The sequence below is a fragment of the Mauremys mutica genome, chromosome 3 (assembly GCF_020497125.1).
Source record: "Mauremys mutica isolate MM-2020 ecotype Southern chromosome 3, ASM2049712v1, whole genome shotgun sequence".
Lineage (NCBI taxonomy): Eukaryota > Metazoa > Chordata > Testudines > Geoemydidae > Mauremys > Mauremys mutica.
Window position 1 is genome coordinate 67692863 of NC_059074.1, and position 72089 is coordinate 67764951.

Genomic DNA, 72089 nt, shown 5'->3' on the forward strand with positions numbered 1-72089 from the left:
AATTATTTGCTCAACTCTAATGGCAATTCCTATGCTGATTCCTGCAACTTTCTCCTGTCTAGTATTTTTGCCTCTCACATCTCCCTCCTTGAGTTTGTCCACAACACAGTGATTAAAGTTTTCTTTCTCTCCCATCATTCTGATCACATCATCCCTTTGAGACCATCACCAAAAGATACGCAGTAGAGACTCTGGGGAAACAGCAGGGTCAAGCATCAAGACCTGATCACAGATCCTATGGACCAACCACCTGACTTCACCAGGCCACATAAGATATGGATCACAGCAAGCCACATCAGAACCTCACACGGGCATTGTGATTAAATACTACACAGATGGAAAACAAAGGACAGCCTGACATGTTCTCAGTGGTACCTGATGACAGAACAAGGAGTAATGGTCTCAAGTTGCAGTGGGGGAGGTTTAGGTTGGATATTAGGAAAAACTTTTTCACTCAGAGAGTGGTGAAGCACTGGAATGGGTTACCTAGGGAGGTGGTGGAATCTCCTTCCTTAGAGGTTTTTAAGGTCAGGCTTGACAAAGCCCTGGCTGGGATGATTTAGTTGGGAATTGGTCCTGCTTTGAGCAGGGGGTTGGACTAGATGACCTCCTGAGGTCTCTTCTAACCCTAATTGTCTATGATTCTATGTAAATGTAGAAAAGACATTCAAACCAAGGAACTTCCAGTCAATCACTGGTCTCAACAATCCTTCTCTAGAGGGACAGGCTTGATTCATTCCATGTCACCAGAGCCTTAAAGTGGATGACAAACTTGGATGTCAGCTTTTAATGTTGCTTTTCAAGTTACCATATGAAAGAAGATTCCCTCCTTGGGTATTTTGTCTATGTCTCTACGTATCAAAATCACCCTCTGCATTGCCCCATGTAATCTTGCCTCCCCTCTCCCCAATTATCTGCTCACATTTCCCCAGGCCTTTCCAACTCCCTAAAATATTTCCAATCCTCTCAATTAACTGCTCCTTTTTTCTCTTTGGATTTGATTTATTATGCTGCCCCTATGATTGGAGCACTCTCCCTGTTCTCATCTGTCTAACCCCTTCTCTCTCCTTCAGTAATCCCTACATCCTCCCTTATCCTAGGTGTTGTCCTGTTTTATGATTACCATATTTAGATTGCAATCTTTGTGTAAAATGCAATGTAAATTTACAGCACTATATACACATTATTTTAAATATTCTTTAAATAGCAAACATGTTTTCTGTAAAGGCTCAAATGCTCTCTCTGAACTGGTCGGGTCCCAACACTTCAACCCGATTCTGACAGATTTCTTAGTAGAATTTCTTTAAAACATTATTGAAGCCAGAGATGGTATGATGTCGGCTACTGAAATTTTGCTCAAAGATTTCAATAATTGGACCTCAAGGGACCATACTTCTAGACAGTTTGATTTTCCTATAGCCTTTGCCCGTTCTCTTGCTATTTTAGAAAATTATAGTAATTGTAAAACTGACGTGGCGTTCTTTTCTAGCAGGAGGCTTTGCAGCCAGCTCCTTTGCAACTCGGTCTCTGCAGCTTTCTGTGAAATATTAGGGTTTCAAAGACCCACCATGCTAAACTAAAGTATTGTTAAGCCCTTCTTAACACTTTTGCTCTTTGTTGTCTCAGTCCTGCTCTCCTCTGAGGTGCTGAGGGGACTTCAGTGGGAGTGCTTAGAACCTTGCACAGTCAAGTCCTTAGTGCAGTTGGGGAACACGAGGTAAAATTAATTACTTCACTCTCTAGCAGCCCTACCACTCTAGCTATAACAATAACATGCGGGAGGGGGGGGTGGAATCTGCTTCTCACATTATTTTGTCAGATGTAGCCTTTCAGTGCCAGGTTCTCGATATAAACAGACGAAAGCAGACTGAAAAAAAAAGTGATGGAAGTTAACTTTACTGAAAGCTAGTGTAAAAACTACATGAAATGTTGTTTTAAGGACTTTGGAGCTGTATTATAAACAAGGGGAAAAGAAATAATGATATTACTATAACTAAAAATAATATTGTTTATCAGAATAAATGGGCAGTTACAGAGATTTGTCACCCACCAAACAGTTTTCAAACATAACACATCATTTTTAATGTGAGGGTACAAAATAAAGAAAGTTGGCAAATCTTTTTAGACAGACCCTGACTGAAATGAATGGATGGATTTAATAGTTCGGTAAATGCAAGAGTAAGCCAAATGAAAAGTATTTATGCTTGGAAAATAGGTTTAGCTCATCAAAGAAAAATATTTTACAAATATGCACCAAAAAAAAAGAGAGAACTATTTATTCCCTTAGTGTTTTGCAATGCTATGCTGATTTACTCTGACTTTCTAATAATGTGACATGGTGAGGACGATTAATAGAGATTGTTAGAACTGGCTGTGGGTAGGTCTACATGGTGGACAGTGAGGTAAAGGCCATCTTTCATGTATGTATCTGATGTAGTAGCTTCTGGAGAAAAGCAAAAGAGCTAATTTTTCAAAGAATACAGTTTACTCATGTAGTAAGATGCAATTATATAGGAAAAATAAATAGAAAGATTTTAATGAAAGGCCTTTAAAAGGACTCATCTAGTTGAAAATAGAAGCACAAACTGTAAATAACCCACAATATCAGATGTACCAAAAAAAACCAGGATAAAGTTTTAACTACACGTTAGTTAGTGACTTCTTGCCCATAAAAATACATGTACTATCCTAACTGTGCTATGTGTACAACTAAGCTTTTATTGTTGTAGTGCTTAGTGGTCCCAGTCGGAATGAGTGTCCTATTGTGCCAGACATTGTGCACTCACATAATTAAAAGAGATCCTCTCCTCGAAAGAGTTTATGATCCGTACGATAGCCCCTTTATTAAACAGACCGTACAACAGAAAATAAAATGTGTACCAGGATCACTTGTGAGAGAATAAGATCTGATTTTCTGGTTGATAATTTGATGGGATGTCTTTTCTTGTTTTATAACGACAACAATGCTGAGTTTTTCGCATGGCTGGAGTCACTAACAAGACTTTTTAGTACAAATAAACCCAGGTAATAGTGACTTAAGCAAAATCTATACAGAATGGCAGAGGTTGCAAATTAGCCACTTTATCAAACTACTTGAAAATGTAAGAGGCTGTATTTAGATGGAATATATGTGCACAGAGAGTCAAAAGTCAATATCGCACCTAACATGACCCTGTCACTGTCCAATATTAAACAGTTTTAAGCAAGGTTTGGAGTTTTGGTATGCAGAGACCTCAGCCTGCTTAGTACCATGGCTTGAACTTAAAGATACAGAAAAGAAGGGTAAAATGTTTAAAGCATTTGAAGTGTATTAAGTAAAGCTTCCATTTTAATAACACTCCATGTTCCCTCTTACTCCAGCTGGAGAAAGATTTTAAAAGCAGCCCCCATTTGACAGTCTTGTAGATGGTATCAAAGATGGTCATTTGCAGTCCTTTTTGGGAAAGGAGAGAAAAAATTAGTTGAGATGGGCTGGAGGTGTTGTTAAAGTCTGATTCTGTTTCCTAGAAGACAAAACAAGACACACACAAATGGGGAAAGAATGCTTGTTTTGTTCTTCAGAAGTTGTGAATGCTGTGGGCAGAGAAAAAGGGAGGGATCCTTTGGGGTCTCTGCCCCTCCTTTTTATAGTCCTCTCCCTCCCTTGAGAAGTATCTGCAGCCTGGGAACATGGTGAAAGCCAGACTTTGTGGATGGGAACTCCATGCTGTTTCTTTGCTAAGATGTAGATTTTTTGCCCGTGTCCCTTTTCCTGCCAATGAATAGCCACTTAGCAAGTGATAGCCCATTTGACCTTGTTTACACCTGGCTGAGGTATCAGCTTGTCCTTTGTCTCTGAGGAACTGCTTTGGCCGCTCCTCAGACTTGGAACATGTTTTAGTAACACCATACAGTGGAATGTTATAACTTTATATACAATGTTGCCACACATTTTACTAGGACAATGATCAGCACATTATGAGTTTTCAAATGATACCTCACAAGGCGCTGTAACTGCCAACGCTGCTACTTTGCCAGCGTAGATGTGCCCTAAGAGGTGGTAGGGGAAAACAGTCTTCCACTAAAACAAAACAAAAAAACAAAAAAAAACCAAACAAAAAAACCGCTAGTGGGAAAACTGGAATTTCCTGATGGAAAATTTTCAGAGGGGGATTTTTCCCCATGAAAAGTTTTGAAGACCAAATCCAAATTCACCAGCCAACTCTTGTAGTAAGGTTTGTGTATCAACTCAGGCAAATGATGTAGGTGCTTCTCAATCCTGGCTCTTGCACCTAGAGAGTCATATATAACACTCCACCAACTGCCTCCAACTGTCACACTACTCCAAGGGCTCCAGATACTACCTTTTCTTTCCTGACCCACTCCTCAGGCATTGCCCTTCCAATTGCTATGGCAACTTCCCTTCCTGGTGAGCTATAACCCAAACTGGGACTGCTCAGCAAATTCATTACAGTTGAATAATTTTTCTTTTATTTGAAGATAAGGTCAGCCATTTTTGAGTGATGTATATGAAAGATATTTATTCAATACTGACTGGTTGAAATGTTGCACACACTACTCAAATATGGCTAAAGCTAGAAACCTTCTAGTTTATCTTGTTTTACACTCCTCACGGAGGAAGCAAACACATCCCAAGTGTGAGGAAAACATGTTTAGCATTTTTGAAGTTATGAATACATAGAACAGAACTTGGGTGGGTGAAACTCAACTGCCCTGTGCAGAGGGCCAGCTGCACGTCAATGCATCAATTAAACATTTCAGACCCTGGGAGTCCCCTGAACTGCATTAGCTTTGAGGCACTCTTAACTGCTTAAAACTGCCCATGTTCACAAAATGAATGCAAGTTTTTCACACTTACTCCTGGTGTTTTCTTTCCTGCATGTTTTATTTCTCAGGCTTCATGTAGTATTGAGAGTTTTTGCATTCAGTAAGTCAATTTTTATATTTTTAACAATTATTTTGTAGTTTCCACAGCTTTTTTTTTATTTTTACAGTGTGACGGTTGGGGAATCTGTCTATGTGCAACTTATGAAATCCAATAGGGTTGTACATCGAGTTCATAGAATCAAACACTGTGTATTAACTCAGACATTTGCTGACAAAGGCCATGTCATGTATATTACACCCTGTCTAGAAGCAGCTACAGGACAATCAGAGAAGCAGTTAACATGTCTTTGCCCTGCAATACAATGAATCTGCTAAAGAGACTGGCCAAGCTGAAGGAAACTGGTTAACCCAGGTTGTCTGCAGGGAGGGGATGTGTTTAGAGTAATGGAATTCCCCAGCAGAAAAGGAGAACAAAGAGTTGGTAGAAGCTTCTGATAAATGACACACACTTTCTTAAATAAGAATCTTTTTACCACTGGACCTGAACAAGTTACGGTGAACTTGTTGCAGGGGCAGAATGAATGAACCTAAAGGCTGAGCAGGAGAAGATTTTGGAGACCCTGAAAGTACTGACCAAAAACTCAATGTGCTCTCAGAGAGGTAAGGAGACTAGACGGAAGGGGTTTTGTGCTGGTTGTGGTGTTTTTGTATGGATCTCTGACTCTCTAGGGTTGTCTCTATGAATGAGGTGTGGATACGTTTAGGAAGTTACTTTGCAAAGTCTCAGAGTTCCTTGCTGTATCTGCCACATGACCAATAGTTAAACTGCAAACTGGAGTACCCATGAGGGAAGAGCACTGGGAAAGGGAATTGGTATGTCCAGAGCATATAAACAGAATTTAAATAAAAACCCAAAATATTCTTTCTAGAAAGGTGCAAAGTAACACTAAATTTCTTAAAATCCAAAACCTTAACACACAAGAACCAAAAAAGGGAGAGACAAAGCAGGCTGCTCCCTAAGGCAGAGACATACAATTCACCTCACCTTATTCTAGGCTGGCTTTTTTCAGACTGACTGCTCAAGGCCCAAATTGCATGTTTCCCTGCAGAGCCCCGTAGCCTGCAAGCAGGACCAGGAAACCCCTTCCCTTTAAAGTAATAGCTTGCAATTGTAATAGTTTTCAATACACCAGTGTGCTTAAGCTACTGGAGAGAGTTGAGGCAGACAGGGAGGTTCCACTACTAGTCTTGGGCCTAGGGCAGCTGGATCATGAGGCCCCACTTCTGACAAAGGGTATCAGACAAGAGAGTGAGCCTGAGCAGACAGAGACACTGCCTGGACACTGCTCAGACTCAATCGGCTAAGAAGCACACAGGATCCAGTGTTGGATCCAAATATAGCAACCTTGTGAATGTCCAGCAAGGGGAGCTTGACCTGGTCGATGACAACCAGCTTTCAAGAGGGAAGGAAGATATGACAGGAACCCTAATGTGTGAGGAACATTTAATGGGAATAGTAAAGCACATTGCTATTTGTCAGAAAGACAGTTTTAAACCCATTCCTAATGTGTGTGGCTGGGGGCGGAGAAGTTTAGATAAAACTTGTATTGTGCTGGGCACTTTTAGTTAGTTTTTAAAGACATATTGGTGTCTGTTGTAATAGAGAAAGTTTTCAATACACTTTCCTGGTGCATGACAGATATTTCTGGAAAATCTTCCACTCCACAAACAGTCATCCTCACCTCTCTGACTCCTCGTCCTGGTTCTCTTTAGGGTCTGATCCTGTGCCCATTAAAATCAATGTCAAATCTCCCATTGACTTCCATTTTACAAGATCAAAGGGTTATTACCCTCTGTACTGCTACACCAAGTAGTTCAGAAGTATCTGAAATTCAATTTTTGCTATAATGTTTGCATTTAATGATTCCCTGCAGCTATTTTCCACTTAAGCCTTACAGGAATCTTTAAGAGCTACTTATTTAGAGAGAGTAATACAAAAAAGACTTACTCCTTTTCAGAATAGCTAGAAATGCACACGTCAGTGGGTTACAGAAAGCAAGTGATGTTTTACCTTCATTTCAGTATTAGCAATGGTAGGAGATATGCTATCTGGTCACCTTAAGATAACAAGTGTGAAAAACTGGGACAGAGGGTGTGGGGGGGTAATATGCACTTGCGTAAGAAAAAGCCCCAAATATCTGGACTCTCCCTATAAAATCGGGACATCTGATCACCCTATGTTATCTAGTAGCATGAAAATTCAAAAACCCCTGCCAGAATATTAAATCTAACAGAGAGAAAGACTGATCGTGGTAGGGTGACCAGACGTCCTGATTTTATAGGGATAGTCCCAATATTTGGGGCTTTTTTTTTTATACATGGGCTCTTATTACCCCCCACCCCCATTCTGATTTTTCACTCTTGCTGTCTGGTCACTCTAGATAGTGGTAGCCAAAGCTGATACAATACTTAGAGAAGATGAATTATTTGGATTTTTTCCCCCTTAGTAATATTCATCTTCAGTATAAGTTACTCAAACCTGCCATTTTCTGAAACTTACCAAGAATAAGTATAATAAATGGGTTAAATGTGGAAATTCCATTCCATGGCAAATTCTGACATTTTCAATTATGTTTTATTCCAAACCAAAAGAAAATTTCAAACATTCCCATAGAATGAAAGATTCTGAAAAATTTTGATTCATGATTCTCGAAATGTTTCATGCTGATAAGGCAAAAAACACTGTTTCAATAATATCAAAACAATATAAAATACATTTAATATAATAAAGCATGCTAGACTATATGTATACATATATTATGTTAAAATATTAATTTTAATATGTCAAAATGAAAGTAGTCAAAACAAAACATCACAGTTTATCAAAAATCAGCACATGCCCCCGAACGCTTAGATTTAGGCTAAACTATTTTCTGACAGCAAATTGTTCCATCAGAATTTTTTTTATTAGCTTTAGAAGCTACATAGAAGAACATAAGAACAGCCACATGGGGTCAGGCTAATGGTCCATCTGTCCGGTATCCTGTCTTCCAACAGTGCCAATACCAGGTGCTTCAAAGGGAATGAACAGAATAGGCAATCATCAAATGATTCACTCCTGTCCTCCACTCCCAACTTCTGGCAGCCAGAGGCTAGGGACAGCCAGAGCAGGGGGCTGCATCCCTGACTATGTTGGTTAATAGCCATTGCAGGATCTATCATCCATAAGCTTTTTGAACCTCATTATTGTTTTGGCCTTCACAACATCCCCTGGCAATGAGTTCCACAGGTTGACTGTGCATTGTGTGAATAGTACTTCCTTTTGTTTGTTTTAAACCTCCTGCCTATGAATTTCATCTGGTGACCCTTTGTTGTGTTATGGGAGGGGGTAAATAACATTTCCTTATTCACTTTCTCCACACCATTAACAATTTTATAGACCTCAGTCATATCCTCCCTAGTCATCTCTTTTCCAAGCTGAAAAGTCCCAGTCTTTTTAATCTCTCCTCATATGGAAGACGTTCCATACCCCTAATCATCTTTGTTGACCTTCTCTGTTCTTAGACAGGAAAACATGAGAAGCTGGCAGATTTACAAATATCAAGAATCACTGGGATGAACCAAACAGAGTAAAAAGAAAACTGACCCCAATCTTTGCTTCCCTTTCCCTATTCCTCAATGTCTTTTCCTCTTCCTCCAGGATGAAATGTGACAGTTCAAAGTTCAGAGAAATTCCCCTCCCCTCTATTCAAGAATTCTCAATTATTGTCACCCCCACTCTGCATCTGGCACCAAGTGCCACAGAAAGGCCCAGCAGGATGAATACACATTTCATGTCTATGGAAAAAAGGACGTCATCCACTAGAGTAGAAAGGACTGTCTCTGTACTATGCTGTGGCCTAAAACCTGATAGAGGAATCCAAGATGAGGATGGGTGACAATAGAGGCTGTTTTCTCTAGCTTCTCAGTTAGTGTCTAATCTCCTGTTACTCAACAAGCTAAAACCAAATTTAAAAAAAGACAAAGCAGTGAAAAGAGAAATAAAACAGGGGAAGGCAGCATCAGGGAAAGGAAGCAGTGAGTGGAAATATGAAAGAAAACAACTTTAAAGTTTGAATGGTGTCTTTGATCCTGCAAATCACTGTACAGTGAGCAGCACTGAGTCCAAGACTCTTTCACTCTAACTCAGGTGTAAGCAAAGGTTATGACCGGACTCAAGTAAGATGTAGACTGGGCATATGTCTGGAGACATGGGTTTAACTATAATCATCGGGCTAATAAAGGGCTATCTGTGTGCTCTTCTTTGGATTCAAGCCCCCAGTGCAGCAAGAGTAACTTGGTGTCTACGAATTCTTTAATGCAGGACTGGCATTTTCTACCATGCTTATTATTTTCTACCTTGCAGTTATACAGTTTACTCCACTCTGCAGGCTTAAGCCCTGTGCAGAAGGGAGTATTAAAAATTTATCTCCCTGATTTTTAATCATTTCTATGTTAGTGTGATGCTCATGATTATTTCCTTTTAGGCAGATTCATTTTAGGCAGATTCGGCCACCAAACAATATTTCGCAATAATAACAATGCAAAAGACTAACCGACTCCCTGCACTGACTAGCAACCCATCTGGTTAAACAGGTTCAAATGAGTGTTGTTGTCACTCTGAAATATGTGAGGGTTACAGGTTTTAAATCTTTTGCTGTGCTGCAACAAATCACAACAGCTACAGAGATGTGCTTTGGCTGGGGCACAGAACTAATGCAGCTTGCTCTCATTTTTCCACTCCTGTTGCCCCCAGATGTAACATTTTCAAAAGTGCCTCAGGGGCTTGGGATACTAAGTTCCATTTTCAAAAGTGAGTTAAGCAAGCAGGGACAACATTTTAAAAGTATTTAGGCACCAAGAGATGCAAATAGGCACTCTGGAAAGTCACACGTCAGGCAGGTCTACACTTAAAATGCTGCAGCTGCGCCGCTGTAGCACTTCAATGAAGACAGGGGAGCTTCTCCCATCAGCACGGTTAATCCGAAGCCACGAGAGGCAGTAGCTGTGTCGACAGGAGAAGCTCTCTCATTGACATAGCGCTGTTGACACCAAGGGTTAGCTCAGTATAACTGCGTCACTCAGGGGTGTAGATTTTTCACACTCCTGAGAGACGTAATTTTACCAATGTAAATGTATAGTGTAGACCTGGTCTAAGAGCCTAACTCCCTTTGGGAGCTAGGCACCCAGGCACTTTTGAAAATTCCACTGGACATCTAAATACCTTTAAAAATGTAGCCTTTAAGAGCCTAAGGCCAGGTCTACACTACAGACCTATTTCACTATAAACTATATCACTCTCCCATTGATGTAGATGCGTCTTCACTTAAGCACTGCAGCAGCACATGTAGACAAGCCCTCAGTCCCACTGACTTTAGATTTAGGCTTCTAAGTCCAACTTCCAAATGTTTCTCAGGCTTCTAGGTCACAGATGCTTTTGAAATTTTTATCCTGAGTCTTTATCTTTGCCTTCATATCCCTTCAGCTGACCGACTATTCACATCAAGGAGGCAGCCTGGGTCATAGGTTTAGGTTGCCATCCTGCTTCACAGCACTGCCCAGATCTCTTCCTTTCCAGCTTGGCAACACCTACCAACATAAGGTCTGGCAGCTGCTAATTCCTTAACTTAGTCCTATTCTCCTGATAGAGAGAGAATTTGTTTTCTCCCTCTTCATATATAATATAACATGCACCAACAAAATAAATTGAAGATAAATAATGTACACCAACTAAAGCACTTCTCACATTCAGAATTTTTAAATCACCTCAATACATCATTGACTTATAGCCTCCAAGATGTCTTGCCATTTTAGCAAACCCCTGCAAAGCACTGGTCGTTTAGTACTACTTATTAGTATTCATTTATGCATTCTAAATCCAGAACTGGACTAGGTCATAATAAACTGATAATATTAGAATAGTTAAACTAAATGTTTGTAGAAAAGTCCTTTGATTATCAGTGTATTGATGGAATTTTAAGCTCCAGTTGAAATAATTAATTTCTGGTCCACTATATACAAAACTGAATGGAGCCAGAAATTGGAAATACAGGGGGAAATATTTTGATTAAAATCTGAATATGCCTATTGACAAATTCTAATTACAGTGGCATCACTTGCATTACTACAGCTAAAAAATCTATCGGCATTTGTCATATAAATAGACTGTAGTTGATCATGGATTTATAAATTCTCAGTAACCATCTGCATTGAATTAGAACTTGACATTTTGTCTTAGTCTGTTTATGTATTTGACAGTTTAGAAAATTTTATATTGAACAAATTTATCCCCATCTTTTTAAAAAGTAAAATGTTGTAGGTTGCTACTGTAGGATCTTTTTACATTAAAAAACCCTTTTGCATTAGCCATTTACCTTGTCACGGCTGTGCTCCAGTCAATTTTATCTTGTGTGTGCATGTTTTTCTTGCATCTTTAGCCTGTTTATGTACTCTTCATTGTGAAAAATAAAAACTGGGACTAAAAGAGCAGAGATGTCTCAGGTAGCTGTCACCTCCTTGCTCTTCCACCCACACTCAAAATCTTGTCGTGTTATGAATTTGTATTTTCTACCGTTAGAGTCCACAACTGAGATTGAGGCCCTGTTATGCCAAGTATTGTAAGAAAGACAAGGTGAGAGTCTGGTAATATCTTTTATTGGAACAACTTTTGTTGGTGAGACAAGCTTTCAAATCTACACAGAGCTCTTCTTCAGCTCTGGGAAAGGTACTCAGTCACAGCTAAATACAAGGTAGAACAGGTTGTTTAGCATAAGTAGTTAACACATATTTCAAGGGGCCATTCAAGGGGAAGTGGCCTGTCAACACCCGTCCAGTCATAGAGGGAAAAAAGCTGGGAGGGGTGGTTAGTGGGTTATAGATTGTTTAATAATCCAGGTCTCTATTCAGCAATGCTCCCTTGACACGTGTTAGCTACTTAGCTCATTGAGCTAGTCCCCAATACAAACCCACATGGACCCAGTGGGTATGTACTCGGGGTGGGTAACCCATGCTGCTGCTCACCACTGTGTATGCTTAATGCTCCCTTGACACGTGTTAGCTACTTAGCTCATTGAGCTAGTCCCCAATACAAACCCACATGGACCCAGTGGGTATGTACTCGGGGTGGGTAACCCATGCTGCTGCTCACCACTGTGTATGCTACCATGGCTACACTATTACGATGAGAGCTAGCATACGTGTCAATACACTAGCTGGGAGTCACACCCCCAGCTCTGAGTGTAGACGCAGTCAAAGGGTACGTCCACACGGCATTTGGAGCAAGCGGCAACAAGCCTCCCAGCCTGGGTCAACACTCTCAGGCAAGTGGGGCCTACTCTAAAAATAACTGCTATTGTAGACAGCACTTTGAAGCTGGGCATCAGAGCCTGAGTTGCAGCCTGAGGCACACCTGCCAACCCCTCTCCCTTGGCTTCAGACCCTGTCAACCTAGGCTGGAATGCTTGCTCCCACACGCTCCAAAATGCTGTGTAGAACCTAAGATCAGTTGTAAATTTAGGGTGTCTGCACAGAATCCAAAGGGCAAAGAAAATCTGAGTTCTCTCCCGTACCGTACGAACACAGTGAATACAACCAACGCCTGATTCTACATTTTACTACACATTTGTCTACTGTAACAAACCAATTAAAATTATTTTCCATTACTAGAGTTTAGCACCACAGGTGCACAGATTAAATGCTGTCACAACAAAGGGGAAACCTGGAGAGGCACTTTAAACAGGAGAACATAGGGGATCATATAGCATAAAACCACTCGAGGCCACGTCAGAAATGTAGATGCCAAACACACACATTTACTAAGGGAAAGCAATCTGAACTAATGTTTTGGGATTTTTTTTCCTCCTGTTTGATAGAAGTCTTTACATATTTCTCCCACTCAGCTAGACTCTCCTGATGCAGGCTGTCATTTTACTGGGAGAATAAAACCAACCAGCACATTAATACTAATGAGGAGAGAGATGGCTGTTCTGCCTGTAACCATAGCTATTAAATGATCTGAGCACCAACCACACTTTGGAGACATCACATTAAGATAGACATACAATTTCCCTCCTTCTCTGACAGGGCTCTTGCTGGCAAGCACTGACTCAGTGAGGGAGCAGAGTAGAATTGTTTACATGATCTGATCATGAGTGGTAACTCAAAGAAACTCCTTTTAGTCGGTGGAAATATTGTTCAAACAGGGCAGCTAGAGCAATAGGCTACAGATTCAGCAGAAAGCCTTTTAAAACTAAAAATAGGAGTAAAGGCTTTGCCTGGGGAGTGTTCTAAACAAACACTAGATTTTAAAAAAATGATACGTATATATATGTATTTTATTTTGTTTTACCTCTGAAAAGATAATAAAAATCTCAACTTCTCTCTACTAAGGCATCTGCAAAATGTTATATAGCAGAGGTTTGCTTTATAAATTGTTTACACCCACAAATTGTAGATGCTATTGAAGTAGTTTAGACCTCTAATAACATACCCAGTACATGCACACAATCAGGACAGAGGGATGACATTAACTGTAATTATAAATAAACGTATCCACAATTGTTTGCAGGTAGATTTGGAAGTTCAGGGTTTTTTTTTTAAAACTGGCCCTGAGGGATACATTTTCAAAAACAGGCTTTTACTTTTGTCCATCTAGCCATAAAATGTGCATGTGCAAGTCCAAAACTTACACAGAAATACATTGGGAAGGTGGGCATCCCACTCCATGATTTGCCTAGCAGTGCAGGGAAATGCAATTGCACACGTAAGTGGTTTAATTATAGAATCAGAGAATCAGAATATTAGGGTTGGAAGAGACCTCAGGAGGTCAACTAGTCCAACTCCCTGCTCAAGGCAGGACCAACACCAACTAAATCATCCCAGCCAAGGCTTTGTCAAGCCGGGCCTTAAAAACCTCTAAGGATGGAGATTCCACCACCTCCATAGGTAACCCATTCCAGTGCTTCACCACCTTCCTAGTGAAATAGTGTTTCCTCATAGCCAACCTAGACCTCCCCCAGTGCAACTTGAGACCATTGCTTCTTGTTCTGTCATCTGCCACCATTGAGAACAGCTGAGCTCCATCCTCTTTGGAACCCCCCTTCAGTTAGTTGAAGGCTGCTATCAAATCCCCCCTCACTCTTCTCTTCTGCAGACTAAACAAGCCCAGTTCCCTCAGCCTCTCCTCGTAAGTCATCTGCCGCAGCCCCCTAAGCATTTTCGTTGCCCTCTGCTGGACTCTCTCCAATTTGTCCACATCCCTTCTGTAGTGGGGGGACCAAAACTAGATTAAATACTCCAGGTGTGGCCTCACCAGTGCCGAATAGAGGGGAATAATCACTTCCCTCAATCTGCTGGCAATGCTCCTACTAATGCAGCCCAATATGCCATTAGCCTACTTGGCAACGAGGGCACACTGCTGCCTCATATCCAGCTTCTCATCCACTGTGATCCCCATGTCCTTTTCTGCAGAACTGCCACTTAGCTAGTCAGTCCCCAGCCTGAAGCAGTGCATGGAATTCTTTTTTCCTAAGTGCAGGACTCTGCACTTGTCCTTGTTGAACCTCAGATTTTTATTGGCTCAATCCTCCAGTTTGTCTAGGTCACTTTGGACCCTATCCCTACTCTCCAGGGTATCTACCTCTCCCCCCATCTTAGTGTCATCTGCAAACATGCTGAGGGTGCAATTAATCCCGTTATCCAGATCATGAATGTTGAACAAAACCGGCCCCAGGACTGACCCCTGAGGCACTCTGCTTGATACCGGCTGCCAACTAGACATTGAGCCGTTGGTCACTACCTGTTGAGGCCGACAATCTAGCCAGCTTTCTATCCACCTTATAGTCCATTCATCCAATCCATACTTTAACCAAATTACTTTTTAATTACTGAAGTTTGGGCATGTTGGAAATAAAAAAAAAGTCTCTCTCACACACTGACATTTTGCTAAGTCATCAGAGTTAGGGGAAGTCATCATTAGCACTGGAGGGGAAATATGGGGTGGTCACACACTGCTCCTCCTTTTAATTCCCAACTGCAAGTCTCAAAACCAAGATCTGAACCAGCCTGCAACATTTAAACCAAGATATACACATGTGGCTCACAAGACTGGTGCTAGTTCCTCACCCTTAGGGAGCAAGAGCTGAGGCTCCAGCTAGCATGCTCAGCCCCCGGGGAAGCAGAAACCCCTCACTTTGCTCACAGAACCTTTTCATGCCACTCTAGCACCCTGCCATGACACTGCCTAGCTGGAGGAAAAGTCACTGCAGGATATATCCAGTTGTCACTGGGTTCACTCACCACTCTGGCGCCTCCTTGTGGCCAATACAGGAATTAGTTCCAGTAACCAGTGTGCCCTAGTTTGGTGGTGCTCTACCAGTCACCTCTTCTGCTCCTGGACCCACATCGCTCCAAGACTGCGGTGTCCTCTTTAATGACACAGCTCTCCAGCCATGCCACACTCTGTGCTGCCCCCTTCCAGGGGACATCTCTGCATTCCCTGTCCAGCCACTTCAGACTGCAGTCTACTGTCTAGCCACTTGCCCAATGGTGAGTGGGGGGGACCTGGGTCCATCGACTAGCCTGGGTCCCAGCCCAGGGACCCTGTAGATGGCCACTGCTTGCGTGCCCCCTCTGACTCCACAGTAGACTCCACTTTGCCACAGCCTCAGCACCCTCTTTGCTTTGTTTCTGGGCCTCAGCCTACAGATTCCTGTAGCCTGCCAAGAGCTGCCTTATCTCTCCAGGTCTCTGCCTGCAGCACTGCTCTGTCCAGGGTGCTAGCTGCCTTCAGCCTCCCTCCTCAAGCTCTAGGGCATGACTGAAGCTACTCTGCCCCGCAGCTCTTCTTATAGGAGCTTGCCAGGCCCTGATTGGCTGCTCCTCTCATCCCTTCTCTGATTGGCTGCTTTCTGCACAGCCTTCCTAGGGCTCTATTAACCCCTTAGAGTCCAGTCCTGTTGGGTTCCGGAAAGTGGGTGGGTGCCCCATCACAGCAATAAAGGGAAAAAAGGGAGGTTCCTGAAGGTTCCATTTGTAGATTATTTTTAAAAAGGGTCTACCCTGTGTTAAACTATACAATTGCACCATTCTATAATTATTCATGGCCAATTTCTGAACTCAGTTACCCCAGTTAAGTGTCCACTGATAATGGCCAGCAGAGGTATCCTCTATTCATTTATATCTGCCTGTGTGTGTAAATTAACTGGCTCTAAACCATCTAATCTTGTGCCTAGTTGGCCTATGTAAACATGTTCTTATTACTTGCACCCCCGCACTCATTGTCCCTCCCCCAATTCTTGTCAATTGTTTCCCACATCCAGTATGGAATATTGTATTAAGGTCAGGGCCGCCCAGAGGGTTCAGGGGGCCTGGGGTCTTCAGCGGTTGGGGGCCCCTGCCGCCGAATTGCTGCCAAAGACCTGGCACTTCGGCGGTGGGTCCCGGGGCAGGAGGACCTCCCGCCGCGGGTCTTCATGGTACTTCGGCGTCAGGTCCTGGAGCGGAAGGACCCCTCGCTGCCGAATTGCCACCGAAGACCCAGAGCAGAAGAAGCTCCGGGGCCCCCAGAGTGAGTGAAGGACCCTGCTCCAGGGGCCCCGAAAAACTCTCATGGGGGCCCCTGTGGGGCCCGGGGCCTCGGGCAAATTGCCCCACTTGCCCCCCCCACTCCAACCCCCCCCCCTCCCCCCGGGCAGCCCTGATTAAGGTTGAAAGTTCTTCAGAACGGAAAAACTGTCTTTCATGGTGTGCTTGCACAGTTCCCACAACAGGACCCCAATACCATGAAACTACCACTATGACATCAAAGGAACTCCCCTGGCTTCTGTCAAAGGTGGTATTGCCAAAAATTTCGTCCTAAGCTTCTGCACCTGTGAGCCGCTCTCTTAGCTGAATGTACTTTGAAAAATATATTAAAATAAATGGAAAGTCTGTAATAGAGACCATATGAAGCATTTATTTGGCCCATAGGAATCAGATTGCAATTATTCATTAAAATAAAGTCTCCTTGCCTCTTCCACTGAGCACTCAGAGAAGTCTCTAGAAGAGGCTAAAGAAATTTCTGCTGCAGTCTTCCTGTTGTTCATGGAATCAAAGAAATGTATTATAATAGATGGGGAAATAAAAGATGATAGCAGAGAAACACGAATTGATTCTTCCTGAAAGAGGCTAAAGGGACAGATACATCCTCTAGTCAATTCCTGCCAATATAAGTATTCTCCCTATGATATGTTCTTGTTTAGTTTGCTTAGTCTAAATTTAAATATTCACAGCAAAGGAGCCACTTGCCAAGGGAGATGATTCAAGTCTAATGGATCTCATTACTAGAAAACATTTCTGATTTCTAACCTAAATTTCCCTTTGCTCTCTCTCACCCATTACTGTTCGCTCACCTCAAAGAATTTTGCACTCTTTAGTGTATGAAACGGTTAGTACATCTCCTTTAATCCTCATTTATCCTAGCAATAATACCTCATTAGTCCTTTTAATCTATCCTCAACTCAATTAATTCAGACCCTTCATTTTTATTGAGGGGTTTTCTGAACCCCTCCTATTTCTCTACATCTGTCTGGTAACGAGATGCACAGAACTGAATGCAGTATTTTAGGTGCCACCAGAATCAAACAGAAAGAGGACTAATTTAATCTTGTCCGGATTACTCCTGTGTACCTGCAAAAGCAGTTTTATTGGCTGAGGTACTTACCACAAGGTGAGGACAGATGGCAATACTGGTGTTCCATTCTCTCCCCAGGGAGGGCAGCTTTATTTTAGTCAATGCTGTGTAGAAGAATGCTTCTGTCCTTGCCACAGCTGACCTGGCCTGCCCCTTCCCAGGCTGGCACTTTCTACTTCCTGGACTGTGCCTCTAGCTGCCCTAGGTTGGTGTTCCCATGAGGCCTCTTCCACTCGGTTCCCCAAGAACTCAGTTTGAGTCCAGTCTCATCACTCAGATTCCTTTATCTGGCAAACAGCAAAGCTATACTAGTTGATCAGGCTCAAGCACAGGGGGTGAGTATAGAACATACCACACATCCACAGTTACATAGCAAACCTCTTCCTTTATACACATTATATTGCATTTACTATAGATTGCATCACACATTTTGGGATTGGCTTGGTTACATTGTAGGAACTAATCCCTGTACAGCATGCTCAGTCCACGCACTGTCCATGTATGATTTACACTTTACTTCATCTTTACATTCCCAATTTACCTTCTCCATTGTTATCTTGTCCACTGTAGTTGGTTCTCTGGATGTTCCCCTTTTCTTAGCTAGTACAGACATTTGTTTCCAGACTGCTGATCCATTTGCCTCCCTAATCCTGTCTCCCAAGAAACGAAGCTTCAACCATGTCCAATTACTCATGTCAAGCCAGGCCTACATCCTGGATGACAGGGATTGCACCATTGTGCCCTTGCTCTTGACAGCATTACCACCAGTAGGACTGCCAGTGATGCAATCCAGGGAGTGAACTGGGTCCAGAAACTATAGTTTCATAGCTTCATAGTGTGATGCCTCCATTGATGCAACAAAAATTGCACTGCCTCCCAGGGGAGCCAATTAGGGAGGATATGGGGGGGGCTCCCCGCCCCCGCCCAAGTTTCGTACAGGAGGTGTGCTCCCAGGTGGAGCTTTTAACTGCACAGAATTAGGGTGTGTCTACACTGGCAGAGTTACAGCACTGGGAGTAAACAGCACCACTCAGAGACCACTGAAGGGAAACCACTGCTGTGTGTTCACACTGTCAGCTGCCTGAGCAATAGCATGTTCACACTTGCGGCACCTACCGCGGTATTCGGAGCATTGCACTCTGGGGAGCTATCCCACAGAGCATTTCTTCCTCTTCTGCCGCTAAGAGTTGTGGGAAGACTGAGGGGGGCAGTGGGGCATCTTGGGTCCTTTCCCAATGCCCCATGATGCATTGCTTCACATCCCAGCAATCCCAGTGCTGCCATCCACATTTGGCGCCATCTTTCAACTGTTCGTGTACTGCGTACCCTGCCTCTTCGGGCTGCAGGAATGAATCCCGAACTGTTGACCAGTATGCTGCTCGCTCTGACCAACATGTCATGAGTGGCAGTGGAGTTATTCCTTAAACTGCAAAGGCAAGAGGAGTGTGACATTGGATCTCACCACGCGCACTAGTTATGACACGAGATTGCTTGTGGCATTCATGGAGGTGCTGACCACAGTGGAACACCACTTTTGGGCTCAGGAAACAAGCACTCAGTGGTGGGAGCACATCATCATGCACGTCTGGGATGAGGAGCAGTGGCTGCAGAACTTTCGCATGAGGAAAGCCACATTCACGGGACTGTGTAATGAGCTCACCCCTGCCCTGCGGCGCAAGGACATGAGAATGAGAGCTGCCCTGTCACTGGAGAAGCACATGGTGATGGCATTGTGGAAGCTGGCTACTCCAGACTACTACTGATCGGCCACTAACCAGTTCTGAGTGGGAAAGTTGACCGTTGGACTCATGTTGATGGAAGTGTGCAAGGCAATTAATCGCACCCTGCCCCGAAGGACTGTGACCCTGGGCAACATTCATGACATTATGGATAGCTTTGCACAAATGAGCTTCCCTAACTGCAGAGGAGAGATAAATGGAACGCATATTCCAATTCTGGCACCAGACCACCTTGCCACCAAGTACATTAATTGCAAGGGGTATTTCTCAATGGTTCTCCAGGCACTTGTTATCCCATGTTCACCGTGATGTTAATATCTATGAGTGAAGGCACTGATGGCAACAGAAGTTTTACTTGATTAAGAACTAGAAGATTTGACCCTCCAACTTTCTTTCAAGAGAATAGCTGCCCAGAGCTCCTGGGACTGTTTATTTTCCTTTCTTGCCTGCAATGGCCCTGATATACCTCAGAAGTCTAATTTTTTTTCTCAACTTTAAAACATGGAATTTTCTTGGTGTTTGATTTAAAATAGTCTCCTCTGAAAACTGCAACTCAGTCACTGTCATGTTGTGTTTAAGACCCTTCTGGAAAGTAACTAGCCTTTAAACAGAAGTGAAAGCAGTGCTGCCAACTCTCATGATTTTGCCATGAGTCTCATGATAGTTATTGTTTTCCTTAAAGCCCCAGCTCCTGGAGTCAGGTGGATATATGATGATTTCATTATTCACTCATAAAGAAAAATGAAGTTTCTAGCCCTTGCAGTTGTGGAGAAAGCTTCAAAATGTTATTCCAGTGCATCCTAAAGGCTCAAAAAGCAGAATGTAAATAAAAAGAATACCAAATCTATAATTTTTACATAATCTCATGATTTTAAAGCTAATTTCATGATTTTTGGTGAGCCTGATTCATAATTTTTGAACATTTTGGGTTGGCAATTCTATGAAATTGACTTGAAAGTATCAGTTTCACTTCCATTTAAAGTCAGTTTCTAGTCTATTACTTGTAGTGGGGTAACACCCCTAGAGTCACAGATAGTTTCAGTATAAACTCATGGGGGTTTGGCCTAGTAGGATGTTTCCAAAAGTTAGATGATCTATTCCAAGCTTGATGAACTGCAAAAAAGTGATAAAAAGTAAAATAGATTTTTCTACAACGGTTTCAATTGTTGTATTCAAGAGATAGTAACAAAGTAAGAATATACATTAAAATTAGATGTCAGAACATGCTAGTATTAGAGCTGAGTGGCTCTAATATTTATTTTATTTTATTTCTTTATATAGGAATTAGAAATTATTATCTGACAGGAGCACTGTTTCTAAGTTATCTGCAATAAAAAAAAAAGTTTTCAGGTGCCTCTGGAAGCACGGTTAAAGTGCGCCCCCCCCCCACCACCAAAATCTGAATGGTGCCCCTGCTGCCTCCTCCCATTTTTACCCCACTGCAAGCTCATGGTGAGATATAATTTGCTGTCCACTGTCAAATCTGTTTGGTGTTACTGCTTTCTTAGCATTTCTCCAGAAATTACCTATTTATATTTTGAAGCACTTTTCCGGAGATACACTGGTAGAAGCGAGAGGAGAATTAGGCCTCTTGTTGCCAAGTTATAAAATCACTATTCCTCAGCTAGTGTAAATTGGAGGATCTTCTTTAATTTCAACAGAGCTCCATCAATTTACACTAGCTGAGGATTGCAGCCATACTTTAGTAATTATGACCACCTGTCGGACTTCACCTTTGGACCTACACCTCACTGGCTCACTAGCTGCCAAGAAATGCCTGACCTAGGGCTCTCTTTATTGCAGTTACAAACTGTGAACATAGAAGCATATGAAAGAAACTCTCATGTTGCCATGGATTTAGTACCCTGTTTAGAGTATCAGTCTATTCCTTACAGGAAGACCAGTATAGTAACAACTGAGTTTATAATATATTAAATGTCATTTTTAAGTAAACTACAGTGCTCTGCTTGTATTTTGTGAATATGAAGTGCCCTGCGTACAGTATTTTTGTTCCATTAATTTGCAGCTAACATTTTTAGTAAACAGTTTTTTGCTAAAATTCTAACCAGTATAGATGTGGTGAAAATAATTCATTGTAACCATCTTTACGTATATTGCTACATCCTAGTCTGAGAGATTCAGGACTAAATTGGTGAGCCTGTTAATCCGATCTAGAGGAAAAATGGTTACCCACCTTTTCATAACCCCTGTTGTTCTTTGAGATGCATTACTCATGTCCATTCCAGTCTAGGTGTACATGCGCCTATGTGTGCAGTCAGAGATTTTTGCCATAGCAGTATTTGTACGGCTGGCTGTGGCACCCCCTTGAGTGCTGTGCCCATGCGCTGGTATATCAGGTGCTGCTGGCCCTACATCCTCATAGAATATCAGGGTTGGAAGGGACCTCAGGAGGTCATTTTGTCCAACTCCCTGCTCAAAGCAGGACCAATCCCCAGACAGATTTTTGCTCTAGATCCCTAAATGGCCCCCTCAAGGATTGAACTTACAACCCTGGGTTTAGCAGGCCAATGGTCAAACCACCGAGCTATCCCTCCCTCTTAGTTCCTTCTTGCTGACAGACAGAGGTGCAGGAGGGCGAGTAATGGACTGGACATGAGAAATACATCTCGAAGAGCAACAGTTAAAATGGTTACCCACCATTTCATAACTGTTGTTCTTCGAGATGAGTTGCTCATGTCAATTCCACTCTAGGTGACTCACAAGCAATATCAACAGAGGTGGGCTTGGAGTTCACAGTCCTCCACCTTGCAGCACAGCTCTGCCAAGCCAGTGTCGTCTCGAGCTTGCTGGATCAGCGCGTAATGCAACACAAATGTGTGAACAGACGACCAGGTAGCAGCCCAACAGATGCGATGATGCTTGTGCCCTCGTTGAGTGTGCCATCGTGATCGTGTTTGCCAGTTCATAACAGTAGCAGATGCAGGCCATGATCCAGGACAAAATCCTCTGAGCAGACACTGGGTGACCTTTCATCCTTTCTGCCACTGCAACGAACAACCGTATTGCCTTACAGAACGGTTTCATCCTATCTATGTAGAATGCCAGTGCCCTCCTGACATCCAGGGTGTGAAGCATGTGTTCCTCGTCCTACGCATGGGGCTTTGGACAGAAGACTGGTAAATATATGTCCTGGCCAGTAGGAAACTGAGAAATGACCTTGGGCAGATATGCCGGGTGCAGGCACAGCTGGAGCTTGTCCTTGTAGAAGACCATATAGGGTGGCTCCAAGGCGAATGCCCTTATCTCAGACACCCTGTGGGCTGACATTATGGTGACCAGGAATGAAACCTTCCAGGAAAGAAGCAGAAGGGAGCAGGAAGTCAGAGGCTCAAAGGGAGACCCCATGAGCCTTGACAGCACAAGATTCAGGTCCCGGGGTGGACCGGATCCCAGACATGCAGATAGAGAGGCTCTGGAGCCTTCAAAAACCATGCTGTCATAGGATGGGTGAAGAGAGACCTGTCTTGGAACAGAGGATGCAACACCAAATGGCAGCCAGGTGGTCCTTGATCAAAGAGAGGGACAGCCCTTGGAGTTTGAGGTGCAGCAGATAATCCAATCTGTCCTGCAGTGAGGCCTGTTTGGCCCAGAGATGCTGCTCCGAGGCCCACTATGCAAACCTCTTCCAGTTAGCCAGGTAAATTGCCCTGGTGGAGGGTTTCCTGCTACCCAGTAAGACCTGTTGAACACAGATCAAGCACGCCCACTCGCCCATGTTTAGCCATACAGTAGCCAGGCTGTCAAGTGAAGCACTGCCAGATTCAGGTGCAGCAGATTGTCATGGCTCTGGGACAGCAGATCTGGCCAAAGAGGCAGTGGAAGAGGGGCGGCTGCCAAAAGGCTCGGCAACTTGCCAAACCAGTGCTGACGGGGACATGAGGGGGCTAGCAGGATAACCAGCACTCTGTCCTGCTTGACTTTCATGAGGACCCTGTGAAATAACAGCACTGGCAGGAAGCCATACGTCAGTGCTCCTGACCATGGAATGAAAAAGGCATCCGAAAGGGAACCTCTGTCCAGACAGTGAATGGAACAAAACACATGGCACTTTCTTTTCTGCCTGGATGTGAACAGGTCCCCACCTGAGGAGTCCCCCACCTCTGGAAGAGTACGTTGACCACCTCCAGATGGAGTGACCATTCGTGGCGAGACGAGAAGGTCCTGCTAAGGTGATCTGCCAAGATGTTCTTGGTGCTGGGTAGGTGGGTGGCAATCGGATGAATGCCATGCCGCACACAAAGGGACAAGGACCTGTCACTGCTTTGTCTGTTGATATACTACATTGCGGCGGTGTTGTCCATCAAGACCTGCACCACCTTGCCTTGCAGGTGGGGCAAGAAATCCCGGCAGGCCAGGCGAACCGCCCTGAGCTCCCTGTCATTGAAATGGAGGGCAAGACTGTCCCGCAGCCAGGGGCCCTGGGTGCTCAGCTTGCCCAGGTGGGCTCCCCAGCCCAGATCCAAAACATTGGAGACCAGGGTCAGCAACGTGGATGGGATTACAAAGGGAACTCTCTGCAGCACCGACCAACCACAAATGCAGAGACGATAGGACATGAGTCAGCCTGACCACCCAGTCCACCCTGTGTCTGTTGGGGATATAGAGCAAGGCCAGCCACGCTTGCAGAGGCTGTACATGGAGCCGAGCATGGGTGACCATGTACATGCACGCAGCCATGTGGCCCATCAGACATAGGCAGGTGTGGGCCGTAGTGAGCGGGTGGTTCTTTAAATGGGAGATCAAGTCCGACATGGCCTGAAAATGTACTTCCAGAAGAAAGGCCCTGGCTTGCGTGACATCAAGGACCACACTGATGAATTCTATGCACTTGATTGGCATTAATGTGGACTTTATGTTGATTAACATGCCCAGATCGTGGAACGCACCAGATAGAGGCACCTGTGCACCTGTTCTCAAAACCTGCCCATGCGCTATGCATTTGGTGAACATCCTTGGGGCTGAAGACAGGCCAAAGGGCAGTGCTGTGAATTGAAAATGGTGCCCACCCACTGTGAAACAGAGGAAATGCCTGTGACCCGGGAATATGGAAATGTGGAAATAAGCATCACATAAGTCGAGAGTGGCGTACCAGTCTCTCAGATCCAGGGAGGGGATGATGGAGGCCAGGGAAACCATGGAAAACTGACTTCTTGAGAGACTTTTTTTTTCTTTTTAAACTACTGTTAAGACATTGGTATTTATGGTATGGAATTAAACAGTATTAGCCACAATCAAAGAGATGTAAATTGTTTGCTGGTTGATAACTAGGAGAACAAACCGTTCCCATCAAATGGGAGGTCTTGGATGGAGGTCTGCATCTCTTGGGAGAGTTGGGTGGTTTGAAGCCAGGAGCTATTCCTCATTACCACCGCAGACACTACCACCCTGGCTGCCGAGTCCGCCGCATTCCATGTCCTTTGCAGGGAGCATCGGGCTGCCTTGGTGCCTTCCTGCACCAGAGTATCAAACTCCTGGGCCAAATCCTGTGGGAAGGACTCCTTAAACTTACAGAGGGAGTTCCATAAATTAAAGTTGTAATGGCCCAAGAGTGCCTGATGATTAGCCTCCCAAAACTGCAAACTGGTGGTGGAATAAATCTTCCTCCCAAGCAAGTCCAGTCGTTTGGCCTCAATTTTTGGTGGTTGAGCTGGAATGTCCCTGTTTCTCTTTTTCATTGGCCGCCAAGTCCATGAGGAAGCTCGGGGGAGGGTGGGTATACAAGTATTCAAAACCTTTGGCTGGAGGAAGGGGTTGCCAGATGGACTTGGCAATTTTGAGGACCCCATCATGCACCAGTAGTGCGACATGGGTCAGGGTAGAGACTGAAAGGATGTTGAATATTGTGTACATCAGCTCAGCCATCTCCTCCACTTCGAGGCCCAAGTTCTTGGCCACCCAGTGAAGCAGGGCTTGGTGGTCTTTAAAGTCATCCGGCAGACCTGCCCTGAAGGGGTCTGTGGCCTCGTTCAGGGACGAAGACCAAGCCTCTGCTGCAGGTGGAAGGCCCTTGTCCTCTTTCTCCACAGGGGAGGGCAGGTAAGGAGTGGGCACAACTTACTCAGCCTCAGCCTCCAGGCATGCCTCCCATACTGAGCCCAGTGCCGTCAGTGCCTGCAGCTGTCACTCCAAGGCAGTGGCTGACAAGTGGAGCGATGGGGGCATAGCCATGACTGGAACTCCCCATGTGTTCTAACAAGACTACTGCATAAGCCACTGACCCAGCTACCACTGTGCTTACACTGTCTCTGTGGTCTTGGTCGCCCCCAGTCATGCCATTGGGGTCTAGGCGAGGGACTAAACCATCCTTCACTACCAGAGGAACCGCCTTCTGGAGACCATGGAGGGGCCATTGATTTCTGGGTCTGCTTTGAGACCACAGATAATGGTGACCAGTGCCCAATACGAGGGTATTGGTTCCAGTGGCATGGAAACCGGTGTCGGTGCCGGATGGACCGGAGGCAGGACGGAGAACGCTCCCACGACATGGGTGACCTGGATCAGTGTCAAGATGGTGACCAACAGGAAGGTGATTGGTACCAGTAGTAAGGGGACCTGCACCTCCCTCTCAGTGATCCATGTCGAGATGATGGGGACCACGATCACGGTGCTGGTGACTGATGGCAAGCACCAGATGATCTCGGTGGTTGCTCTGGTGACCGGCGATGTGGAGGTGGAGAGTGCATCATTGTCTCAGGGAATTGGCAGCGCTCCAATGTGCCCTGAGCAGCTTTTTCGGCTGGCTTGCCCTCTTGGGGAGCCTTCGCCAAAACCTGCAGCCCCTGCTGCATCAGCGGCATGGGCGGAGCCCTGGATGCCAGAGGAGCACGCGAAGACATTGGTGCCAGCAGGGGAGTTGGTCCGATACCACTCACAGGAGTCAGATCTTTCACAGGGCTAACAGCCCCAACAGGAGAAGGCTGACTATATGGCTCCGGGGTAGATAGATGCGCTGAAGCGGGTCTTTTGGCTGCTGCCACCTGGCTCTTCTTTCGTGGTGCCAGGGAGCCGTGTTTCTTGGCCTTCTTTTTTGGTACCAGCAATGGTGCCGAGTGGGGCTCAGTGCCAGGGTGCACTTCGCACTGATGCTGAGGTACTCGGCGAATCCTGCCGAGACAGCTCGGAGGCCAGACGGAGGGTGGACTCCATCAGGAGAGCCCAAAGTCGCATGTCCCTTTCCTTCTGCATGTGGGGCCAAAAGTTTTTGCAGATACGGCACTTGTCTTTTATGTGTGCCACCCCCAAGCACTTGAGACAACTGCCATGGAGATCAAGAACAGTCATAGGCCTGTTAAAGTCTGCCCAGGGCTTGAACCCCCAAGACCAGGGCATGCCCTGCCTGGGGCGAAGTTCCTGCTGGGACTCTAACTATTAACAACTAAACACTTAACAGGTACTTAACACTAACTACTGAAGAATCAACTATATACAAGGCCTTGAGGCATGAAATCCAAAGATGAAAAACCACTAGCCCTTGCCAAGCAAGGAAAGGCGCTCTGACTAATCACCATGTGCAGTAAGAAGGAACTGAGAGGGTGTAGGGCCGGCAGCACCAGATATACCAGCACATGGCATGGCACTCAAGGGGGCGACACATCCGGCCCTATGGATACCGCTACGGCAAAAATCTCCGATGACCACGCATGTGGGCACATGCACACCTAGAATGAAATCAACATGAGCCACTACTCAAAGGAGAATGTTTTGAGAATGCTTCTTTTAAAAAAAATGGTAATCTATACTAGAGAACTTGTCCACACTATTACTTAGACCTGTTCATTCTTGTATTGTGCTATTGCAGAGGTGGGCAAACTATATCGTGCGGACCACATCTGGCCGGCAGGACCGCCCTGCCCAGCCCTTGAGCTCCCAGCCGGGGAAGCTATCCCCAGGCCCCTCCCCTGCTGTCCCCCCTCCCTTGCAGCCATGCCACTGCACGGGCAGTGCAGCTTGTGCTCGCCCACCTCCCAGGCTTTCCAATAAGCCTATCCTGCCGCTATGAGCGGCATGGTAAGGGGCAGGGAGTGGGGGAGGGGCGTTGGGTAAGGGGCAGGAGGTCCCGGGTCAAGGGACAGGGAGCGGTTGGATGGGGTGGAGGTTCGGGGTGGGGCAATCAGGAGACAGTGAGCAGGGGGGGTTGATGGGGGTGGAGTCCCGGGGGTCCTGGGAAGGGATGGTCAGGGGACAAGGAGCAGGGGGGCTAGATAAGGGGTGGGGTTCCAGGAGGAGGTGGTCAGGGGACAAGGAGCAGGGGGAGTTGGATGGGTCGCGGGTTCTGAGGGAGGCAGTCAGGGGATGGGAAGTGGGAGGAGGCAGGGGCCAGGCTGTTTGGGGAGGCACAGACTTCCCTACCCAGCCCTCCATACAGTTTCCCAACCCCAATGTGGCCCTTGGGCCAAAAAGTTTGCCAACCCCTGTGCTATTGCATGGTTTGAAAGCTGCAAGTAGTATCTGAAGAATGTGTAATGTGTATAAATGTAATTATTATCCTTGAAAAAAAAGTGTAGATTTTGAAAATCTGTCTCAATGCTGCTATATAAAAGAATGCATGTTAGAGGGCTTTCCCTTCAGCCTCTCCTCTGGTTCTTGTCACTCAGACAGAAAGCAGAAGACCAGAAGTCCGAAGTGCAGGCAATGCGATGTTTATTGGGGTTAGTTTCCAGCAAGCATGTATACCATAACTCTGACGCCGCAGAGCCTCGTTCCCCAGTGATCTGTTCCCAGCTCTGACACCGCAGAGCCTTGCCCTGTGTCTCTGTTCCCCATTCCCTCTCCATTCCCATGTCCTCCTTCTTAGCAGACCCCAAATATACCTGCAATGCACACCCTCGGTCCCACCAATTTATGGTCATGTTCCATTTTGGAGGCTTGTGAGTCTAGGGTCTTCATCCCATCTCTTTTGTATCCCATGGGAGGGGTGAGGAGTGAGGTTGTACCACGGTCAGAGGCAGACATTTCTCAGGTCTTCTGGTGTTTTACTTCCTCCCAATCCCCGCTTGCCCCACCCGACTGGTTCCTTGACCTTGCCTTGAGATAGGAGTTGAGGCCACTCTTCAAGTGTGTGCTCATATATTATACGCCCACCATGCCCAGTAACACTTTAACTGCGCTTATCTGTTGCCATTATACTAACAAACCCACCTAGCTTAGGCAAAAGCAACATACACAGTATCTTTTGTCCTTTGTTCACACATATTAATTAGAATGTATGTGTATCAAAAAATCAAAGAGGCAAACAAAACCCAAAATACTATCTCAGGCAAAAATATAGGCCTGGATCCTACATTGGTACTAGCACTCCTAACAATGTATTAATAATTGAAACAGATTCATGAGAGAAAAGGAAGTAGATTAAAAGGATATAAAAATGCATTGTGTGTGGGGATTCTTCCTGTCTTTTGTTAATTGGGAAGTGCTTGTTCTCACAACGGCTTCCTCCCAGGTAGCTGTCACGGACTTTAATGGGAGTTCCATGCATGGAGCGCTGGAAAGAACACACTTCAGATGGGTATTTTAACTCATACTCCCTATACCGCTTATTCTTGAACCCCAAACTTTTCTTTTTGTATTAATCTCCATCTCTCCTTTTGCTTCCTCCCTTTACCTTCACAGTCATTGAAAAATTTAGTTTTTTTAACAGCAGCTCTTTAGGGTCCAGCCCTGCAAAATGGAACCTGCACTTATGGCCCCTAAACCTATGTGCACTTCCACTGGCAATTACGGGGCTCAGCTCATCCATCCAGATCCCCTTTTCACTCTGGGATAAGTATTCACATTTTATCTAGGTTTTCTTAAAAATTCAGATTTGTCAAATTTTAACATCTACCTTTATAATAACAGCAACGATTGTCATTCCCCCATAGCGTAAATAAAAATTTGCATGCAGATTCTCAAAATGAGGGTTAAGCTGTCTTTAATGGCTACTTTCATACATCAGTGTCACAGCTAGAGAAGTTGAACTCACTCTTTTAAACGTCAAATAATAAATCAGCTATGAAAAGGAATATTAGAAATAAGAGATTTTTCATGATGTGGCAAATACAACTTGTCCTAGCTTCTGAGTGTTTGACTTTGCAACTGTAATAGTGTTCTTTTAGCCTAGCTATTTGTGTCTCTCCCCCTAGGTTTTTGAGGAAGCAAATTGAAAAAACAAATTCCATTTTATGGCTTTATATTGGCATCCACATGGGTCATCAGCAGGATTAGAACCTTTAGATCCACTGCACAGATACCACTTGAGATAAAGGAGTGACTAATAGCAATAGTAGGTTTTCAGCCTCTACATGGTCTAGTTCTAGAGGGAGTGAGACACAAACTTTACCATGGGTTTCACAGATCTCTGCTGACAGCCGACAAATGGTGAGTCTCAGGAACCTCTGGTTCTCTTCCAGGCTCTGGATAGGAACATTCTCTAGTGGGCACAGATACTTCTACCATTTAGCCACCCCAAGATTGACCTCTTCTTCTATGTCCTCTCCAATCTGTCCCAGTCCTGTCTCTTCCCACTTTTGACTCCTCATCCCAGTTCCATTCTCCTCACCTAGCCAGTCCCAATCTCTATATTATAGAAGTTTTTATACCACACTTATCTCTGTAGTATTTAAGCATCTTCCAGTAATGCATTAAGCAGTCTGACTCCACGTCTGTCATTGTCTCCCCAGAGGGAGAAGCATGTATAGTGGCTTGTCTTGTTTTGGCAGGGGTTTATCAGTTTTTATTTATTACATATACCTTTTGCAGTGTGTTTATATTAGAGAAAGCAAAGTCAAAGAAGTGCACTTTGCGTATGGCTACAGACTCCTCCAAATATTTTCCTCTGCCTACCAGCATCACCTTTGTCTTGCTCAGGTTCAGCTTCAGTCACCTGTTCTTAATCCATAGACCAATCTTGGTGGCAGTGGTGTGGTGGTATGTGGTGAAGGATAGGTAGAGCTATGTGTCATCTGCATATTGCTGGCACTTGAGTCCGTGTCATCTGACCCGTTCACCTAGTGGTTGCATGCAGATGTTGATGAGGACCAAAGAGAGACTTGATCCTTGTGGAATCCCACAGGTGAGGAGTCTAGTGGTGGAGATGCATTTTCTCATCACTGTGTTTTGGGTGAGTCCCTCCAGGAACGACAGACCATTTTAGGGCATTCCCTTAATTCTGGCACTTCTCTCAGACAAGTTAGCAATATCTCATGGTCAACAGTGTGGAATGCTGCACAGGGGTGCAGGAGGATAAGATAGATGCCTTCATAGCAGAAGATCAGGCTTTTCCTCTAAGTCCCAATCTCCTTGCCTAGCTCAACTCCCAGTACCCCTCTTCCCCCACTGCCAGCCTCTAGTCTCTCCCCCTGCACCTACTCTGCCCTCCCACCTACCTCTAGATCTGGCTCTTGTCCCCTCTGCCTTTGAATCAGGCAGCTTCTTTCTCCATGCTACCTGGACCCAGCAGGGAGGTCAGTGGGAGCACAGAGTCCCTGCTTCCAGTTTCTCAATATGGCCTGCTCCAGCAGAGGTGGCAATTTCAGGGAAGGTCTTGCTCATTCCCAGGCTGGAGCATGCTCAGTGCAGACAGACTCTTTGGGGTCTTTGGCTGCTAAAACCATATTGAGACACATGCAAACTGCAATTTTTCAAAGGCTTATAACTTGACCAAATTTGGATGGATTTTCACAGGGACAGCAAAAGGCACATCCCTGACCCAAAGGCCACCAGTCTGCCAAATTTCAGGTCCTTGATCCACAATGTCAGTGAGTTAGAGCTTCAAGAAAATCTCTCCAGAATGTAACATGGGTAAAATGTATTTTTCCCCTAGCCTTTTCCTTAGAAGCATTTGGGCTGAACTTTTCAAAAACATTCAAGATGAGATAGACACCCAATATAGAAAATTTCAGCCCAAACAGTTAAAGACTGGCAAAGTTATAAGCAAGTGAATACAGGGACAATAATGGGAAATGTCAGGCAATCTTAATAGGTAGTACTACCGGTGCTGCGTACTATATATGTCACCTACTTGCTGATACCTAAATATCATCCTGTACATCGCTGAATGCCTACTAACCGAATACTGAAAAATAGATATTAAATGAGGTGAAGCCTCTATCTTAAGTGAAAGAGCAGAGCCACAAAAGGGGTTGTAATAGGGCACCCCTTATCGAAAAGTAAGATAATTAATGTGCGGTTTATATAACTGAACTATGAAAAATGTTTAAAGGGTTGTCAGTCAAAATGCTGCTGAAACATAAGAGGAAATAATTAGTCGCTGTGCTATGTGCAGCATCATAAATCTCCTCTGGACTTCAGAAGTTAAAATACGATTTAAGCAGTGGGTATTATGACCTGCTCTATAAAATACAATGCTCTATTTAGGTGTCAATGGCTAAAATTTGTAGTCTCAAGTTAGGCTTCTCAGTCTCTATTTATCCATACATTGCCTATCGCTGCAGCCAGACTGGGTAATTCATATGACCCAGCCTATCCAGTCTCATGGGAGATCAACATAGTTAAATATTCCAGATTTCTTAGAACAGTGTTTTTCAAGCTGTGTTTTTCAACCCTCAGGGGTCCGCAGACCATGTCTAAGATTTCCAAAGGGGTCCGCACCTCCTTTCAAAAAAGTTTTAAGGGTCCACAAATGAAAAAAGATTGAAAACCACGGCCCTAGTCCTCTGTAGAGTAATCATGTCTGAGTTTTTGGCACTGCTGCTCAGCTATTTCAGCTGATCTCTGCCTGATGAAAAAGGCAATGGGGAGACGGGTTAAAAGCCCTTTAAATATTATCTATTTTTTTAAAATGTTATGTATGTTTTTTTATAAAAGCTATAGATGGGATTCAGCAGGAAGGAATCTGAGGTGTGAAAGGAGGTGATTCCACTGTTAATAGCTTTCACCTCTGCTGCAATGTGCACATATTTCAGCTGCTGCTTCCTTCAGTATCTCTAGTCAAAAAATAATTAAGTGACAGGTTGTGATGTGGTGCATCCAGAATCATTTGAGGACTGCGCTTCATGGACACACCTGCTCCAGTGCCTTATCCGGTACTCAAGAGGTAAAGGTGAAGATTAAAAACAAAAGAAATTTGTTCTCATAAGGCATGTTGGTTCTCGGTGTCCTTATGTGGCTCACGGGTCATAGAAGAGTCATCTTGATTTATTTAAACAGTGTTCTATTTGAGTCATGTATAAAGCACCCCATAACGAATATGGCAACATAAAAGCAATTCCATGCTTAGTGATTATGGCCAAGCTACAGCCCCATCACCCTCTGCTCTCTCTGACCTCCAACAATACAGCATTAAAATAATCAGAGGAAGTTAGATGATCAAAAAACAAACTAACTAGAAGAGGAAGGATTTTTGACAGCTGAAAACAGGCACAGAGAGAGTAACTCAGGCAAGACCCTACCACAGACAATGTCTTGCCCACAGCCTGAAACAGACTGAACTCTTGGCTCATCATCATCCTAGCACAGGTCTTCTCAACCAGGAGCCTGCACTGGGTCACAAGAGGCACCAGCTGGATTACTTTCCCATCACTGAGAATACAAGAAAATCCATCCAGATCCTGTTGTTGCTAGAACCCAGGCGGCATATGTGCAGAGGAAGGAAGGAACAGCTTACTCTCTTCTCTTCTGCCTGCCCTACACTTATACCAATGCAGCTCCATAATGCTCCCTCCCCTTAAGATATGTCTACACTTAAAATGCTACAGCTGCACTGCTATAGTGCTTCAGCATAGAGACTATCTACACTGACAGCAGGGATTCTCCGGTCTGTGTAGGTAAACCACCACCCCCACAGGCAGTAGCTAGGTCAATGGAAGATACGGTGTATAGTGGGGGTTAGGTCGACTTAACTACACCACTGAGGGGTATGGATTTTTCATATCCTGAGTGACATAGTTAAGTCAGCTTCATTTTCTAGTATAGACCAGGCCTTAATGCTCAGCTTCAAGGAAGGGACGTGGCATTTCAATAGGAAAAGCCATACTGGATTAGACTATCTAGCGCAGTATCTTGGCTCTAAGAGTGGCTTCAGAGAAGGTGCAAGAAACTATGCAGTGGACAATTATAAAATAATTAGCCCATGAGACATTTCTTCAAACCCCTAACTGTTAGTTGGCTCATGTCTTAAAGCATGAGAGTTTTTATTTTATTGCTCCATTGGGCTGGTTCAGTTTCTCCACAGTTTCCAGGCTGGTTGACAGAAGGGGTAGTGTAACTAGGGCACTCATTCCTCCATTTTTGCCTTCCAGAACCAGGCTAAGTCCATTAGAACATGCTGCCTCCACAAAGCAGCAGGTGGGAGATTGTGGAAGTCTGTGAAGTATGGCTGCATCCTGCAGTCAAGGGTGGAGTGGGGAGGGGAGAATGAACCTCTTATTACCCTTGTTAATAGCATCACCTCTGGCAAATTAAGGCATGGCATGGGTGAGTTCTAAAGGGAATCCCTTTTATTCCTTACCAGGATATGTGGTCCCTATAATGTAACAATGGCAAAATGTAGCACTTAGGTAAAAGTTTTCACCTATAGATCTCAAATACAGGACTTCTAGGGTCTAACAGAAGTAATGGCATGGGAAATATTCACAGATATGGGGGAAGCACTGGATGCCAGAATGTAGTGTGCTGTGAGTATATAATCCTGTCAATGCATGCTACAATCTAATAATGCTCTCTCTCATTTCTGATTTAGATGAGGAGTCCAAAAGAACAAGGGAAAACCCTTGGGGAAGAAAAAAGCAGTGATGCAGAAGGTATTGGAAATATGAAACAGCATCAGGTAGCACATATTCATAATACACATTTCTTGTACAACAAATTTGCTTGAATTCTTTCAATACAGTTTAGCCTGATTGCACACAAGAGTCCATTTCCATTTAGATTACTCCTAACAGTGGGTGATCACTTGTTTTATGTAAAGCACTACATACTAAGAGGAATAACAGTAGACCACCCCTCCCCCCAAAAAAAACCACCCCACCCCACACTGGTAATGAACAGGGCTCATAGGTCTTTGGAAATCCATGCAAAAACATCCTGCCTGCTTTGCTTAATAGAGAATCCATTGGTACCAATAAGGGTGGAGGGGAGGGGGAGATCACCCTTGTAACACCAATTTTCATCAACATTGCAAAGACTCCTTGTCACTGTGCAGGGCTCTCCCCAGCTTCCAAACACACACTGCCCCACCAAAGTCGTCTTCTTTTAAAAACAAACAAAACAAAACACCACACACACAGACAGTTCCTCAGCTCACCCTTCTCAGCCAGCTCCCATCTCCTTCTGGAGCACAGGCCCCAGAGCTACCTTCCCAAGCATCTGGCCCCTCACTCCACGGCCCCCTCAGAAGTTAGTCCCAGTCCTCTGGTGGCTGCTCTTTCCAGACACTGCCTGCCACAATCACTCCCCCTCTTTCTGCCCTCTGACAGGCTGTAGCAATGTGGGACCCACCCCCGAAGCACCTCCTACTGGTCACTTCTGGGAATTAGCTTTTCCAGCCTCCAGAACACCCTCTGCAAGCCAGTGTCCCACTGGGCCCCCATGTCCCTCCCAGACCCAGTGCCCCATTATCTGTGGTGCTGCCCCTGGCAATAACCCCTTTCTCTCAAGTTCTCCCCTCCCAAGGGAACCCCCACCCACTATCCCCACCTCACCTCAGGATAAGGCTACTGCCTGTCATCATCTAGCGCCCGCGTCCTGGGCCAGACGGCAGTATCAGCCTACTCATCACCAAAAAAGCTGGGTTTGGACCTGCTGCCTTTGCCTACCCCTGGGCTACCCTCTACAACCCCCAGTACCCATTGGCCTTCTGCTAGGCAACAGCCTGGGGCTTTCCAGCCTGGAGCTCCGCAGCACCTCTGCCTTGCTCTACTCAGGTCCCTCCCTCTCAGAAAGCAGAGAGAGACTGCTGAGCTCCTGGCTCCCAGCCTCTTATATAGGGCCAGCTGCGGCCTGATTGGGGCGTGGCCCAGCTGCAGCTGCTTCCCCAATCAGCCTTGTAGCTGCTTTCTCCTGCAACAGCCTTCTCCCAGGGCTGTTTTAAACCCCTCAGGGCAGGAGCGGGTGACCACTCCGCTACACAAGCCTTTAGAGCCCCCAGATGTAACCCTGATCCCTTTAATTGGCTTGATTGGGCTCACCTACTCTGACACGAGGTGCTAGGCCTCGTCTACTCTTAGGAACCAGCTACCCTGTAACATACCTTGCCCCTTTTCAGGAAAAATCTTGATTTTTTGCCCGCTTTTCACTTGTGGGACACATCCTGGGGCTTCTCATCTCCTCCCAAGGAAAAATACATTTCCCACAGGCATATTTCATAAACATTCCTTATAATACTCCAAGGTCCCACCTCCAAAGTAGACCCCCACATTTTCCCAATCCAACCAAAACATTCCCTGCACTCATTTAACACAACACAAGCTTCCATAAAACATTTCAGATTACACATATTCAGGGACCCTAACACAACAAAAAGCACAGGAAACAAATCCTAAACCTAGTCCTTGTAAGTCATATGCAATGTGGTCAGGGTCACACACTTAGCCTCCCTGGGCACAGTCCAGTGTATAGTCTCATCTTCTCTGCCAGGTCTTCTAGGTGTCTGCATCAAAAGGCTTTTCACTCTCTTCATCCAGTGTCTAACTCAGTCTCAAATTCATTGACCATGAGGATTAAGCATCTTCTATCCTCCTGGATGAACTAAGGTCTGTCACCGGTTACTCTTGCTCATGCCTAATGTCCTCTAATTTGTATTCAACCATTTCTAATAGGCAGCTACCATGTGACACTCCTAATGGTGCATATCTGCTCTTCTAGGGGAGTCACCACATGCACATCATGTGTGTATATATTTGTGAATATTATACATATAAATTACATACACATTATAAATAGACAACAGGCCATTGTGGGATGGCATAAAGGTTTATTTGGCATGAGTTTGAGATGGCCACATGACTTGCTAGTGGTAAGAAACCACCAAAAAAAAAAGTCAAACATCTAACAGGATTTGTTCTGTGAACCTCAGCCTTCACAATATTAAAAACTGTTATTTCAGTATTTGTTCCCTTTTGGAAGGAGCAGACACACAGTAGAATCCATCAACTAGGACAGCCCAGTAAACAACCTATTCATCGCCAGGAGGGTTTTGATCCAAAGCCTATTGGATCTGTGGGAGTTCCTGGGTTTTGGATCAAGCTTTAAAAAAAGAAGCCATAAAAAACTAGTCTGAAAGACTTATAAGAAATTAAATATTGTATTGAATGAGAGTACAGAAATAAAACTGTTCTTCATTGTATATCATCTTCACTTAATCTTCTTTTAAGTTTGTATTTAGGCCTCTCTGTATAAAATGAACATATGTTAGAATTACATATCTATTTAGCACCTAATTAAACACCACTACTTACCCACTTGGCACCACCAGTAGGAATGTTTCCTAATACAGTCCAAATTAATTGGATGAAATTAAGGCAGATCTCAGCGGAATGGAAGTAAGAGTGACTAGTCTGGAAACTGGCACACATATTCAGACAGGAGGCGCTCATGAGAGGTGAGTGTCACCTCATCAAAGAGCCACACAAATTTTTAGATTAAAGAATGCAAATGGATATTTCATGCTGAATAATACTTTAACTGCATAAATGCACTTTCAATTAAAAAATATAACTAAAAAAATCAGATAGGTAAAAAATCCAATCATTAGAATTAGGGCTTTAGATAGTTGTATAAAGAAAAAAGCCAAACTTATCAACCAGCAAACAATTTACATCTCTTTGATTGTGGTTAATACTGTTTAATTCCATACCATAAATACCAATGTCTTAACAGTAGTTTAAAAAGAAAAAAAAAAGCTTTTTAATCTATCAAAGTTGAAGCTCCAGATTTATACTTCCTACAACAGACCTTAAGGAAGACCATGATAAATACATCAATAGTAACTGGTTCCACACTCCTTATGTTTCTCCAGGAACATCAAAGAGGAGTACCAATAATTATTCCTAAACATCTACCTTTCCAATTAAAAGAAAAACCTATAGATAATGAAGGCAAATGGCTAGCATTCTATCATCAATTGTACCTTTAATAATAATGTTAGGAAGTTTTTATGTCTCTAATCAAGGACAAAAGACTTTTTTCAGAAAATTCTGTCAAATATTAGAAGATTTTAGAGAAAGAGATATTATTGGAGGCAATTATAATTGTGAAATTGACCAAAATGGACCGTGAATTTGGTAGGACCTCCTTAAAAAAAGAAAATTGTCAAAATTCTTATCTTCCCTTAAAAGAATTTATGGTACAAAAATGGGAAAATGCTGCAGAGAACGTAACGAAATGGGAGGATTGCTCCATATATAGTGAACATGTCCAAAATTAAAACATTTGGAAACCCGTTTGAAACTCCATAAGGGAGATAGGTTATCAGCTATCAAATAACCCTTAGTACTTTTATTAAATAGTCCTGAAAACTGTCTTATAAAAGCCATAAAGAACTGATCATTCATCTTCTTGTTGCTGCTAAAATTACTATAGCAAGGTGGTGGAAGATTATTTAGAAGTCTGGTGGGACTTTTTGGTGTTGGCTGGAGTTGTTCTCACACTCCACCAAACCTCATAGTTTGAGAACTCTTTTGAATGGTTAAGAAGGGAGAAACCCTTCAACAATAGTTGGAATTAAACTCAAAATTAAGATATTAAAATAAGGAAAATATATAGGAGAGAAAAGGAGAAAAGCTTGATATTGCATAGAGTTCTGATAGGACAACTAAAATACAGGTTACACAACTACATGTAAGAAAAACAGAAGTTTGGACCTAAATATGGGATGAATTGACAAGACAGAAAAAGAGGAAGAGTAAAAAATCATCAACTATAGTATGTGATCAATAGCACAAAGTTGAAGAAAGTGACTGGTAGTGGGTCTTGTCAATACAGCTTTAGGATTTTCTTAGGCCAATTTATAATTGCATATTTGTATATATACTAAGCTTATCTCTACTTAAGTTGCAAAACAAGTTTGATAAGATTTATGTTATAAAATGGATCTGTTAACAAATAAAACCTTTCAAAAAGGCAACAGTCATTCCCAATTCATTAGCATTAGGCCAAACATGTTATCTGAAAGACATTTGAATTATGCTCAACCCACGTTAGCAGAGTACATCATGTTGTGGAGTCAGCAAGTTCTACATGCATGTCATGGGTATACAAGTAGCTATAGCTGGCAAAATTGGTGTGGGAAGTCACTAAAATGAGTCAAGGTTTTGAAGAAGTTATTTAAAAAATACTGTTCTATAGTGCTTTCCATCCCAGAGGAGTTAACAAACTGTGGCCTTGCTCCTACATACACTTAATCATGTGCATTACTTTATGCACATGAGTATCTCATTGAGCTCTTTGTGAAAGTGATCTTGCTTTTTTACTATTCCAGTTGTCTTTCATCTGCATTTTCTGTTGCTTTCAAGCTTCAAATTCAATCACAGAAAGCATCTACTTCTTCAGTGTTTTCAGCTTTTTAAAATTACTTTAAATATTACACTTAAACATTTACAGTTATAAGGTTTTAATCTACTGTTCTTTAGATATTCATCTATTTGTTATCTGTGCATGTGAAAGTCACTTCAGAGAATTTCTGCTACATTCTCAGAACATCACTAAACTATTAAAAAAATACTTATAGACACTTAAAAGCTATCTGTCATTTTAATCTTTTTGGAATAGATTGCAATGTACATTTTAATACAGATCTATTTTGGATACTATTATTCCAGGTACTGGTCCAAGAAGGTACTGCTCTAGCTTGTACTAAGATACAGAATGAATGTATTTTGATTTTTCACGTTTCCTATTGACTTATGTCAAATACTTACTTCAGCAAATGCAAGGACTTATGGGATACTTAGCATAAGTGAATGAGATTATGGTATAGGCCAGATCATTGCTACAATATTTGTGCTTAATATTATTGGTGCTTAATGCATACTAACATATATAGTAGGGCTGTCAAATTAAAAGAGATATCCTATTTCCTAGAATGGACCTTGAAAAGTCATTGAGTCTAACCCCCTGCCTTCACTAGCAGGACCAAGTACTGATTTTGCCCCAGATCCCTAAGTGGCCCCCTCAAGGATTGAACTCATAACCCTAGGTTGAGCAGGCTAATGCTCAAACCACTGAGCTATCCCTCCCCCCTCAAGTGATTAAAAGAATTAATCACACTCAAACAATAATATACTACCATTTATTTAAATATTTTTGATGTTTTCTACATTTTCAAATATATTGATTTCAATTACAACACAGAATACAAAGTGTACAGTGCTCACTATATATATATATTGTGACAGGGTCAGGCCAAATGACTACAGGAGAGTGCTGGAAGGCAGATATATTAGCTTCAGGTTAAGTAGGTCCCCTTTCCCTGAGTAAGGTAAGAGGGAAGGTTCCAGAACAATCAGGAACTTTTTGGAAACAATTAAGGCAGACTGGCTGATTAGAACACCCGCAGCCAATCAAGAAGGTGCTAGAATCAATTAAGGTAGGCTAATCAGAGCACCTGGGGTCTAAATTAGCTGTTACCACTCAAGAAATAGATCTTGGAGTCGTGGATAGTTCTCTGAAAACATCCACTAAATGTGCAGTGGCATTCAAAAAAGCTAACATAATGTTGGGCATAATTAAGAAAGTGATAGATAATAGGACAGAAAATATCATATTGCCTCTATATAAATCTATGGTATGCCCACATGTTGAATACTGCATGCAGATGCGGTTGTCCCATCTAAAAAAAGATGTATTGGAATTGGAAAAGGTTCAGAAAAGGGCAACAAAAATTATTAGGGGTATGGAACAGCTTCCATATGAGATGATATTAGTAAGACTGTGACTTTTCAGCTTGGAAAAGAGACGACTAAGGGGGTGGATATGACTGAGGTCTATAAAATCATGACTGGTGTGGGGAAAGTAAATAAGGAAGTGTTATTTACTCATTTTCATAACACAAGAACTAATGAAATGAATAGACAACAGGTTTAAAACAAACAAAAGGAAGTATTTTTTCACACAACACACAGTCAACCTGTGGAACTCCTTGCCAGGGGAGGTTGTGAAGGCCAAGAACAGTTTTCCACAGCTTCCTCCATCTTGTCAGGGGGAGGGTAAGGAGAAGAGTGCAGAGACATTAACATTTGCCCATTGTTCATAGAGTCATTACTGTTATGTTTTGTTGGTTTCCATTGCCTTTTACAAATATTTCAATTACCCATTCCATAGTAATTTAAATGAATGTTATAATTTCCTTGACTTGTGTGTGTACCCCACTTCCTAAATATGATGAACATATGATGTTTTCAGGGGAAGCAGTACATGCAATATATCTGGACTTTAAGAACATAAGAACAGCCATACTGGGTCAGACCAAAGGTCCATCTAGCCTAGTAGCCTGTCTTCTGACAGTGGCCAATGCCAGGTGCCCCAGAGGGAATGAACAGAACAGGTAATCATCAAATGATCTATCCCATCACCCATTCCCAGCTTCTGGCAAACAGAGGCAAGGGACGCCATCCCTGCCCATCCTGGCTAATAGCCATTGATGGACCTATCCTCCATGAACTTATCTAGTTCTTTTTGAATATAATGCTATACTTGTTCATCTGTTGTTGTGTTGTGAAAAAAGCTGATGTGTGGACACAACTTAACCAGGCTGGTTGTAATCAGATCTATCAAGAGTGTCAAGCTATTTACAAGAACACCGACCTCCTATCAAGTACCATGTTCTTGACAAGTTTCAAATTTCAGCTGCTTTTGCTATAACAACATTTAAAAAAAAACACTTTTCCCACTGTAAAACTAATTCTTTTTTTCCCAGTATCCCATATCTCAAAAATAAAACCATCTTTGTCAGAGACTTCCACATGGAAAATGTCAGCCAAAAGTGAGTGTTTCTGAAAGGCACGGGCTTGTGAATACTGGATATTATACTGGAATCTTACCAGGGCTGGCTCCAGGCACCAGCTCAGCAAGCAGCTGCTTGGGGCGGCCAAGGGAAAGGGGTGGCATGTCGGGCTCTTCGGCAGCAATTCGGCAGCGGGTCCCTCAGTCCCTCTCGGAGGGAAGGACCTGCTGCCAAATTGCCGCCAAAGAAGAAAGCAGCACAGTGTGGAGCTGCTGCCAATCGCAGCTTTTTTTTTTTTTTGCCGCTTGGGGTGGCAAAAACGCTGGAGCCGGCCCTGAATTTTACATATATTCATGCAGCTTTAACTAAAGTAAGCAAGACCAGTGCCTATTGCTCCAAATACAATGAAGGATGTTGTTTTGTTAATTGGCTTGTGGAGCAGTGAGTGGTGGACAGTAGATTATTGAATGCTGAGGGTTCACTATTTCTAGATCATTCTTTTACATTAGATAACAGAGAACTTCTCCTAACACAGAAAACTGAACTGAATCCTGGGATCATTCTGATTAAGAAGATGTGACTACACAGGAACATAAGAACTGCCAAACAGAGTGACATCTGAGGTCCAGCTAGTTCAGTATTCTGTGTCTGATTGTAGATGACACCAGATGCTTCTAGGGAAGGTGCAAGATACCCTGAAGCGGACATTTGAGTTAATCTCCTACTGCTGAAGAATAAGATTCTGAGTAAGAGAGTAAACCTTTGGGGATCACATAGTATATGTACCGTACACATGCATATGGTATGTACGTGATCATGTGCACATGCATATTACATAGAAAACGCTAGATTTTTTTTTTACATTATTTCTTTATCCCTTCTTCAGCAAGTGTCTTCTTTCAGAATTTTGGTTTAACTTGCTAGCTCAACATTACTCTTATTCACTTGGAAATTGTAAAGGGGTTCAGTTTTGTTGCTAAGTTACCGACTTATTTGATATGCAGTAAAGTTCCACTGGGATCTAGTAATCTTTAATAGCTAGTGACTACAGCAATTAGTTACAAGGAGGCTCCCATAGATTAATTGAATGACCTTTGAACTATAGTATGTTAATCTGCGAACATATATTAAGAAATTAATAAAGGCCAACAAGAAAAAGAAGGCTGGATGAGTCAGGAGACTGGTACTTGAATGAGGAATATTAGGGCTTTCAGTTAAAGGTCATGTCTATATTGCTATTTATTTGTTTCTAGTAGTGCCCACAATGTGCTAGCCACCGAAATAAACTCTTTGATAGAAATGAGCTGGTTGTCTGAGTGCCATTTATAGTAGAACATCACATTTAACAATAGTTTGGCACCCTTGTTCTAAGAGACAAAGGACTGAATGAGTATGGAGAACAGACTAGCCTCTTGCCCCTGGAAGTTGTCCCTCCTATTTGGGGTTTAGGCACAATGACTTGCTGGAGAAGGAGCAGCAGCCTTGAACACAGAAGAAGGGAGTTGGATGGAGGCCTCCAAGCAATCTATACTGAATGAATGCCTGAATCCAAGCAATCTTATCTGCCAAGGAGATTTCCCTTCACAGTGAGAAACACTTTACAGTGCATCTAAAAGAAGGTGACTCAGTTTCACCACGCTGTCCAGCACCCATGTACAAATTCACCCTGCCAAGGACTGAATGTGCACAGAAACCAAACCAGATCAGGGTATGGGTACATTGCTAGGGCTATGTAGGAATGGTTTGCCAATACTGCCCATCTAACATGTGGCCCCCATTACTCTAGTATCTGACTGCCTCATGATAATGTCTTCATTCTCACAACAACCATTTGTGGTAGGGAAGTGCTATTATCCCTATTTTACAGCTAGAGAACAGATGCACACAGACTAAGCAGCTTGTCCAACATCACACAGGAAATCTGTGGCAGAGCAAGAACACCAAACTTGGGTCTCTGCTGTCCCAGACCAACATCTTAACCACTGGTCCATTCTTCTTCTGTATACATGTGATGAGAATGGACATCTGATTTCAGTAACTATAGCTGTCTTTCCAGCACCTTTCATAACAATTGAAATTCATTTAATCTTTAAAATTAAGAAAAGATAATTACAAGGCTTAATTGGTTAATGATGCTTTCTTGACAGCCACTCCACCATAGCTGTGAGAAGCTCTTACCCATACATCTCTGAGTGACTTGATATTTGTTCCTTTCACTGAGATCCCATTGTCTGGGTACAATGCTTCCTTGAATACTTTATTTGCTTAATATTGTTCTTTCACAATCAGGTAAGTTCTAAATTATATTATAATTATATTTTTATCATCCAGCACTTTGAGAAGTTTGGCTTGAAGGCTCTCAATAAGTAAATGATGGATGAATCCACATACCATCCTCTAACATAGTTAGACTGAATTGGGTGGAAATAATTTATTGTAGCTGTACTTGAAATATGACTTGGGAGGGAGGGTAGGATGCAGTAATCACTATTGGGAGAGATGGTATTATATAGTTATATGACAAGCTGTCTCACTCAGCCTAATGAGTATCTAAATAAATATTACCAGAGGGGGACTCCCAATAGGCCTAGCTTCCCTCCAGATTCCACAGCAGGCTCTGGCATCTCCTTAGCCCAAAACCCTGTGTGACTCCTGGAAGGAGTGTCTCTCTCTCTCTCTTTAAACCCTCCTGGATCTTTTTTGCTGCCTCCTCACCAGGACCAAGTCATACTGGGGGAAACTGGCAGGCCCAGCAGGAGGCTGAGCCAGGGCATCAAAAAGTGAATGATTCTTGTATTCTCTTGCAGGTTGCTTGCTGAGAAGAGTCTAAAAGGATCTACTACAGCTCTCTCTTCCTGGGCACATTTCCTAGCAACTGTGAATTAACTCAGTAGAGGCATATGGTAAGCACCACAAGAACCCAGTTACAGTATCCATCTACCATTACAGGCCACTCCAAAGCCATCACAAGGGGACCTGCTACCTTCCTGCCTCTGTTCTGGATCCCTGAGAACAGAGCTTCAAAGGTACCTCTACACTTTCAGCTTGAGCAGACATACCTAGGGTAGCTCCGATGGAGCTAAAGCGCTCAAAACAGCGGTGTAGCCATGGTGGTACAAGGAGCAGGAGGGTCTAGCCACCCGAGGAGGATTCCGTCTGAAATCCTTGGTCCATATTTGGGTGGCTAGCCCCACCTGCTGCTGTGGCTACATTTCTACTTTTAGCATGTTAGCTCAATCAGCGCTAGCGTGCAGATGCCTACCTGAGCTGGGAATTGCACCTCCAAGCTCCAACGCAGAGGAATCTTAGAGCAGCCAGGCTAGCTTACTGCTACCCTCGGTTGAGTGTCTGGCACCCTAGCAGGAGCACAGAGTGTTCAGCAGAGACTGACCTCGCCAGGACTGGACTTGCTTTCACCACCGCCTGGGTATCTTAAACCCCCATGGAGGTTACAAGTGACGGCGCAATGAAGATTCCAATTGCCAAATGGCATTCTCAAAAGAAAACCGAGTTCATAGTTTGACCAGCTATCTCCATGGTCTGTCACTGTCACAGATTTCTCTGAGGTACTACTTCTCCCACCCCTTCCATGCTTACTGGCCATATTTGGCTATTATTTGAGCAAGTTTCATCCCATCCATCCCTCACAGTGGAGAGAAGGCTATGGTCTCATATCTTCTGTTTGAAATAAGCATGACGTTTCCAAACATTATTATGTATATAAAGAGCAGAACGTCTCTAACACTGTTTCAGCTTTCCCCTGACTTCACTTGGCAGTATACCATTGAGAGATGTTTAAATTTCAGACAATATGGTTGTGAAACAGAACAAGTTGAACCTTCGGCTGTTTATCAAAGGACAAATTCTGTCCATAGCTACATAAATGTTGCTCCCACTGACGTCAATAGGAACTGCACATGAGTACCCATTGGCTGACTACCATCCTAAAGTGTTGTTATAAAACACTTTGACAATTTAATCCTTTATATCCATCAAAACATGATAATTTCATCACAAATTCAGGTACATCAACTTGAAACAGGTCCTGTAATGGAATGGTAGAAAAAACAATGGGTAAGCAAGGGTAAGCGGAAATGTCTAGACACATACAAGTAATAAGAAATTGATCAAACTACAAATACAACAGACGTGAAATAAATTAAAATAGCCCCAAATCATTTTTTAGAAAACTGGATAGGCACAAAAAATATGCTAAGTAAAACAAAGCAGGCATTACTCATTGGTTCAATTAGAAAGTAAAGTGGCATTTTTGTTCCAGGTACAGTTTTTATTATCAAAGATGAATACAAAGTTATTTTCTTATAAAACTTATTATTTTTGTAGCTATTATAAGTACAGCTATGTTACCTAATGGTCTTATTAATTTGATCTTTCCTATCTACCTTTTAAAAAATTATAGCAGATGCTAGTCCAAGAAGGGGTCTAACAATGCTGTTTAGGTGCTTTAGCCTGGTTTACACACTGACCCTAGAAATCCTGTTTAGCCTGTGCTAGAACACATTTTGAAAAAAATGGGTCATATTCTCAAATACAAATCAGCTTCCACTGATTTCACTTCAGCTGAGCACAATTCAGCCTCTGAGTCCTGTCTCTGCTCTTCACCCTTCGCTCACTCGCTCTGCCAACCCGCCAACTGAACTGTTGTTTTTGCCAGTGATATCATTTGCTACCTAGACACGCCCTGTCTGGAGGATTAGGAATAGCTGCAGAAATACTAAATTTAGATGGCAAAACTGGGGAGTATGCAGCCAAAAATCAGCTGAATTTGCAGGATACAGGTGCCAAATCAAAGTTTCCAGGATGTGTCGGGGTCCAGTTTTCTGTTTGTTTTGTTTAATAGTAAAAGCAACATTTGTTCTCATTTTGATGGTTCATAATTTACAATTCCCGGGTTTATGACCAACATTTGGCAGGATCCAGATGCCAGAGCCGAGTTCTTGTGGTACTGCTGTGTGGAGAGGGTCCACGTTTTTAAGAGGCAGTAGGAATGGCTAGAGACACAGTCTGTGGCTTAGGCACGCCAATTTGGGGGAGGGGGTCAAAATCTCGCAGGACCCAGGTAACGCATTTGTGTGCAGCTCATGTAGCTGGAACAAGAGCGGCTAAACTCGTTCCCCGTTGAAGCAGTGGATTTGGGGAGAGGGGATCCCCAAAGTGGTCAGGATCCAGCTGTCACTCCACCATGGATTTGCGTAGGGGGACCGGAGTTGTTGGGTGCACTCAGAGCAGCTGGGCTGTTACTGACTTAAGCAATGGAATTGGGGGGGCGGGGGGCTGGCAGGACCCTGCTTTTATCTTCCCCTCCAACCAAAAACCTGCCTCACTGTCTGCGCTGCTCAAAGATTCAAGCGGGAGCTTTGCATTCCCTGCCCTAGGCAGCTCCGCTCTGTGCAGGCACCAGCGATTAACCCGGGATTGGCCCTGCCGCTCTCCTCCCACCCGTATTGAATGGGAAGCGCTGCCCCCTAGTGCCCACGGTGGGATTGGCAGCAGCTGGTACAGGCTGCCCTGCCAGAGTTTTCCTCGCAGCCTGAGCAGCTAGAGAGAAGTCAGATCAGCAGCTCCCCAGCTCCTCGCTGGCACTCACATACCTGCACTACCTCTCCCTTTCCTCCTCCCGCTCCTTTGCCTTTTTGCGCCCTCTCGGTCCCCTCCCCTTTGGCAGCTGGCTCCCTTTTCCGGCAGAGACTGGGATCAGATTACACTGCGGTTCCTGGACCCATTGCTACTTCCCAAGTGGATGTAAAAGGCTTCCAAAAACCTAACTCGCTGTAGGAAGCTCCATCAGCTGCTGGGCTGCACCCGCTGCTGCTGCAATGCCCTGCTCCTAGGGCTGCTACAGAACTAGGAGACCCTGAGAGGTTCTGCTTGGAGGGACCTGGCTTTCGGAGACTTGAGCTGAAATCAGCAAGGAGAGGACATGTCACTTTAACAGCAAAACTGATCGTGGGGTTGTGATGAAAGCAGCGCGGCTCAAGCCAGCGGGAGCCTTGAAGAGCCTTGGTTTTCGAAGGTGAGTAGCACGCAGTGTGTGTAATATCAAGCAGGTTACTGTAAAAAAATGTATCTCGGATCGTGGCTTAAACAGTTGATACAGCAGCACTGTGTAATCAGGCAGCGTTGGGGTGTGTCCTGGTTGTCTGACAGCTGGAGAGCCTTCAGCACAAGATATTTCACTTGCTATAAAGTTCCTTGTGTTCTTAGCCTTATGCTTTGATTTGTGAGGCGGGATTAGTGGAATTAATGTGGCATCTAAAACTCAACCGAGAAAATCTTACTTAAAGTGTGAAAGCTTCTCACTGGCAGGGAGGGAGGCTCCATGAGCTAATAGGTTTTATCTTTTCCACCTCCAAAGTCGGTGGTCCTGTGAGATGGGAGGTGTGAGGATACTGCACTTGGATAATGCTGAATTTGTAACACCCGTAACCGAAAAGAGTCGGCTAACTCAAAGTTAAGGGGGACACTGAGGTCCTCTTAACTGAGTCACCCGGCCATGAAGCAATGGAATGTCATGTCAGTTTTACCTTGCAAGAACACTCAAGGGCACATGTGTTAAGGATGGCTTGTCAGCCTAGATCATTATAGTTGAACAGCGCCACTGTCATCTTGCTGCATTTTGAGAGAATGGTTAGAAGATTGTTGAATATAAGGTTGCTAGAAGTTGTGAAAATAATGTATTTACAAAGAGAACAATGAATACTAAACTAACACATGCATTTCTTATATTGTACTCATTCTAGATATTTATCGAATATAGTTTATACATAGGATTTCAGAGACAACATAGACACTTCTGTATGGAATGGGCACAAAACCAGATAATAGCTAAAAGTAATACAAGGTGGAAAGACACACAAAAAGTCCTGCATATTGAATTTTGGTCCAAGCAGTATAAATGGCTTTGTTTATTATTCTCACCAAGGGGTTAGGAAAGAGACGTCAGGAGAGGATAATAATGGCATAGCTAATGGCCACCCCTTTGAAAGCACTGTGAAATTCTCTAGCTTTGCATCCATTCAGCTGCTGCAAAATACTACTTTGGTCACAAACTACAGGGGACAAGCCATCAGTCCACTGTTAGCCAGCAGGCTGTATTGCAATTTTCTTTGAGCAGTTTTTATTCCATTTTGTTTTCCAGTGGTGGCTTGCCTATTCTTATACCTAGATGAAGTGATTATTCAATATGAAAAATAAGTGGCAGTTTTCCTTTAATTGCGCATCTCTACCAGCTCAGGGGCCAAGACAACAAAAGTGAAATAGCTGCATGGTGTGCCGCAGGTGAAAATATTGATACCATTGCTCTAAGTACACCTCTACCTCGATATAACACTGTCCTTGGGAGCCAAAAAAATCTTACCGCGTTATAGGTGAAACCGCGTTATATTGAACTTGATTTGATCCACCGGAGCGCGCAGCCCCGCCTCCCCAGAGCGCTGCTTTACCGCGTTATATCCAAATTCGTGTTATATCGGGTGGCATTATATCAGGGTAGAGGTGTACTTTCTGAGCCCTATCATCCACTTGAGCCACGAAGGAATATGAAGATGAAGAATGACATGCAAAAATGGTCCAAAATCAGTTAAGTCCAAAAGCCCAAAATGAACATCATCCCCCACTTCCTCAGACACTCTGGGGATCATTTCATGGTAGCACAGAATGGGGCAGAAGGGAATCTGTGGATTTAGCAGGACATGGATATATAGGGCAGAATCTGGACTGGCAACTATTTGTTTTACATTCAATATTGCCACTCCTGTATTCACAAATCATGAGTCAGATTCCAAAAATCAAGAGGTTTTTTTTAAGGTAATATATTTTGGTTTCTTTTTATTCACCTTCTGGTTTTTGAGCCCCTAGGGTTCACATTTTCAATCTTTTCTGACACGTTTAAAAAAGAAAGCTGAGATTATCATGTAGTCACATGACTCCAGGAGCTGGGACTTTAAAAAAAACACCAAGTATCACAAGACTGACAATGAAATCATGAGAACTGGCAACACTATACATCATCCTATGACAAATCCACAGGGAAATACTTCATGCCTCAATATGTATCTTAAGTACATGCTTAACATTAAGCACGTGCTTAAGTCCCATTGACCTCAATAGGTCTGCTCACGTGCCTGAAGTTGAGCATACACTTAAGTGCTTTGCCTAACTAGGTCCTGAAATCCTAATCCTATAAGCATTAATTACTACTCCACGCATTCAGAAGCTCTTAACAAACTAAAGACCAGGCACATATGGGACAGTATTGCCAGCCTGGCTTCATACAGAGTAGTACTGACAGAGGTTCCAGGAACTGGCATGAAGCAGCAAACCATCAACATAGACATTAGATTTTCCTTTCAGATCTTAGGACACATGAGGGTGTGGAGGACCATGCTCCTGACCACTCCCTGGGAAGGAAAACATTATCTCCATCCCCACTACTACAGGATTTCTTGCTGTCAACAAGCAAAGCCAGTAAATTGTCTCCTGCAGTTTTTCCTACATGATCTATCCCAGTCGATCTCTTATTTGGTAAAATTAATCTTCACAGTAGACATACAAATACCAGCCATAAATTAATGTCAACAATCTAAATACCTGACAGCTAATTTTAAAGGGACACTATCAAAACTGACAGGTCCAAAATGTAACATTTATTTCTAAATCTCCTGATTCTGAAAAGGAAGCTATGAGCCCCTCTAAAATTAAAATTGGAACGTTATTAAACTGACTTCTTTTTTCCACTCACCAACAATATATCTGGGATCCAGAATACATCTGTGACCCCTTCCAAGCCTCACCCCACTTTTCACAGCTGCTCAATTTTGGGGAGTGGACAAGATATTAAAAATCAGAAATACTGCCGACTGAAACAAAAAAAAATCTAATTTAAAGCATTTCACAGAGTTAAAAAAAATCCAAGTTAGAAATAAAAGCAGTTCAGCCATATAGAAATGTCATCTGTATAAAAATACCCTTCTTGGAAGGGATTTGGACATTTAAATGGTCAAGATACTCACTGAGAGAAATTCACTATTGGCATTAGTGTGTGCAACTTTTTCATTCAGGGACCACATCTTCTTAGTGTCTGTAAGGGTCTCACACACATTTGGGTACTTGTAACAGGATAGTCTTCTGTTGTCCTACCCTGTTAACACGTGTCAGAAGAAACCTGCATAAAGCTGCTGAAATGTTGATGACTGACTCATTGTGGCAAGTGCAGCTCCATCCTCTCACAGAGAAGGGGAAGTCCCGGATGGAAATCCTAAGGCCAGCCATGCTCAGGGAGGAAGTTCAGGCTGAGGTTTATATTGTGTTATTGTTTTTGCATTCCCGATGAAGCCAAAATCCAGGAAGGGAGCAAGTTCAGACACTGACTCAGGGGAAAGACTAGGGACTCAGTCCATTCACAGCAGTATATTAATAACAAGAAATATTTTTATTATGTCAATAGTGAATTTGGCCAACTACATCCCTCCTACCCACTTCACAGCTGCCATATGTGATTCTGGGTTTGCTCCTGCATGCTTGTGCATTCAGAATGTCCACTGGAGCCAATGGGTATTTTGGCAGCTCTAAAAATACTGGAGTAAACTATTAGTGTATCTTTAAAGGCAGCTCTAAGAATGCTAGATTGAATTATTAGTGTATCACTGGAAATATGCTATCGCTAATTATATCTTCCCTAACTCTAATTGCTTAGCTTTCCTTACATAGCTATTTTTATAGATCTACTGGTAAGATTATTAACTTGGCTTTTTTAATATACTGTACATCTTTTCTTATAATTTGGGGAGTTTAGATGTATGTGGGCCCAAGCTCCTTCAGGTGTATTCAGATTTGAAGATCTTGTTGCAGACACTTTCATTGACAAGCTCATTTTCTCTCGATTGCAAAGATCTGATACAAACTACATGTCCTGACAATTAATAGACCAATATACATCCCTCACATGTACCTCCACTGATGTGATATATTTTAGACCAGGTGACGTCAATCCTGCCTTCCCCTGCCCTACATCTGTGAGCATGGAGGCCCACGACCACTTCTTGTTCCACTGAGCAACATGATGTTGGGATCCAAAACAGGGAGCCCACAACCCATCTTTTTCACAGCGTGCCAGGGGATTTACATGTACTCCACTTATAGGGAACTAGAAAGGAAGGTAAGTGGAGGAAGTAGGAGGGGCCAGCACACCAGTGATTATGTGGCATTGGAGTTTATACTCCAAATCCTATTGTAAATAAAGCTTAAAAAGAGAGTTTAAAATGAGTTTGTGTTATCTCGTTTTTTTAACGTGCAGTGCAGCTTCATTTTCCCTGCTTTCCTGTGGTTTCTAGTGAAATGCATGTTCTAACCAGCTATTTTATTGGAGGTTCCTGTAAGATTAAGAGCCAAGGTAAAATAGTCCTATCAGAGCTAGACTTGTAGCCAAGAGTCTTCTCAGCAGCACCATGGCAGGCAATGATTTTAATACAAGGGTGGCATTTACAGTAATAACATTTCCATAATTTCATATCTGAGCTTTTGTTTTGCAGCTAGGCACACAATGGGCATTATAGTAGAAAAACCAAAGGTTATTATATATTGTGTGCATGTGATGTCTGTTCTTAAAGAAAGGCTGTATATATTTAACCCCAAGCAGGTGTCGCTACCAAAGCCTGTCTTCAGTCTATTATATATGTTCTCTTAGAAACTGAATTTTACATTGATAAGTGCTTCCTTCAATAAACAAATCATGCAAGTAATTTTTATTTTGGGCATCTTAAGCAGATTGTGCATAAGCTGTCAGTGCAAGAAAAAGTCACATTTTATGTATTGGCCTTTGAAGAACCTTACTAGCTAGTTAAGCTATAGCAACAAGTTTTCCTTCTGGGCTAGATACTAGATACTATCTTAAGCTATTGGCGGGAAGAAGAAAGCTTCTATGCACATTATGGCTATAAATGTATCACAGGATAAATTAATGCAGCATGAACTTTAAAGTGATGCTGAAAATGTATAGGCTCAAAGTTTCATTTACTTTGGAATTGCTATAGTCTGATAGGGAAAGGCCACTGGATTTTAGGGGTCAGTTGATTTCAAAAGAGATTTGGGATGTGCAAGGAATGCAGGATTGGACCCTAAATAGCTAGGGTCAGATTCTCCCAGGATCCATGGGAGCCTAAGGCCATTAACTTGGAGGCCCTGTATGCTGGCAGCCTCCTCTTTCCCAGCAGTGTAGTTCCATTGAGCCATGCTGCCAAGAACTCCTCCTTAGCTGTGATGGCTCTGAGGGACCAGAAGAGAACGCAATGAAAAAATTAATACAGCCTTCTGCCTGAAAGAACATCTATGATGAAGCTGGAGGTGGGACAACTTGCATGTCCCCTTTCCTCTGACCTGATTCTACCCCTTTCTTCTGATGGAGCCTGAACCTTACTGAAAGCTGTCTGCAGGGAGTGAGGGGGATGAGAAGAGGAGTGGATGGGGCCTTAGCAGCCTCTTCTGCAGAGAGGAGGTGGGGTACACACATAGAGGACCCCTCCATGCAGAGATCAGAATGAGCACAAAAGTGCTGCTTTCATGGATTTCCATGCCATTTCAGAGAAGCTGCCAAAACTGCCACTAGATTTAGGGGGGAGGCCTTAAAAACACATTTCTTTGTACCCCTTCTTCTGGCTCCTTAGCAGTTCAATGCTATTCACTGCAGAATTTAGACAGGCATTTTCACAAGTTTCTCCAAAGTGCTCGCTCTTCTGAAAATTGGTTATCCATCTTTCTATCTCACTGCCAGCAGTATGATGAAGGAAGATTTGTATCCACATAAAGAAATACTCAAGAGCACACTAAAAGGAAATATTTATAAAACATGGAGTTACTGAACTACCATAGGTATCTGGACTTCACAATAATCCCTTCATCTTAAAGTCTCTAAAGACATTGTTTCTTCTGACTGTAATGTGTAGCTCCTAAATAACATCCTTCACTTGGGGCTCTCATACGAACAGGCTGAGCTGCTGTAGGACTGGTAGTTAACAGCTCTCCCTCAGGGAGTGGTGTCTGGAGGAGACCACAAACAGGTAGGAGCCTCCAGAGGAGCAGTGGGGGACACAACTACCAGCTGCAGAGGGCACTTCTCCAAAAACAGCTCTGTAATCACCTCCCATTGCTCAATGGGGCAGGGGGAAACAAGGCCACAGTTCCACACTAACCGGACACCCCCTGCAAGGTCACTGAGCAGTGCTGGCAGCACCTTCCTTGTGCTCAGGTTGTTCATGCTTTGGGTGAACATGGCAATAGCCCACTCAGGCCAGTGTCAGCTACAAGGCACTTGATACTTCAATCAAGGTAAGGTGTGCTCCACTATTTCTTGTCAATAGTTGGCTTCTTGACACAATCATGGAATTCAGCTAAAACCTCCCTCACTGAAACAGTGGGAAGCACTCCTTGTAAACAGGTACCCATAAGAAATGAACAGAATTAATTCCCTCTCCTGTGGCCACACTCTCTCCTTAAAACCCGGCATGACAGATTATCCAGCCCATTCTAACATATTCCCATGACCTGTGAATGCTAACTCCAATTCATATGCTAATTTTTGCTCTAGAAATGTTGCTGCTGTTTCCGCTAACTCTCACCAGGAGAGAAACAAACACTGAAAACACAGACACTTGAGAGATGAATGGAATCGTTCAGGTGCTGAAGTAGTGACAAAATGAAGACTTGTTCCTAACAAAAACAAAAAACAAAAAACAAACAAACAAGCAAACAAAAAACTAATGAGCAGTTTTCAGATGTTCCATTTGGTAGCAGCATTAGTATCAATTATCCTCCTTTGGTAATATTACATCTTTTAATAAGGTTCAGTAATGTCATCATTTCTCAATACTAATCTGACAAGCAAAGGCCTCTTCAAAAGCATTGTCTTACTGCATCGAGATTTCTAACATTTCAGGCTGTCGATTACTGACTGATATCTCGTACAGACTTCAGCACCTGACAATTCCACTAATCTCAAGTGTCTGTATGTCAACAATTTCTCTTTTGGTGGGCGTCTGGGATAAAAGCAACAATGTTTCCAGAGCTAAAAGGTATCATAATGTATCTTAAAGTCCTCAGGTCAGTGGAACATGTCAAAGTGTGCCAAGTAATCTGTGATGTTGGGTTTGAAGGAGCAAGCATAGCTGCAGGCAATTTAATTTATTTTCAGTAAAGAATTAACACTGCGTCTGCATCAACACTGCTACTGCTTCAGGTCAGAGCCACTGTTCTAAACACTGAACTGCCATCCTCTTTATTTCCAAAGGTGTAAGATTGTCATATTCAGTATATTAAGGTGCAAAGCCTGCTGGTTTTATAAGATCTGAGTTGTAATCCTAGCACAAACTTCTTTGGACATTTAACAAGACCTAACACTTTCTGGGTCATTTGGTTTTCCCCTTGCTGAAACAGGCTCTTGCCAGCTTCTTCATGGTGCCCTTCATGGTATGAGCTCTGATGCCCTTGGTCAGGTATTAAAACCCTTGCTTCGCTTCTGACTCAGCCTCTTCTGAGCTCCAAGTTCAGGTCCTTAACTGATCCTCCCAACTGAATTGTAGCCAGTTTAACAGCCTCCAGCTGAGATTTACAAAGCTGACTAGGGGGGTTAGACACAAAAACATGTGTCTAAATCTCTGAAATGGCTTTGAAAATCCAGTCTCCACATGCAACTCTAGTGATTTTAAATAAATTCATAGAATCCTAGGACTGGAAGGGACCTTGAGAGGTCATCTAGTCCAGTCCCTGCACTCATGGCATAAAATAAAAGCAGATTTTTAGTGGCATATTGCAGATGAGAACACGAACAGAACAAAATAAAGTCTAAGTAAGCATAACTATATTTACTCAGTGGGTCTTTATGTAGCCCTCTTCTGGAGCAGCCCTCCTATCCAAGCTTGGTAGAGTCTACTTGCTCCTTTGTGGCTCTGTGCCCCATCCTGGCAGCAGTGGGCTTTGGGCTCATTGTTCTCCTGGGGCTGATGGCAGGTGTTACTCTTTAGCCTGGTCTACACTAGGCGTTTAAATCGGTTTTAGGAGCGTAAAACCGATTTAACGCCACAACCGTCCACACTAGGAGGCACCTTATATCGATTTTAATGGCTCTTTAAACCGGTTTCTGTACTCCTCCCTAACGAGAGGAGTAGCGCTAGTATCGGAATTACCATATCGGATTAGGGTTAGTGTGGCCGCTGATCGACGGTATTGGCCTCCGGGCGGTATCCCACAGTGCACCACTGACCGCTCTGGACAGCAATCTGAACTCGGATGCAGTGGCCAGGTAGACAGGAAAAGCCCCGCGAACTTTTGAATATTTCCTGTTTGCCCAGCATGGAGCTCCGATCAGCACGTGTGGCGATGCAGTTAAAAATCAAAATAAAGAAAGAGCTCCCGCATGGACCATGCGGACGTGATCGCTGTAAGGGCAGGCAAATCTGTTCTATCAGCGCTCCGTTACAGAAGACGAAATTCAAAATCATTTTTTTAAAATCTCCAGACAGACGCCATAGCAGGGGCTCAGCGCACTGCTGCGTGACAAGCGTAACGGAAAGCCAAAGAATCAAATGGACGCTCATGGACTGGAGGACTCAAGCTATCCCACAGTTCCTGCAGTCTCTGAAAAGCATTTGCATTCTTGGCTGAGCTCCAAATGCTTCTAGGGTCAAACACTGTGTCCGCGGTGGGTCAGGGCATAGCTCGGCAATTTACGCACCCCCCCATCCACCCCCAGAAGTGAAAGGGAAAACAATCCTCTCTTGACTCTTTTACATGTCACCCTATCTTTACTGAATGCTGCAGATAGACGCGATGCTGCAGCCGTCAACACTAACATCCTCACTCCCCCCCCCGCCATGGGTGGCTGATGGTGCAATACGACTGATACCCGTCCTCGTCATCAGTCTATTGGCACATGGGGCAGTGCAAAAGGGCTGGTAACCATGCCGACTAGCATCAGTGAGGTCAATCAAGGGCGCCTGCCCCTAATTTTTCCTTGTAGATGGTGCAGTATGGCTGGTAACCATCCTCATAATAGCAACAGGGGGCTGAGCTCCATCAGCCCCCACCCTTCATGTGTAAAGAAAAGATTCAATTGCCCCTGGACTAGCAGAGGGATGCTGGGCTCCTCTTCTCCACACTCCTTACTGTCCTGTCTGGACTATCATAGCAGCTGGAAGCTGCCTTCCACTCATTTCTCACTAACAAGTCACTGTGTCTTATTCCTGCATTCTTTATTAATTCATCACACAAGTGGGGGTGCAATGCTACGGTAGCCCAGGAAGGCTGGGGGAAGAACGGAATCAACAGGTGGGGTTGTTGCAGGAGCACCCCCTGTGAATAGCATACAGCTCATAATTTCTGTGGGATCTGACACAGAGCAGCTGTGCTCTCTGGCTCTATGATACAGTGGTTCTCTAGTACACTTGCCCATATTCTAGGCAGGACTGATTCTATTTTTAGATACCAAAAAGGAGGGATTGACTCAGGGAGTCATTCCCAATTTTGGCTTTTGCGCCCCTGGCTGATCGGCCAGGGGCACTTATGACAGCAGCAAATGGCACAGTGCAAAAGGACTGGTAACCATGACCATCCTATTACCAATTTATGGTATGGTAGATGGTGCAGTATGGCTAGTAACCATCTCTGCTATCATGCAAAAGCAAAAGCATGCTTCTGTGTAGCGCTGCTGAATCGCCTCTGTGAGCGGCATCTATTACACATACGGTGACAGTCACAAAAGGCAAAACAGGCTCAATGATTGCCATGCTATGGCATCTGCCAGGGCAATCCAGGGAAAAAAGCCGCGAAATGCTTGTCTGCCGTTGCTTTCCCAGAGGAAGGAGTGACTGACGACATTTACCCAGAACCACCCGCGACAATGATTTTTGCCCCATCAGGCACTGGGATCTCAACCCGGAAGTTCCAAGGGGCGGGGGAGGCTGCGGGAACTATGGGATAGCTACGGAATAGCTACCCACAGTGCAACGCTCCAGAAATCAACACTAGCCTCGAACCGTGGACGCACACCACCGATTTAATGTGTTTAGTGTGGCCGCGCGCACTCGATTTTATAAAATCTGTTTTACAAAACCGGTTTATGCAAATTCGGAATAGTCCCGTAATGTAGACGTACCCTTTGCTTACTGGCAATTGGAACTAAACAGGATTTTTAGTGTGTGCTGCCTCCACCTAGTGGCCAGATTTACAAAGGTATTTATGTGCCTGAAGACACTGTACATAGATGCCTGGTGTGATTTTCAAAAGCACCTAAATGAGATAGGCACTTAACTCCCATTGAAATCAATGAGAGTTAGGCACCTTAACTACTTAGGTGATTTTCTAAATCCCTACAGGCACCATCTGCAGCTCTAGGCATCTAAATATCTTTGTAAATCTGGCCCATTCTTCTGTCTCAGGCAACTGAGCAGACAGATCTTTGGAGCCCTTCTCTTCTGTGGTATCTCCAAAGTACCAGACACTACACTACTACCCCTTACTCAGATGAAAATATGGAGGCTAAATTATGTTGCTCCTATTGAAATTAACCATTGATTTCAATAGGAGCAGAATCAGGTTGACAATAAGCACTTTTGAATACCCCATCCAATGGGAATAATGCGTATCATCTTAAAATTCACTCCACCTACGCGCTCCTTCTAAATGACTTGTGATGGACAGCACCAATGCAGATTGCCAGCTCTTAAGCCAAATAATGCCCTGCTGTGTGATGCAGTACAGAGCCTGTATGGGTTCTGTGGTTGATGGAATTGAAAAACTGTGCTGCCTGGTAAAGTTCTCAGGACCGTATAACATATTTTAAAAGGTTACAAAATCCTGCATTTTTGCAGAAAGTCTGGATGATTGAGGGCCCTGTAAGCTGGCACTGTAATCCTGCAGGAGACGTACATCTGATGTAACATCAGCGTCAGACTACATGTCGAGGAGTTATTCAGAGTGTGAGAGGCTGCTACACAATGGCCTTGAATGGCACAGAAAGAAATAGAAAAGTGCGTTTAAAATCAATTACATGCTGAATGCCCCTTCTGATCTGATCATCTGGAGCATTCAGAATGTAATTTTGAACTTTGTAAGGTTTGGGCAGGGGGAGTTACTGAAACATTTTCAGGTCACCTTTAAGAAAGGCTGAAATATCCTGCAATTTACTTTACAAGGTTTTTAGAGTAATCTGTGTCTCCTTTATCCTGTCACACTGATCATTTGGTGTGATGATGGGCAATGGAAAATGTCAAACACTCCCAATAACACACAGTTTTCATGTGATCCACAAAGATGAAATTCAATTAATTCAAGATGCAATTCAAAATCTGTCTTGAAAAATAGGTTCAGGGTGTCTGATCATCTGGGATCTATCACTACATCTCCTGAAGGACATACAAACAAGATTGTAAGGTGTTTGGGGAAGGGATCTTTTTTTGTGTCTTTATACAACACCTAGCACACCTGGGCATGATCCAGTAATCTTTGACTTTTTCCCTCTCACCACAACTCATCCCCAGCTATAGGTACAGCTTCAGCAAGGCATTTAACACGTTTAACTTTTAAGCATGTGAATAGTTTCATTGACTTCACCTGGAACTACCTGCACACTACAAGTTGAGTACTTGCTTAAGCACTTGCTGAATTGGGGCCACAGTGCAGCAAAGCTCTGACCCAAAACTCAGTGAAGTCAGGGGGAGTCTTTCCATTGACATCTATGGGCTTTGGACCAGAGTTCAAGAGAATATATTAGGGCAGGAGTTGGCAACCTGCAGCACACATGCCAAAGGTGGCACGTGAGCTGATTTTTACTGGCACGCTGCTGCCAGCCGGGGTCCCAGCCACCACCCTCACTCAGCCCACTGCCGGCCTGGGTGAACGGAACCCCAGGCCAGCAGCGGGCTGAGCAGGGCTGGCAGCTGGGACCCTGGCTGACAGGAACCGGCAGATGGAACACTTCACCCAGGTAGGGAAGGCTGTGCCTCCCCAAACAGCCCACCCCCTCCCACTTCCCGCCCTCTGACTGTCCCCCTCAGAACCTTCCAGCTCCTTGTCCTCTGACCACCCTCTGACTGCCCTCCTCAGAACCCCCCACCCATCCAACCCTCCCACTCCGCTCCTTGTCTCCTGGCCGGCCCCTCCCGGAACTCCCCCCATCCCTATCTGCCCCCCCGGGACCCCACCTCCCCATCCAAGCCCCCCCTGCTCCCTGTCCTGACTGCCCCAACCCCTATCCACACCCCCAACCCCTGACAGGTCCCCCAGGACTCCCACGGCTATCAAGTCACCCCGTTCCCTGTCCCCTTACCATGCCGCTCAGAGCATCAGGAGTGGCAGCCATAAGTAGTCACGGTAAGTAGCACATTACTTATATGGGGAGCAATTTAATACACTACACCCAGCCCCACTCAGCCTGCTGACGGTCTGGGGGTCTCAAAATATGTTCTCGCAAGTTATGGAAAAGTTATAGCAAATCCTTAGTCTGATAATAAAGACCCAGTTCAGGAAAGTGACAGATGAATGTTCTGTGCTACCCATTCCTGGAACAGAACTGGACTGGCAATGTCACTGGATGATGCCGTATCCAATGTACTGTGGTTTTCATCAGTGTTACTGTGGACGTTCGTTGCATTTTTTCCTACAGTTACAATTGGGACGCTAGATACCAGTTGGTTTATATCACCTTCAATGGAGATTTAATATAAGGAATATTAATGTAATACAATATAGGAATGGCCAAAGCTATGGTGAGACATAATAAAATGAGAATCTGAGCAGTGTAATGGCAAAATTTGTTCTCTTTTATGTTTTGTCCCTATACTAATTTCCCAAGTGCAACTGCACTGATAATTTTTGCTTTGATTGAGGAGAGGTATCATCCACTCACAAGATAAAAGAGCAGACAAGAAAATCCAACAGGCACTTGAATGAATCACAAAAAGGAAACTTTCAGAATGATGTAGTCATTGATGACACCACAGTTCATGTACACAGAAACAAGAAAATACGCTTCAGGACAGAAGTTCTCAAACTCTTGTCCGCAGACACGAGCTCCATTCAGGTGGTCCGCGGATAGTTCCTTCTAAGGTGCGTGCCTGGGCGGCGGCACACAAGAAAATGAAGGGCCACCCACCTAATTAGTGGAACCGCACAAGCGTGGCTCCACTAATTAGATGCCTGGACCCTGGGGAAAACGCACATGTAAGGTGAGGTGGTGGCCTTGGGGGGAATAGGGGGTAGGTGGAAGGGGGCAGTAGGGTGAGAAGATGGGGTGGGGGAAATTTGGGACATGCAGGGCTGTGGCGGCCAGAGAAAAAGGCAACTTTCCCCAGGTCCAGAGCTGCAGCTGCCAGGGAGAGACAGCCCTCCTTCCCAGCTCCAGCTCGGGGGCTTCCATGGTGGGGGAGAGAGGGAGAGACCCTCCTCCTTCCCAGCCCCAGTTGGGGAGAGACCCCCCTCATTCCCAGTCCCATCTTGGAGGCTTCCATGGCTGGGGAGAAAGGGGGAGACCCCTGTTCTCCTGATTCAGCCCTCCACTCAGATCATGCTTAGTCCCATCCCAATGGGAGTAAACAAAGAGTCCAGTAAACTAAACTCAGCAAAACATAACTCTTCACCCCTAGCCAGATTCACTCCTCTGCTGTCTATTCATCCATTCCCAGGCTCTGCAGGGTTGTCCTCCTGCTCTTGCACAGAGCAACACCTCTCAGGGCTTTCTCCCAGGTGGCCCAGCTCCAAATTCAACAGTCCTCCTTCTCCCCCTGGTGTCAGCGCCACTTTTCCCAACGGCCAGTAGGGGAACCCACCCCTTCCTCTTCTCTGGGTGCCCTGTGGTGAACAGCTAAGGTCTGCTCCCCCTGACTTCTCACTGCTTTCCTGAACAGCTAAGGTCTGCTCCTCCTGACTTCTCACTGCTTTCCTGAACAGCTAAGGTCTGCTCCTCCTGACTTCTCACTGCTTTCCTGAACAGCTAAGGTCTGCTCCTCCTGACTTCTCACTGCTTTCCTGAACAGCTAAGGTCTGCTCCTCCTGACTTCTCACTGCTTCCCTGGACTTCTTCCTGTCTTGGCTTTCTTTCAGGCCCTTTCCCACAGCTCCTCCCAGGGCTTACTGTACCTCTGCCTCTCTCTAGGCCTTTCCTCCACTCTGTAGCAGTCAAGGAGGAACTTCCCTTCCTTTCTCTCCCTGAAGCCCCCTTCTCATCAAGGCTTCCTTCCTTTATGTTCACCACTCAGCTCCTCCCCCAGCTGGGCATTGTCTTCACTTGGTCCTGGCCCATCCTCCAGCTACAAGCAGGTGCCTTCATTAAGCTCTCTAGCTCCAGCTAAGCCTTTTAGTGCCACTGTGCAGTAAAGTTAAACTGAAAGAACTACCCAGTGTAGACAAGGCAAAACACTTGGTTTAAAAATAAGACAGGGATGGGGGCAGTCAGTTTGAGATAACTCAACAGCTTATATATGTTCTCAATACATGTGACAGTGACTGTAATGATTATTTCTCTGTAAGCTCAGAGGAGAGCATGTGAACTGAGACTCACACCCTGAGCTTGTAGTGTATACATAACCATAGAGGGCACTGCAGAACCTCTCATATCCATTTTCCCATGTAAGTAAGCTAATCAGTTATTACAAGTACCATACAAAATAGTCCTAAAACTGCAGCCTGGTTAATCCATGTTAGTCCAATCAATATTTCCCCAGTGGTGTGTCCCATAGCCTACTATTATGTGACTAACATAATCAAAGACCCTCTGCCACCCTTGCATATAAGAATTCCGTGCAGGGGAGTGGCAAGAGCTACCCAGCAAGAGAGAGGAGGACAGCAAATAGGGAGGGATTAGAGGAGCACAGAGTGAGGTGATCTTATCTCTGCATTTCCTGAGCCTTGTTGGTTTACAACTTTAATGCTGTAGATTGCAGGATTGATTTCACTGCTGGAGTGGGAGTCTGGCACGGAAGGCACTCTATGTTCCAGGGCAACTTTTCTACACCCCAAAGCCTTTTTATTCCTATTCCTAAGGCTCTACCCAGGGCCGGCTCCAGCGTTTTTGCTGTGCTGGTGCCTGGAGCCGGCCCTGGCTTTACCTTTTCAAGGGTTACCCAATTTACACCAGTATTGAAACCAAGTTTCAGCTACTGTATGTTGGAAAGTAATATCGTGTGAAAGTGGGTCTGTCTCAGCAACAGCTAAGTGCACTCAGGATTTTTATTGCAGTAAGTAGCATCCAACAATAAACACATGTATTTGCTTGTTTACTGGTATGCTCATTATTATTATAGCATGTACCAACTACACTGCATATAGTTTCACAGTATTTTATTTACTAGGCTTATGGCAAAAGGTGATTGAAACAGGGGTTTCAAACATGCTTTTTAGAATGACATGTCTGTGAAAAGGACTGTGTAAAAATGGTACCTTTTTACTCCAACCCATCTGCACCCTGAGGGTATTCCAAGGGATATGTGTAGACTTTTGAAAGCAAAATAAATGTTTATTTTTAATTCTTCTTGCATTGCAGAGATAACACAGCTAAGAGAGAGTGAGCTGGATTCTAGCCCTTCTTATGCATCAATAGAATTGTTTTCTCAATTCTAATCAGTTACTCCTGTGTAAACACACTCCTGGCAAACAGGGTTGTACAGGTGTCACTGAGGGCACACTGATATATGATTTTCAGATCCCAGGTGCAGTTTGCTAGGTAGATAGTAAGAGAAAATCTCTTCCTGTGAGCTAAGCACATTTGATATGGAAATCAGTGAAAGACAAATATAGAACCTGGGGTGCCACTCTTATCAGAGTTAGTCAAATAGAAAATTGAGGCACAAAATTATCCAGAAAAAAAAGTCAACATTTGCAATAAATTATTCAGCTGGCTCTTATCATTATAGTTACTTTCCAGAGCAAGAGTATTCTTTCAGTGTTTAAAAAACTGAATGAAAGTAATAAATGTATTTCTATCAGTTTAGAAATCTAAATAATCACCTGATGCCCATCTTGTGCTCTTATAAAATTTAAAATTCACATCATATACAAAACATAATATATGTAGGTAAGAATGAATCATACAGGCACTCCACAGGGGTGTGATTTCTAAGGCACACTAAGGTGTTGTGCATTAATTGGGCCATGCAGACCCTGCTGGTGTGCTTTAACGTAGTGCTGTTTGAACCACTACTACATTAAAACTTTAGTGTGCACCAGCAGGGTCTGCACAAACCAATCAACGCACAACTCATTTGTGTGCTTTAGAACTCAGACCCCGATAAAGCACATACCTCAAGCATTAAGGCAACCCCACCATTATGACATTCTCATTCTTTTTAGTGCCAATATTTATTTTCTGTATTCTTTTGTTTTTCAATATTAAATACATTGTTAAATCAGAGTCAATATTGCCAGTTGTTTATTTACTTCAGGAATAGCCCAGGTTGCTATTATGGAAGTCTTGGATTTGTAGAAAAAACATTTCTCTCTGTTCTAAATCCCTTTATATGTGGGTCTACACAGATGGGGTGAGATCCTGTGCTGTACCTCTGAGGCTGTGGCTACACTTAGCACTTCAAAGCGCTGCTGCGGTAGCGCTGCCGCGGCAGCGCTTTGAAGCGCTAAGTGTAGTCAAAGCGCCAGTGCTGGGAGAAAGCTCTCCCAGCGCTGTCCGTACTCCACCTCCCTGTGGGGAATAACGTACAGTGCTGGGAGCCGCGCTCCCAGCGCTGGGGCTTTGACCACACTGGCGCTTTGCAGCACCGCAATTTGCAGCCCTGGAGAGGGTGTGTTTTCACACCCTGCTGCAGCGCTGCAAATTTGTAAGTGTAGCCAAGCCCTGAGAAGCACAGCACCAAACTTGCACCCCCAGAGGCAGGGGCGGCACCAGCACGCCAAGCGCGTGTTTGGGGCAGCAAGCCACTGGGGGCACTCTGCCGGTCGCCGCGAGGGCAGCAGGCAGGTTGCCTTCGGCGGCTTGCCTGCGGAGGGTCCGCTGGTCCTGTGGCATTGGCGCACCTCCCACAGGTGTGCTGCCGAATCCGCGGGACCGGGGACCTCCCGCAGGCAAGCTGCCGAGGGCAGCCTGCCTGCCATGCTTGGAGTGCCAAAATACCTAGAGCCGCCCCTGCCCAGAGGACTAGGCCATAGTGGCTTTAAGCCCCCTTGCACCCCCCTGATCCTGGGCTGTTCTGTCGAGTGGCCCCCTGTGAAACTTAAGACATCCCTGGGGGCCAGTGTAAGTTACAGCAGCTGCTCCAGGATTGGCTATTAGGCAACAACATTGCCCAGAATGTCCATAGTGCTACATGCTGCTCTCCAGTCCCCAACATTGCCCCCATGCCAGGGCTTGCAAGGGGCTCCTCATAAGACAGCTTTATCATTGTCTTCCAGAGTGCATCTGCCCGGAGAATTTTTCCCTAGCTGCAATGGCTCCAGCCCCTTTACCCAGCATAACCAAATGCATAATGATGCATTTCTAACCATTGGAAGAGTGAAGTCTTCCAGAGGGAGCAGTGCGGGCACAAAACCTAACTGGCTTCGAGACTGAGCTTGATAAGTTTATGGAGGAGATGGGCTGATGAGACTGCCTGCAATGCCATGTAGCTGATCTGAGACTGCCAGCAGCAAATATCTCCTACCACCGGTGATGGGTCACTAGATAGGGAGACCTCCGAGTTACTACAGAGAATTCTTTCCCAGGTGTCTGGCTGAGAGGTCTTGCTCACATGCTCAGGGTCTAACTGATCGTCATAATTGGGGTTTAGAAGGAATTTTCCCCCAGGTCAGATTGGCAGAGACCATGCAGGTTTTTTGCCTTCCTCTGCGGCATGGGGCACAGGTCACTTGCAGGTTTAAACTAGTGTAAATGGTGGAGTCTCTGTAAGGTGAAGTCTTTAACTTCAGTAACTCAGCCATAGGTTAGGGATCTATTACAGGAGCGGCTGGGTGAGGTTCTGTGGCATGCAACGTGCAGGAGTTCAGACAATATGATCACAATGATCCCTTCTGACCTTAAAGTCTATGAGTCTATAAGTCTAAAGGGGGTGCAGTGGGGGGTGAGGATCTCACCCTTACTTATCATGGCTCTGATCCTGCAAACGCTTATGCATGTGTTCACAGTTAAGTATTTGCATAAATATTTGCAGCGTCAGAGCCTATATGGATGCATGATAAAGTTAAGTGGAGTTAATCCAGATATACACTAGTTTAAGTGGTATTAGTATCGGGCCCAAAGTGTCTGCTAGTAACTTATCCTTGCCCAAGGCCTATTAGTACCACAGGAGACCCACTTATGCCCCAATATGGGTTGTGACACTTGGTCTAAAACCAAAAACAACTTCGGTATACGGAACATTGCATCCATGGCAATATGCCATTCAGCTTTTAGTATTACGATACTCTGTTGCCATTCTCACCATTTTCTTGTGAGTTTTGCAATATTTGTTGTTTTTCTTAAAGCCACAGCACCTCAAGTCATAATTTTGTGGGACTCTGATAGGGTGACCAGATGTCCCAATTTTATAGGGACAGTCCCAATTTTGGGGTCTTTTTCTTATATAGGCTCCTATTACCCCCACTCCCGTCCAATTTTTCACACTTGCTGTCTGGTCACCCTAGAGTCTGAGCTTTCATTTTTTTTTAAAAAGTAAGTTTCTAGCCTTTGTGGCTGTGGAAAAAACAGGAACCAAGTGCCCCTCCCGGCTCAGAACCTGGAAGGCAAAGAAGAAGAATCCAACCTGTATTACTTTTTTTAAAATCTCAGTTTTTAAATGCAATCACATGATTTTGGGGACTGGATTCATGATTTCTGAATGGTCAGGGTTGGCATTGTGAAATACATTAAGCATAATTAATTTTGATATTTCTTTATGGTTTATAGATTCACGGTGTAGAATAGTAATAATGATCTCTGACTCAGGCTCTTCCTGACAGATAGGCTTGGAAGGAGTTGATTTTTATCGGTGTTCATCAGTAAACGTCGATATCACGCCCTCACACACACAAACCTATTTCCAGCAATAATAAACAAAATTAGACAGACAGACAAAGTAAGAAAAATGCTGCTTGAGAACGGATTACAGTGTGATTAAAGGATATTTACTTTGTACATTTTGACATGTGATGTTGACAATTCGTGTTTTAACAGTTACAAAGCTTTCACTTTTTGAATCTCAACAACTACTGTCATTAAATAATTATTTAATTTCCTGCAACTGTGAAAACTTAAATTGATAAAAATGGGGGAAAAGGCTTAAAAATAAATATTGATATGATCTGTAAAAATTATGAAAAAATAAAAATTGAATTCTGCCACACCTGCTGCTGGATAAGGGCTTTCTGGACTAAAGGCACAGAGCTTTAGTTCTCCTAACTGGTCATTAATTGCTGGGAAATGCCCTTCCTATCAGTTTTTATTGATGAATCTGGTTTTCATTTCAGACTATTTCCTTGTCTCGGTGTCACCACCTCATTGCTACATCATTAGTGTCCCAAAGCTAAATTGCTCCAGCCCTCCGCGGACATACGGGGCCTTGATTTATAGAATTCAGGCCTGTCTGCATTTTGTGCATCTGTTTGACATGTGTGTTGTTGAATGTGCATGTGCAAACTTAGTATTTTGCATGTACATGTGACTGTCTAGCCCTGTGCATCTGCAAGCGCTTTATGCAGTACATCCACCTAATAGTCTATGCAGGGCTGTAGTCTGAAAATTAGGTGCCCCATGAACATTTTTGGAGAGAAAAGAGAGCATGTAACTGCATCCCAGGTTATTTTAGGACAGTACTTAGCACAATAGAACCTCACTCTTGACTGGGGCTTCCCTATGCTACTACAATACAAATTATTACCAGTAATAATAAAAAATATAAACAGAGTTACACCAATGTTTAAATTGGATTTGGCAAAGAAAAAGAACTGAAGGGGGTTTCATGTAGAGTCTGATCTTGGTTCAGCTCAAACAACATATCAGTTTTATGGTTATTTCATGGGAGTTGGGGTGTTTATGGTGGTATGGTTGCCTGAAAATCTGATTGTACTGCAAGTTAACTTTCCCATGATGGCAGCAATGTTCAGGATAATGTAGCCCAGCCCAGCATCTCGTGAGAAACTAGATAAGATGGCAACGAGTACACAGCATACATGAAACCAAGGCATTTGTGGGCATCTGCAAAATGTAATTTACTTGAAATCACTATTGTAAAATGAGCTGGGACAAGATGTCTTATATGTTCTGTAGATTCAAATATGTGTTTCTGGGCCACTGATTTTCAGTGCGAAAGATGACAAAACTAATAACACTTGAATATAACAAAAGGGCTTCTCTTTTAAGCCAAAGCTGCATGAAGCTCTTTCTTTGAATTTCACAGCATGATGCAACTCATAGACTGTGTTTTAAAGCTGTAATTCATAAATGCAATCCACTTCTACATGGAGCTGGGAAATCTCTCTCTGATGGTTATGGTCAGAAGAAAAAAGTAGAAATCCAAAATAAAGTCACCCCCCCCTTGTGTGTCTCTATATAAATATTTAATTGTGTACTATACTGAATCTTAGGCATCATACAGGGGTTAGGTCATTTTGTAGAGGTTACAACAGGGGTAGGCAACCTATGGCATGCAAACTGATTTTCAGTGGCACTCACACTGCCCGGATCCTGGCCACCGGTCCGGGGGGCTCTGCATTTTAATTTAATTTTAAATGAAGCTTCTTGAACATTTTATAAACCTTATTTACTTTACATACAACAATAGTTTAGTTATATATTATAGACTTATAGAAAGAGACCTTCTAAAAACGTTAAAATGTATTACTGGCACTCGAAACCTTAAATTAGCATGAATAAATGAAGACGTGGCGCATCACTTCTGAAATGTTTCCGACCCCAGAGTTACAACTTAATGATGTCAAGCAGGAAAGGACATTAAGGAAAATATTAGTTCATTTTTATTTTTTCAAGCATATTGAGTGACTCAACTTTTTTAGAACAAATGCACTGCAAACTTTTGAGAACAGAGACTTGCATTTGATTAGAAAGGTTGTCATTATGGTTGAGATGTGATTCTAATCTAACTTCTCTCCCTACGACTCTTCAGCTGCTCAAAACATTCTGAAACAGTCTCATTTGGGGGCTGGAATTTCCTATGTTTGGTTTCAGCCCAAAAACTTTTTTTTTTTTAAGTTTGAGCAAATATTTCAGCTCCTTCAGTTATATGAACATGGAAAAAAATACACTTCTCCCAGATGTTACAAGTTAAAGTGTTGGGCTTGCATAGCTCCAAAGTGTCTGAAGCTAGAAACTTCAAACTTACTGCATTTTATACTCCCTACTGAGGAAGGACAAACAAGGAAAGCTGAAAGAAATCAATTCTGTAAGAACATTTTTAAAATTAAAATCCTAATACAACAAAATGTGCCTGCGTCTTTCTGCAAGGTTATTATTCTATTCTGGATTCTAGATTCTATGTATTAGACATTTGACACTGTAGAACACAATTTTTTTTCACTGAGAGTAGTTTGATTTCAAGAAGGAGTCAAACTGTTCCTTGTTGGGTGCTGGGATTGTGGGCCAGTTTTTCAAAACGTGGCCTCCGTTTTGGCAACATCCGTCTGTGGGCACAAAAAACTGTGGGTGCAGTTAATGTCACTTGGCTGTGGAGGTACTTGATTTGAGGCTGCTTTCATCCACCATGGCCCTGGAGAGACCTGGTGAACAGTGTCCATACTTGAAAGAGTTGTATGGATGTTCGGTCTGGTAAGCTGTCTCCTAAGGAGTCTCAGGACCATTGTTCAGATAATGCACAGCATGGGATCCACTACTGTACACCCCACTAAGTTATCTCTGGCTGCAAGGCTGAGCAACTTGGGAGTCAATGCTCATCAGTGTATGTTATATGGGGGAGTCACACTTAAATTTCAAAGTTATTAAATTCAGCCCTTGTTGGGGGTTCTTCAGTACGGGGGGGGGGTTGTTTTGTTTTTAAAGACTTCCTCATATGTTTGATCAACTCAGGGTCAAATGGGGCAGTACAGTTTTAACAGTTATCAAACACTCTGCATTTATCAAAAATTATTTAAGGAACTGTTTGGTCAAGAAGAAAAATCATAATAATCACCATATTTTCATGATATTTTGGAGGCATTTACTTGTAGATGTTGGTATGAACTTATTAAGATGGGAAAGCACCCGGCACTAATTTAAACATGAATTCCTTTATTAAGTCCAAAGGCCAAATGGTATTTTATACCAGTGGTTCTCAACCAGGAATCCAGGGGCCCCAGGGGGCTCAGAGCACATTTCAGGGAGTCCGCCAAGCATGGCCGGCATTAGACTCTCTAGGGCCCAGGGCAGAAAGCCAAAGCCCCGCTATGCAGGACTGCAGCCCAAGTCCCCAAACCCCACCAACCGGGGCTGAAGCTGAAGCCTGAGCAACTTAGCTTTGTGATGCCCCCTGTGGCGTGGATCCCTGGGCAATTGCCCTGCTTGCTACCCCTTAATGTTGGTCCTGGCTGTTATATGCAGAAAATCAGTTGTTCTGGCAGAGGCGGGCCATGGAGTTTTTATAGCATGTTGGGGGGAACCTCAGAAAGAAAAAGGTTGAGAACTCCCGTTTTATACATTTGCGCTAAACATGGCTAACAGCTTGAAAATAAGCAGTTCAATAACAAAGTATTCATAAGCATGTGATCAGTACACTTACAAATAGGCCAGACCTAGGGAAAACTGTCTCATCATAGCATGCTTGGGCATGATCAAGTAGGATCTGACAAAGAACTTTCAGATTCACGGCTCTCTTTGTACCCTGCAGATAGCTTGCTCGCTTTAGCAAAAAACTCAATTTGAAGCAGTTCTTCCTTGTTATTTTCCTATCTCCTCCCCGCTCCTTGCTTACCAGTAGAACAGTGGGAAGATTTGTGCTTGTTTCTTTTAGGACAGTTTTCCTTTGTCTTATTACTGCAGCTTTTCACTTTTACAAGTTACTTTTTGAACCATTCATCCTTCCTACTACAAATAATAAGTAATGCTCACAACCTTCTTTACTTGCTGATTAGAGTCTTTTTTGGCTTACTAGCCACAAACTATAAAGCAAATATATTATTTTTAACCAATCTTAATATCACTTTAATTCTTTGATTTCCTAACTATCTCTACAAAACTAGAGCATGCACTTTATACATTTTTTAAATTTATGTTATGTTATGTTAAAAAAATGTTCAATATTATAGTGCATTAATGAAAAATACAGCTTTGTTAACTTTGGCCTTGATCCTGCAATAAGTTCTGTGCAAGTGAGCCCCTGTACCCACGTAGAGTTCATTGCAAGATCAAGGCCTATCAGCAGATTGGTGTAAAAGAGGATGCATGCCCTGACCCACTCCTTTCCCTCCTGTCTTCAGGGCCGGCTCCAGGCACCAGCCAACCAAGCACGTGCTTGGGGCGGCACCTTGGAGCAGGGCGGGGCGGCGCTCGGGGTTGTTGGGGTTTTTTTTGGGTTCGGCGGGGCGGCGCTGGAGGGTTTTTTTTTCATCCGGGCGGTGCTCGGGGGCGGTGTTTCAGCGGCACGGCACTTGAGGCGGCTGGGGTTTCGGGGGGGGGTTCTGCGGTGCGGCACTGGAGGGGTTTGGCAGCGTGGTGCTCGTGGGGGGCATGTTACAACGGGGCAGCACTCTTTTTTTTTTTTGCTTGGGGCGTCAAAAAAGTTGGAGCCGGCCCTGCCTGTCTTGTACCTCATGCCCCTCATTATTTGCTTTCTGAGGTCAAGTAAGCTTTGTTTGCACGTGATTAAAAATACTCATTCCAAAAACTATTAAGAACAACAACCATAAACATTACATGCACACTACATACATTTAATGTTCTCAAATTTAGTGTCCTAAATGCAGAGACAAGGCATAGGTTTATTAAGATTATTTATTTGTTAACACAACACAGCTCTAACTCTGAGTTTCTCTGGCAAAACAGGAAGATTAACATCCATACTAGCCTCTCTAAATTGAGTACAGTGGTAACTATGGTCTCAAATTCAGCCTAGTAGCAGGATGTCATGTGTTCAACATATAGTCTTCTTTGTTCAGTACAAATAATACACTGTGAACAAGTATAAAATGTTTTGTATTGTCTCCACTGTGATTCACAGCTATACCTAAATAATACGTTAACTGAGATGTAGAGCAGCAAAAGCTATACACTGAGTTTTAGTTGGTCCGTTTTTCAGCACATGGGAGAACAGTTTTCCCTTTTTACCAAAAACAATTAGGCTGTGGGCAAATACTGTCCTCTAATACACATACACAGCTCCCCCACCATCAACACATATATCAGAAGGCTAAACTTGGTTCACTGAGTTTTATTATATCCTTTAAAATGCTGCTTAATCTTTATAATACAGTGCCTGTACACCTGTCATTACACTATAGCTACACTGGAACAAAGAACAGAGGCTAAACTTACCGGATGGGGGACTCTGTCCTGGGAAGCAGTGTCCATTAAAAAGATTTGGGGGTTGTGATGAACATGCGCTCCCAATGGGACACTGTGGCCAAAAGAACTAACGTGATCATGGGATGCATAAAGAGAGGAATTCTGAGTAGGAGTAGAGAGGTTATTTTACCTCTGTATTCAACACTGGTGTGACTGCTGCTGGACTACTGTGTCCAGTTCTGCTGCTCAAAATTCAAGAAGGATCTAGATAAATTAGAGAGGGTTTTGAGAAGAGTCATGAGAACGATGAAAGGATTAGAAAACATGCCTTGTAGTGATAGACTCAAGGAGCTCAATCTACAGCTTAATAAAGAGAAGGCTAAGGGGTGACATGATTACAGTCCATAAGTACCTACCTGGGGAATATTTAATAATGGACTCTTTGGTCTAGCAGAGAAAGGTATAACATGATCCAAGTTGAAG

At 43.7% G+C, this 72089-nt stretch overlaps 1 long non-coding RNA gene across 1 annotated transcript; it reads left to right on the forward strand.

Annotated features, from left to right (window-relative positions):
• Positions 1-4302: 4302 nt before the first annotated feature.
• LOC123365669 lies at positions 4303-44252 on the forward strand. The gene is made up of 4 exons (XR_006577690.1): positions 4303-4408; positions 5398-5487; positions 33974-34060; positions 43981-44252. It is a non-coding gene; the product is annotated as an uncharacterized LOC123365669 (long non-coding RNA).
• Positions 44253-72089: the final 27837 nt, after the last annotated feature.